Below are 72,089 nucleotides of genomic sequence, written 5' to 3'. Positions count from 1 at the left end.
TCAAGGTGTGAAGCTCATCTAAAAATGGCATATATATCCTTCCCAAATGTCTTAAAAGACCATCTAATTCTCGAACATAACCTACAAACTTTCCTTCCAAAGATCTTCTCGAATCTATCTCTCTGCACACTTCCTGATACCAGGAATCTGTAGGAAGTGTCTAAAGAATCCGACTCCTCAAACCCACACTAAGAGTCATCGATGATACCACATGTCTCCTGCGACTCAAAGCATCTGCCACCACATTCTCCTTACCCTGAATGTACTTAACCTCAAAATCATACTCGCATAGAAACTCCATCCACCGCCTCTAGCGAGCATTCAAATTAAGCTGAGTAAAAATGTACTGAAGACTACGATGATCACTGTGTAGCTCAAATCTGTGCCCCAACAAGAAATGTCTCCATGTAGTCAAAGCATGAACTACTGCTACTAACTCAAGTTCATGTGTAGGATAATTTAACTCATGATCCTTGAGCTTGCGTGATTCACACGCAATCACTCGTCCATTCTACATCAATACTACCCCAATCCCTTCAAGAGAAGCATCTGTACATACCATGAAATCATCTTCTAGATTAGGTACAGCTAGAATCGATGCACTGGTCAAAAGCTCCTTGAGCTTTTGAAAAGCTTCCTCACATTTCTCTGTCCATATGAACTTCTTTCATTTCCTTTGAAGAGAAGTGATAGGATGTGCTATCCTAGAGAAGTTCTGGACAAATCTACGATAATAACCGGCTAAACCCATGCAACTACAAATTTTTGACACATTAGTTGGTGTGGGCCATTCTATTATTTCCTGAATCTTTGCAAGATCCACTGAAATACCATCACCTAAAATAACATGCCCTAAATATTGAATCTTCAATTTGAAGAATTCACACTTAGCCGCATTGGCATAAAGCTGATTGACCCTCAAACACTGCAAAACCAACCGCAGGTGTTCCTCATGCTCCTTTTGAGTCCTAGAATATATCAATATATCATCAAGAAACATGAGTACAAACTTTTCTAGATAAGATCAAAAAAAACCATTCATCAAACTCATGAAAATCAATGGAGCATTAGTCAACCCAAAAGGTACCACTGTGAACTCATAATGCCCATAGCGAGTTTGAAAAGCGGTCTTGTGATAATCTACCTCCTTGATGTGAAGCTAGTGGTATCTTGACTTAAGGTCAATCTTGGAGAATACTGTAGCTCCCTTGATCTGATCGAATAAGTCATCGATCCTAGGTAAAGGATACATGTTCTTAATAGTTGCCTTATTCAACTGTCTATAGTCAATACAAAGGCGCAAAGAATCATCTTTCTTCTTTACAAAGAGCACTAGAGCTCCCCATGGTGATACACTAGGTCAAATGCTCCCTTTGGCCAGAAGTTCCTCTAGCTAAAGACGTAGCTCACCGAATTCTTGTGTCATCATGTGATAAGTGTTGGGCCCATTTTCTGTTGCACCAAAAGTCATGACTTTTAGTGAACATGGAACACCACATAATTAACCACTTGTGGGCAGGGGAGCACATTGCATCACCCAACAATCTCCCCCTCGACGCGCATACCAGGTGCTTACACAGGTCGGGAAGGCACTGGGGAGATTTGAACCCATGACCAGGCCAAAACCAAGCTTTGATACCAATTGTGGGGCCCATTTGCCATTGCACCAAGTTATAAATGCAACCTCTAAGTATAGACCGCTTACAACATTGCACAACTTGTAGACTCAATAAGTCATCATGCATATCCAAACCAAACATTGATAACCATATCATCATGAGACCAATCTGAATATGAACTGAGTATACAATGACATCAAAACTTAAATCTTCAATGCCATAAACTCACAATGTTACCATAGTCAAAATATAGCTATAAACTATTCAGATCAATATATCAACAAGTAAATCATGCCAAACCTACACCAAATCTGAACCAATGTGTAGAGCTCTCCAAGAGCTTTTCGTTGACTACTCGAAGTCCAAAATCCGACTCCGTATGCCCAAGTTATGCCCTAATCCGTGCTCAAAATAAATAACATTTGACTTTAGGGCGGTTAAAACCTAACAAAATCTCAAAATCATAGAACCAAACCTAAATCATCTTGTAGTGCTCTGAATTAGCTTTCCAACGCCTATAAAAACTCTAAAATCTGATATTTTGAGAGAAAGTTATGGTCGTTTTACTAAGACAGTCTTTTTACCATTTTCAGTACGATTTTTCATTTTTTATTTTTTTCAGTGACAAAAATTCCGGCGGGATTAAATTTGACGGCCATCATGGGCTGAAACCAAAAAACTCTTTTATTTCCTCTGAACATGGCCAAACTAGGGCATATTATATATCAAAATTTATGAAAATGTCGACCTGGATCCAATGGTGAGGTCTTTTTTTACCTAGGAGGTCATTTCTGCATGCTACCCCCCAAAACCCTCATTTTAAATGAAACATCCGAAAAATCTTTTTGTCCAACAATTTCACATGCCCAAATATTTTAACATCCCATCATAACAGCAAATCCAAAAACCCTTAGATCTGTAATAAATCATTCATATATCTTGCCCTTTTTTTTTATCCTCTCATGCATTCCCATGGATTCAATCTAGGGTTACAATAATAAAACCATAGCTTTGATACCAATTGTTGGGCCCATTTTTTGTTGCACCAAAAGCCATGACTTTTAGTGAACATGGAACACCACACAATTAACCACCTATGGGCAGGGGAGCACGTCGCATCACCCAACAATAAGGAGCTTTAGAGATAGACTCCACTCCAGGAATCAGATCAATACTAAAGCCAATGTCCCTCTTCGAAGGCATGCCTAGAATCTCACTTGGAAAAACATCTACATACTCCTGCAAAATTGGGTGATCTAAAGTCTCCCTCATGGGATCTTCCCCATCAAGATCATTTACCATAACAGCAAATATCTAACATCCCTTACGGAAATTTTTCTTCAATTGCATAGTGGAAATCATTCACAGAGATATAGGCCTCGGTATCCCAACTATCAACACATCATTCCCTTGGTCATCTTGGCACATAATGATCTTCTTCCTACAATCTATACTGGCTCTATGAGATCCAAGCCAGTCCATACCTAAAACCACATCATAGGAACCAAGGGGTATGACTCGAAGATCCACTGCCTTATCAAAGCTTCCTAAGCTAAGCCTGCACTTATGAACTACAGAATCTGTGGAGATCTTAATGCCTGAGGCTAGTTCCACTTGCCAACCACGATCTTGCTTCACCGCATCCAGCTTACACTTAGAAACTATAGATGGTGAAATAAATTAATCTGTAGCTCCTAAATCAAACAATACTGAAAGAGATATACCTCTAATAGCACCTGTGGTCTCAACCACTATTCCCTAATGATCTGTGTGACACTGATCAATTGCTGCAAATACTCTATGAGATCTACTTGCATCACCCACTATAGGCTCTGAAATTGTAGGTCTAGGTCCTAAAAACTGAGGTGCTCGCTAAGGACACTGAGCTGCATAATGTCCAATTTGACCACATGAAAAACATTCCCTATTTCTGCCAGAACCTCTTCCCATAGGTGGTACATTTGATTGCTGACAACTGTTCCTGCTCACAAAACACTGGCTACTCTGAGCTAACTAATTGGATTGATTCTATTTATTGCGTTGAGCATTGTGGTTGTTCCTAGTGTTAGAACCTTTGCCACCACCTTGAGCTTGAGAATTTGAGCCCTTCTGTTGCTGTGTCTGCTGAGACTGCTGCTGATACTGTTTCCCCTTAGAGAAAGAAAAGTTCTTGTTACCACTTGAATTGTAGTTGCTTTTAGATCCTGATGCTGCTGGCACTTCTAAAAAATCACTTTGACCAAGGTTGACAATTTGCTCAACAAGGATAGCTCGATGCACCGCATCCTTGAGGGTTTTTGGCTCAAATACCTTAACTCCCTCAATAATACGATTATTCAAACCCCTAATAAAATGTTGTGTCAACTGAGCTAAATTTTCACTGAACCCTGAAAAAGAAATGAGCTCATAAAACTTATGCTCATACTCGATCACTGACAAGGTGTACTATCTGAGATTATGAAATTCATTAGCCCTTTGCTGTTTCCATTCCTCTAGTAGGAATCATTCACGAAAACTCTCTAGGAATAACTCCCATGTAACACTGCTCATATCAATTCCCAGCTTCTTCTCCTCAATCGTCCACCAAGTGGCCCCAAAATTCTCTAAATTAGTGATCGTAAATCTTGCCTTAACATTGCTGTCAAACTCCTGCATGGACAAAATCCTGTCGAGAGAAATAAGCCACTGCTCGGCCACATAACTAGAACCTTGCCCATTGAAAGGCTTAACTTTGGATCTTGAAAGATCCTTCATCTGAGTGGACACAATGGACCTCTAACATTCCTTTCGAGGACTTCTAGATCTGGGTCTATGCTCTTGTTCTGTCTGATGTACTTTGGGTTGTTCTTAAACAGGAGGTAAACATTCTAGAATAGTCTGCATCATCTGTCTCAAACTGACCTCTTCAGACTCAGCTTGGTCCTCTCTACGGCTCTCTTCCTGCTGCCTACTAGAGTGTTCTTCCCTACTTTCTACATGAGCCGATCCCTCATAGGTAGACTCATGGACATTGATAGCTTTGCCACGACCATGGCCTCTACCATGGCCTCTAATAGAAGACCTAGTCCTAGATACCATCCTACAATAGTACAAGGTACTAAGTTTAGTTCTATGTTTAGGTTTAAGTAAAATTTTCAGTTTTGAAACTAAGTGTTGAAGTATGAAAAAAAATTCAAGTAACAGTTCAAGTTTTGCTTCAGCTCACCTAGTTAATAGTTCAGAGTTCTAGTTGTTCCAAAATACCCAGAGCTCCCAATGTACAAACTCGGGCTCTGATACCAAATGTAATGCCCCACCAAGGGATCCAAAGAATTAACCTAGAATTTCACTAAGTTTAGTAGCAATTTTTTTTTATTTTTTAAATGAAAGTAAAAACCACATATAACTAATGCACAATAATGAAAGCAATAGCAATGTCCAACTAAAAGTAAACATAACATACATAACAGATTACATTCTTTAATATCCCTTAACGTTGAATTACATACATGAATCCATCTAGTAAAACATCCACATGAAACAATAATGATAAGTCCAATATTTATATATTACTTTTCAAATGCTCATTCATCCTCTATACATGTCACAGGGTATGACAAGCTCAAAAGAATATACATACATAGAATAAGGTACATCATCCTATTCTAATCCATGATACATCAAAGTAGAGATAATCACATGGTACACATGATACATCATCATAGAAAACATATACATCCATCATAAAGATCAAACATAATAAACTAAGTGCATGGTCCCTCCCAACTATTAATAGCATCATTAGACCATCATGGATCCTAGCCATCCCTCCATGTGTAACATTCCAAATTACCGAAGAGATCATCAATATTACATAGTAGGAATGTCACTCATAATATATACAACATCATATGTAGAAAGTAATCTAACATAAGATAACAACATCTAACATATGCCAATCATCAATGAAAAAGGATACATATCCACCATCATGAACGATGCATCAGCCACGATGTCTCAATGAATCTCAAAATGATAAGAGTGGAAAATACACTACCACCTGACTGCGTGGTACCTAAGTGGTCCACTCCCACTGTGCTGAGGAGATAATCTCAAGTCCCAAAATAGGCTATCCAAAATTACATAGCATAAATCTTTATAAGTCCAGGAATCCTAAAAGTATACTAACTCAAAGGTTCCAAACACAAAATATGACATCTAATCCTAGAGGCACACAATGACATGTAAGAATGTACTATGCTAGCAGGAAAATGTCATCGCAATTATCATGTACAAGTTACCTTGGCAGTTAGCTAAACTCCATGAGTCCATACTGATTTCATGCGGCCACTAGTATCCTCTCATACTGACGAGGCATACTATGGAATGCAAGGTCACAACCATGCATCTCACTAGTCCCATCCTAGCCTGTACAAGCACTCAAGGCATGGGCAAGAACAAAACTCTTATCTTTTTAGGTTCATTCAGTTAGTATTAGGTGTGAATGTTATCACTTATTAATCCAACTTACAATGAGTTACCCTGGCAGCCTCTTAGGGCCCTGGCACCCATTGCAAGCCACTTCCCATCACTACATGCAGATATCCTACCCTAATGCTCATGGAATCATAAATCTCAAAATCACAAAAGATAATCCATAATAAAATCATCAAATATGCATAAAAGCATCAATTCCCCATGAGCAAACATCCATACAAAATCATGAACACAATAGCTCTATATTGGCAACTGAAGTATCACTGATAATTAAAATATCCAATGGATCTCAATAACCAAAATATATATCTCAATCATACTGATCGAAGACTCCGAAAGTGGTTGAGTCAAACATGTCACAAGATGACATCATCAAGAATAAATCCACATTTTAGTCCCATCATGATGACTAGAAAATAACCAAGGATAACTGATCGATGACCAAAATAATGGTTAAGTCAAGTATCTCATACATAAGAATCTCAACTAAATCAATCAATAATTACAAACAATACATAGAGTATTCCATCACATAACCATGGTTGGGTTTATAAAAAAATTGAGATTAAAACATCATCATGACATCACAATCACATAATCTCCAAGCCTCTAGTAGACGTCCTATACTGGTCAACACTAGTCAACCCAAAACCCAAAACAATAGCATAAAGAATACATAATTCAACCACATGTTTTGGTTTTGCTGAATTTACAAATTGAATTTAAATATAGAGATCTCAGTTTAAGTTTCCAAGTTTGAAGAATGAATGGAGGAACACATATATTGTTTTGGATAAATAAAAGTTTTCCTTAATAGAACTAAAAATCCATTTTCCAATTATAATATTTGTTTGATACATCCCCCACCAAACTATCAACTATTTATTTAATAATTTAAAACAATTAAATCTTAATAGTTGAAAACTATTAAAGAGTCACCATTGTGTAAATAAACCTTCAATATAAATCATTTATCAAATAATATTAACTTAAATTTATTAATAACATATTTACATATTACATATATACATATATATATATATATATATATATATATATATATATATATATATATATATACATACAAATATATGTAAATATATAAATACTTATTACGTTTCATAAAATTGATTTACCAATTTCGATTGACACCATATATCATATGAAAATAACAATGAGAATCGATTTCATGTATATCGTTCATTTTAAAAATTTTAACATAAACATTTTTGGTATAGCAATATTATTAAATAACCCCCCCTTTCTCTTGCTACGGTACATAGTACCTGCGGTTGCAGGCACTGCGTTGACAACGGGTATGTAGTACCCCTGTCGCCACAGACCTGCGACAGCAGGCCTCTGCCTTCTGCAGGCATGGGGTACAAATCGTGCCCACAACATTTTAATATATACATTTTTTTTAACATTGTTTCCATGCAATATGAATCGCGATGCGATTTATTAAATTTCCCCACTATGATTTATCAATCGCTCATTCGATGTATTATATATATATATATATATATATATATATATATACATATGTATATATATATATATATATATATATATATATATATATATATATATATATATATATATATATATATATATATATATATGTTGACAACGGGTATGTAGTACCCCTGTCGCCACAGACCTGCGACAGCAGGCCTCTGCCTTCTGCAGGCATGGGGTACAAATCGTGCCCACAACATTTTAATATATACATTTTTTTAAACATTGTTTCCATGCAATATGAATCGCGATGCGATTTATTAAATTTCCCCACTGTGATTTATCAATCGCTCATTCGATGTATTATATATATATATACATACATACATACATACATACATACATACATACATATATATATATATATATATATATATGAATTTTGTATTAAATTCATGATAAATGTATACATATACATATATATAAATATATATATGTGTATGCAGATCTGAATATATAAACATGTATGTTTTTTTTTTTTTTTCTCCCACATAGATTATATCTATAATTTAAGAATAAAATATTTGCATTATAGATTCACTCAATTAATTTTCTAATGGATTTGGCTATAAATTAAAACCCTAGCCCCATGATCTTTCAGATCTATGCATATAAAATTCTCCAATAAATTAATCTACCCATATTGAGAATGCATAAAAATATGAAACTTCTCAGAAGACATATGGAAGACACAAAGAAGACAGGGAATGCGTGATGTGGAAATAGCATAAATAAATTCACAAGAGTCTACCCGAATTCTGATGCTAAATTGTTCTTCCTCAAAAAATCCACAGAGCAAGCTCCTCCCTTTTTCAGAATTCTCGAGTCCTCCAATGCTCCAATTGCACTCCCAGTGCTATGTCTAAGCTTCTATGAATGCCTGAATATAAAGAGCTTTCAGGAAACATCTAGAATTCTTCTAGAAATAGCTGGAAGGTGTCACCAACTAAGCATGGGTCTTTTCCAACCTTCAAGATGAGCCATAGGGTTGTAGAAACCATGTGCTTAATTGATGCACTAACCCTCGTGTTGTTAACACTTGAGAAACAGAGAAGTGCACTAACTCCCATGCAAGCTTATAACTCCAATTCACTTTTTATATAATTTCTATTTAAATATTTATAACTTTCATTTTAACTTTTATAACTTTTATTATTATTATTTATTTATTACTTTATTATTATTTTATTATTATTATTAATTTTAATTTCTAATTTTCTTTTATTTAATCCCTTTTTCCTCAATTATTCACATTTAATTAATTACAATCAAAATATCAAATAACATGATATTTCATATTAATTTTCTCAAATAATTAATTTATTAATTAAATCTATTTATTAAGACTTAATTAATAGAAAATTCACTATAGACCTCCAAGATAAAATATGAAAACCCATCATAGAGCAAATCACTCAAAATCAGCCTAAAGGGTTAAAAATCACGAATTATGTCATCCGACACATTCGGTGGGTAAAATATTCAGAGACTTGTCCTACCTCACTAGGACAATTGGCTTAAAGGTTTGGAATTTGGACTTGAGAATTTATCTCCCTCCTCTTATCATTGAGATAGTATAATAGGGTATGCTCATCCTGGCAATTCAGGGAAGTCAATACCTGGTACCTGCAACTTGCAGAAAAACCATGCATGTACATACAATATATAATGCTAAGCTAAATAGACAATGGAAAGAAGTGGTGCATCATGTAGATCCCGACTAAATAGGTGACTAGGACTCCCTTCCTTGACCACATCAGAAATGCCATACAATAAGAAAACATGCACATCATACACATGCAAGTATGGGGTAAGTATCCATAATAAAACACATAAGATAATAAACCATACATCTAATCATCAACAATAGCTGAAAACAATATAATGATCATCATGTATGCATGAAATGTAAAGTCTAAATGATCTCATCATATAACCACTCAATCCATAACATAATGTCTAATAGTCTCAAAACAATACCACTAATCCATCAACATAATACTAGTCCATCATAATCTGATAATAATAGCAACTATATGTCCAAAAAAGATGTGAACAAGGGTAGGCACTACATGTGGCCACCTTATCTCAAGTTAAATTCCTTAATTAAGAAATTAGACATATTGCCTTGACTTGGTAAGGGGAAAGAAAGGTTACCACCTTAGGAAATTTGAAATTGGCCTTGACTTAGCATTATGAGGGCCAAAAATTAGCTCCAAGGTGTAATTGTGATGGAAATAAACCTTACCATAATAATACTTCAAGTTGGGGGGCTAAAATTGACTACTAGAGTTCCTAGAAGACCTAGGAGACCCCAAAAAGAATGCATTTTTATATTGAATCCAAAAATGGGAGTTTTATATAGAGGATTGGCCAAATTAGAAACCAATGGACCCACTCTCTAATTTTATAGACATTTACGGTTTGGAGGAAGAGGATAAGGAGCTCTACAACAACTGTCATTTGCCAGTGCTCAGAGTGAGGTTGGTATCCATGATCCAAGGCACTTCTTCATTGTATTGTAGATTTGAAATGGTTTTCTTCATTGTATTGTAGATTTGATTTGGTGTTCTTCATTTCATTGTAGATTTGATATGGTTTTCTTCATTTCATTTTAGATTTGATATGGTGTAGATGTGGTTTTCTGAAGAATCTTGTTGTATGTGCATTGAATGTGAGAAGTTTTATGTGATTTCTTCCTTGAATCTTGTTTTGATGATGTTGTTTGGTTGTGTAAAAAGGATGTGAAGAATCACTCACCCTTGGGAGGGAAGAGATGCTTGGGTGAAGGGGTTAGTTGGGCTCACTCATGTAGTTGAGAAACTCTCCCATGTGTGGAGATGATTTTGGTGTGTTTCAATGGAGTATGGACTTCATGGTTCTTGCATCCTTGGGAGGTATGAGGAGGTGTATGAAGAGGGAAGACATTGCTAAGCCTTGAATGGGCATGTTACTTATGAGAATATGTGAATATATGTGATCCATGGATTTTAAATTCTCCTCATGGAGAGAGCCCACCTTCACCCTATATCTTGATTCTATTGTTGAATCTATGTGCAAGCCTTGAATGGGTTGTGTTGTGTTGTGTTGTGTTGAGTTGTGTTGTCATGGTTATGCATAATATGTTAATGTGAAGGTGTGCAACCATTTCTACCTTGTTTCCCCAAACTTGGTGGATGGCCTCCTTGAGGCCTAGGAAGGGAGGTGAGCCTCCATGGTTCCCCATTTTTGACTCTCTTTTGCAGGTTTTACTTGATAATTTCAGAAACTTGGAGCTCATATAATCCTTTCCTTTGCATGGAAGAAGAAGACACTATCATATTTATATTGAATAGATGGCACTCCATCATGTTGTTTGATCGTTTTGTATTGTAAGAGTGTTATCTTTGTTCTATTTCATTTTCCAATAGAGAGGTTGAGAGAAATCTATACATTGGGACAAAGTGTTGCATTGTGCAAATCTTGATGTATTGATTTCACCACCCTATGTACTTGTTTGACAAATGTGTTGTATGTAAGCTTGTGAGGGACATGAAATAGGATTTCATTGTGATGATGTTGTTGTTTCATTTTCTTGAACATGAATGTATTGAATAAAAGAATAAAGTATAATTGTTGACATTAGTAAATTGAAAAAATCTTATCTCTTTGTTAACCTATTATTCTTCACCTTCATAGGACAACTAGATGCATTTTATGATCAATCTTGACTTTTGAATAGATTTAAAATATGCATTCAATAGACATTGTATTCATATTTAGAATTTAGACATAAATAGATATCCTCAATGAGATTAGAATACTTGATGTTCATAAAATTGCATGCAAACATTTCATTTGTGCTTCATATAAAAGTATCTTCAAACTAATTATGGTAACAATTTGATAGTGGTTATATGAAATACATTAGATTTCTATTTAGATAATGTATTGGAAGGCATTATACTATGTTAGAATATCATTATCTCCATTATATATAATCACAGAGAATATATGACGAAAACTAGGCAAGTAAGTTTAACTCTAACAATAATGCCTGTAGATACATATTAACTTGCTGGAAAATGTATGGAATTTCAAAAACAACCTCTCTCCAATAATGAAATCAATAAAATAATAACATTAGAATAAAATAACATTTTCCCCTACCAATACCATTTCAAAAACAATTTAAGGCACCATCATATTAATATTGCTTTATAAGAGGTTCTTCAAAAAAAAAACTAAGTACACTATTAGCCTACCTAATAATCAATGGACTAAATAAATATTATTAATATCCCAACCTAGGGGGTGGCCTGCACATTATTATTACAAGTGTGTTGGTTTAAAAAATAAATTTATTAATGCAAATTGAAAGGGGGGAATGGTCAATCCTTCCCACTTGTCCCGGTGGCCTTTACTTCAGTGGTAGACATTAAACTCTAGGGAGGTGCCTTGTTGGGCACGCCACACTTCCCTCTCTCTTCCACCTACCACCCATCCTTCCTAGGCACCAAAATTGGGGAGGGACGCATAAAGATGGGAATGTAACTATGCAAGTTTATAAGAAATCTCCTTGCAAAACATAACTCACCTAGGAATGGAGAACTGATGCAATTGGGAAGTGGGGAGGGTTAGGTAAGTATTGGGGAACGTACCATGATATGATTAAACCCCATAAATGTTCATTTTCAATCTCCTTTTTATGTAGAATGTAACCTAGTCAAACCACATTGGAAGAGGGATTAAGAAAGCATGTGATCCTAGGTCTCTAAATTTGAATTTAGGGGGGGGGGGGGGTGGAGCAAAATACTGAATTAATGTTAGATGTGTGGAGCCATGTGTATGTTAGGGGTTAGAGTTAGGTGTTAAGGGGTATATGTTAGGGTATAATCAATTGCTAGAAATGACTTAAGAAATTTAGATTATGTTTAGAGGATAACTAAAAAATTAATAATAATGATGTATGTTATATAAAATAAATAAATAAATGGGAATGTATTTTAATAAATTGGAGTACTAGGATTTATTTAATAGATTAATAAAGTAGCCATGTTATAGGGTAAGTTGGCTTGTAGTAAAAATACTTTGGATTATAGGATTCATATAGCAAATATAAGGTAACTAATACACACACACACACACACACACACACACACACACACACACACACACACACACACACATGTTAAGATATTAAATAGAGATTTATTTTCTTTCTCACCATTGGGTGAAGCTTGCTGTGAGGAATGTGTATCACATATTGTAGGTATAAGTAAAGCATGATGTAAAAATGATAACAATTTAAAAATAATACTAATAATAAATAATATGTTAAGATTGGACAAGTAGAGGAATGATCTAATATGTAAATCATTTGATGGTAATTAAAAAAATTTATATTAACATATTAGGGTTATTTGAGAGTAACACATTATGAAATTCTAGACATAAGTAATTATTAGTTGATTGAAATGCTTGATCAAAAGGAATCACAATGGTTAGATTAAATAAAGAAAAGTAAAATAAATAACAAATAAAATTAAATTTATTGGTTGGGTTTTGTCTCATAAAAATTATGGCATGACATTCTGGTATTAGAGCCAGGTTATGAAACACTAGGTATTAATGGGTCCATGAACGAATGTACAATTTATCTATTACCATCAGAAGAGCAAAACTTCAATGAACTCATTGTTGGAAATGATTGAAAAAGATCATGAGGGAGATTGTTGGAAATAACTGAAGAGATTATACATAAAGAGTAATGGAATTGATAAAGAATGTTCTCAATCATTGTTTTGTCATTGATCTCAAACTTGCTACTTGCAGGAATGATAATTGCTTTAGTGATCCAAATACTATTAATTGGTTGATTGACAAGGAGGCAATCAATAAGATGTAATTAGAGTACCTAGAGAAAGGTTGAAGTTATGATGTTGTAATGAAATACAAGGATCAACTAAGCCATTGATGAAAAAGTGTATTGATGACATACTCTAAGACACAAAGAATGGGCACACTGAAACATATCAAAGATGTAAGGTTTTAGCTAAGTCATTTGTAAATTCTAACTAAGTTCATTAGAGAGAGAGAGCTGAGCAAGCAAGTTAGTGCAGAACAAATTCTTAGTTGAAGCCGAGCAAGTTCACTTTTAGAGTGTGCTGAGTAAATATCAAGTGCCAAGCAAAAAACAAGTGCCGAGCATGAAACAGGTGTTGAGTAAAGATATAGATGCCGAGTAGAAAACAAGTGCTGAGTAAACATCAAGTGCCGAGCATGAAACAGGTATCGAGTAAAGATATAGATGTCGAGAAGGATACAAGTGCCAAGTAACAAAGAACAAGCCAAGTATCAGTAAACCAATAATGTTGAGTTGTTGTATTATTTTGAAATTGAAGATTTGCTAGATTTGAGCTGACAAGGTTGTTACCTAGAAGTTTGTAAACTAGATAGAAGATAAGAGTGATGAGCTGGTGGCACAGAACACCATGTAAAAAGGTTTTTAGCGAATACAACTGGATGCTAGACAAGGTTTCTAGATGAAGAAGAAAAAATGAGGTAGATACATTGTATCCTACCTAATCCATTGAAACCCTAAAATTAGAGAGGGATAATTGAGCAGGAAAGATATTTTAGATTTCTATTTAAGAAGTCATAAGGTCATGAAGCAGAAGTGTGGTGGTAAGAAAGTATGAAATCATGAGCTGCTGAAGAAAAGTGCTAAGGAGTAAGAGAATAAAGAATACTCTATTTCGCTGGATGACCACAGATATGATTGCATTGATCTGATGAGTAAAGAAGACTCAAGGAAATAAAGCTTGAGAGGAAGACAAGCTAACATAACTGAAATGATTAAAATCCAAGCAAAGGATTGAACTGAAGTGTGATCTGTAATCTGCAAGTTATGTTGTAAGTTGAATTAGATCAAAGCCATTGTTGTTACTTTCTAGCAATTGTAATAGTTAAGATAAAACCTATGGACCTAGGTTGGTTTAATAGCCATGTTGTAAATCCTTTAATAGGGTGACATTCCAAGTGAATGTTCCAAAGTCCTTTAACTAGGCCCATTCCTAACAGTTTGGTGAAATCCTCTAACAAGGTCACATTTAACAATGTGTTGTAGCCTTCAACAGGGTAGGCTTTGCACAGGATAGACCATCAGAAGTGGTTAAAATCAATTACGCAGTTATTTTGGGGGTATCATCCCCACCCCAGTTTTACTTTCTTATTCCTGGAGGGTTTTTGGGTTATCAAATTCTTAGTGTTATGGTGTGATGCATGTTTACTTTTCTTAGTTGTTTCAATATTTAAATTGCATGCATGATAAGTTCAGTTATGCACCATTAAGGATTTGTAGAGAAAACAAAAAAAGTTTTATTATCGCATTTGGACCTTGAATAACTGATTCACCCCCCCCCCCCCCCCCCTTCTCAATTATTGTAAAGAATTATAACACTCATCTTTCAAGTTAGTATATTCTATGAGGGAGTCAACTGAATGTATAACACCCTTAAAATTCTTCACTTATTGATAAAATAACCTTTGACCACAATTTTTTTAATAAATGACCTTTAATCATATTAAACCAATATAATTCCCCTAGTACTAGGTAAATTTGTTCATCATCATAATAATATGAATTTCATTTTGAAAATTAATACTAAAATAAAATAATTAACCTTAATAATACATTCATCAAACCCTTCTCTCACTACTTATAGATTTAGTACAAGCCATTGTCATTAAATTAATGTAAATAAGAACTTACACATTAATCTAAATAGTTATATAGATAGCATCATTGAGCTAGCATTTTTATTATCTCAAAGTTGGACAATGATCTTTCATTAGTGGCATTCTCAACTTCAAGATAAGACAGATATTATTTTTTACCTCTTAATTGTATCAACACTTTTAAAATATAATACATCTTAATTACAGAATAAATGTCATTCAATTCTTTTATAATTATTGATAAATATATAATATTTAGTAAGATATTAATACTAATTTTATTAATATTTTTTTACCTCTAACATTTCTAGATGAAGGTTTTTTTTGATGCACTACTAATATAATTATAGTAAGAAAAAAAAATCAATAATAAACAAAAATTGAATTTTCATTTAAAAGATGAAATTTATTTTATAGATTTTACTCTATTTAAAATAAATAAATAAAACCTTTTTATTTATTTAATTGATTTCTTAATTAATTTTCATGATTAATTAAAGAAAATAAGAATAACTTATACATTTTTACTTCTAACAAACATTAGCTAAACTTGTATTTCTTTATTCATTTCATTGATAAAGGAATACTAATTTAATAGTATGTGTCAAAAATGTCCCTATACACATTTCACATTGTCATTGCATGTAAGAGAGCTTAGTGACCATAGATTGAACTAGAATGAAGGATTTGTAAAGAAAATAAATGCAAGATTTATCTAAGATTTTCTATGCAAGTAAATGAATCTAAACTAGATGAATTACAAATTTAATCTAAGAGTTCAATAAGAAAACATTTAAGCTAGAACATGTATGCAATTTAACAACTAAAATGAAAGTATTGAATGGGAATGCAACAAAGCTCTTGAATGCACAAATGTGGAGTACTCAATTTGAAAGAGTTTCTTAACTCACAAATTTCATCCTCTCAAATGAGAGAAATAAGTTACCAATTTATAGAGAAATCCAAAATAAATAAATGGCGTATATCAATTAGGTGAATGGTGGAGATTGAATGAGTGCTCATTTTGAAATGAAAATTTCTATTTGAGAGAGAGTTAATTGATTTGTTTCCTTGTTCTTTTCAAATTCACTCAATGTTTCCATTTCTTTTAAACTCAAAAAGAGATTTTGGAGATTTTGTTAAAATTGTGTCTCATATTTTGAATGTTTAAATTCAAATAATAAATATGTGTAGACACTTAATTCAAATAATTAATAAATTCATTTGTCATATAATTTTACAAAATGTAAAATTAAATTAATCAAAGTATTAGGAAATTTTAATTAAATTAATTGATTTAGTGGGTTTAATAGCCAAGATGTTGATATTCATGAATTTATCTTTTATTGTAGATTAATGATTTTCTACAATTGATATTTAAATCAAGTAGAGTCAATTAGGACTAGAAATGCCTAATAAATTAGGATTTTGTTGATCATTTGAAACATTAGGAGCAAATTAGTTTCTCAAACCAATTTTGGGGTATTATAAATATACAAGTACAAGGTATAATATCCATTATATTTAATAGAATATATATTTTATGATCCAATTCAGCATTATTCCTATAACTAAACAACATTAACTATTTAAGATTAATTGTATATCTATGACGATTATAATTGATTATCATTAATAATAATAATGTTGAAGGGCCATGGTGTCGTAAAAGTATAGCATCTAAATGTTGAAGATTTAATTGAAAAGATCATTGTTGAAGAAGGGAGATTGTTTGCAAAGAGGGAGATTGTTGAATGTTTTCAATCATTGTTTTTTCACTGATGTCAAACTTGCTATTTGCTAGAATGACAATTGCTTATAAGATCCAAGAACTATCACTTAGTTGATTGATGAAGAGGATTTAATCAATGAGATGTAACAAAAACACCTAAGGGAAAGGTTGAGTTATGATTTTGTATGGATGTACAAGGATCAGTTAAGAAAATGGTAAAATGATGTATTGATAATACACTTGGAGATATAGAGGTTGGCTACACTTAGAAATTCTAGAAGAATAATTTGTAATAAAGTTGTCTACCAAGCTTGACTAAATTCATTAGTGGGTGCTGAGAAGGCTAGTTCATGCCGACTAGATTATCAGTAAGTATTGAGCAAATGCAAAATCTAGTATGTGCCGAGTGAAACAAAAGGTGTCGAGCAAGTTTAGGTGCCAAGTGAGTAATAAGTGTCGAGCATCAGTGAAACTTAGTTGATGCCAAATGAATCCACAGTAGGTGTTGAGCATCAATAAAATATAGTTGGTGCTGAGTAACATAGTATGTGTTGAGCATCAAAATTTCAATAGTACTGAGCTGCTACATTATTTGAAAAATTAAAAATTTATGATATCGGAGCCAAAAAGTTTGTTACCTTAAAGTTTGTGAACCAGATCGAAGATAAGATTAATCAGCTAGTGGCACCCAATTTTAGGTTAACCATTTTTAGGGGAATACAGGTGTATTCTTCATGATGTTTCTAGAAGAAACAAGATTAGAGGTAAATTCATTAAATCCTACCTAATCCATTCGAACCAAAATTAAGAGCAAAAATATTAGAGTGGAAAAAGTATTCCATACTTCTATTTAAGGAGTTAAAGGTCAAGAAGCAAGTGTGGTTGGTTGGAGAGAGTATGTGATGTCAAGGAGAAGGCATCGAGAGGGAGGAATAGAGTACAAAGACTCTACTTTGTTAGGTGACAACATAGGTGATTGCAATAGAACAATGAGCATGGAGACTCAAGGAGACAATACTTGAAAGGAGGACAAGTTGTCAGAGCAATAGAGACTGAAAGCCAAAATTTTTTTGAGAGCTGAATTGAAATCTAAAATCTACAAGTTATGTTGTGAGTTGTATCAAATCAAAATCCCTTATTGTTACTCTCTAGCAATTGTATCAGTTAGGGTAAAATCCTATGGGCTTAGGTTGGTTTAACAACTATTTGTAAATACTTTAATAGGGTGACATTCCAAGTGAATGTTCTAAAGTTCTTTAACTAGGCCCACTTCTAATAGGGTGGTTGAAATTTCTTTAACTAGGTCACATTTAATAGTGTGTTGTAGCCTTTAATAGGGAAGGCCTTTCACAAGGCATCACTTTAGAAGAGTGAGAATTGGGTAGCATGTTACTAGTGGTTTTTCCCAAATTAGGTTTCCATGTAAATCACTATGTTATGTGTTGATTTTTCATGTTGTATTCCTGCATGTTGATTTTTCAGTAACTTGCTAAGAAAAATGTTTAGCTTGGATGCATGATTAGTTTAATGGGTTGACTATACCTTAAAAAAAAGTTTTATTAGGACATTTGGACCTTGAATAATTGTTCACCCCCCCTCTCAGTTATTCCAAAGAATTTCTAACAATTAGTATTAGAGCCATCAGCTGATTTGGTTTAAAGGTACTAGAAGTAGAGATGGTCAAGATGTCCAAGAGAGAAGTTCTCAAGCTTAACAGAGATAACTTCACTGCATGAAAAAGTTTAATGAAGCTGCACCTTGGATCAATAGTGATCATGCACAAACCTCAATTGAAGTAGAACATGTTGATCCAGTTGGTGTCCCTACTATAGAAGATATGAAGAAAAAGAAGGAGCATAATTAGGCAATGTTGGAGATTGCCTCTGCCCTCAACTATGTTGAATTTGACGACATCAAGGGATGTGACTCTACATTCAAGATGTGGAAAGCCTTGATAGATATTTATGGAGGAGATCAGAATGTCCAAAGAGCAAAAAGAGAAAGCATTATAGGAAATTTTGATGACATGAGAATGGAGGAAGGAGAGAACATTGCTCAATATGCCTCTAGAATAAAGGAAGTAGTAAGTGCAAGAAGAAGTTTAGGTGGTAATTTAGATGATGAAACTTTTAATAGAAAATTCTTAAGAACCTTGCTTCCCATCTATGCTATTAGAGTATCATCCATCCAAGAGTTAAGATGCGTACCAAGAAATAAGCTAACTCTTGAAGGTATAGTGGGAAGACTCACTGCATTTGAGTTATCCAACTTTGATAACTATAGACCTAAGAATCTTGAATTTTCTTTCAAGGCCAAGCTATTGTTGAAAGACACTGAAGATGTGAAATGAAAGAAGAAGAAGAAGATAAAATATGCATCTAGTGATAGCAACACAAATGAAGAAGATGCGGAACAATTGGAAGCATTGCTAGCTAGAAGATTTCATAGAGGAAAAGGTAAATTCAAAGGTAAGCTACCTATCATTTGTTTTAATTGAAATGAAGTAGGGCATATTGTTGCAAGGTGCACATAGATAAAGAACAATAGAGAAGGCAAGAAGTACAAGAATAGAAGAGAAGATGATGGTAGAGATTACAAAGACAAAGGCAAAAAGTGTTATATTGTTGAAGAAGAGGATTCTGATGAACATGATGATGAGGTTGGCTATGTAGCCATGAAGGATGAGTCCAATAAAGATGAGGCAATAACACTAGTAACTTGTGTAAATAAGAATGATAGGTGGATCATAGATAGTGGGTGCTCACATCACATGTCAAGAGACAAAAGAAAGTTTTGTTACCTTTACTGAGTATGATGGAAATATTGTTAGATTTGGAAATGATGCTCCATGTCTAATCAAAGGAAAAGGTTCTATTAAGCTTACAGAGAAAATTTCATGTGATAATTCACATTATGTTGAAGGATTAAATTACCATCTACTGATTGTGTCATAATTAGGCAATGTAGGATACAAAGTAGAATTTGGAAACAAAACTACTAAAATCTATGACACTGATGGAAAATTGATAGGAAAAGGAGAACAAACTAGGAGTAATCTATTTTACCTAGATATGGAAGATGTAGTCTATCTCATTGTAAGATTTGTTGATGTGTGGCTATGGCATAAAAGGCTATGTCATGTCAAATTTGATAACCTAATTAGCATCAGCAAAATGAAGAAATTCAGAGGTTTACCTAGACTGAAGAAGCCTAACAATACAATGCACAAACAGTGTCAGCTAGGGAAGATGACCAAGTCAAGTTTCAAAAGTAAAACCTATACTTCCAAAGAAGTACTAGAGTTAGTCCATACAGATTTATGTGGCTCAATAGAAATGCAAAGTTACAAAGGAGATAGATATATAATTCTATTTGTTGATAACTACTCGAGGATGATGACTGTCATGTTCTTAAAAAAAAAATCTAATGCATTTCAAATGTTTAAGTGGTATTTGGCTATGGTTGAAAAGGAAATAGGGAAGAGTCTGAAGTGCCTAAGATCAGATAGAGGAGGAGAGTTCACATCAAAAGAATTTGAGACATTTTGTAATGATAAAGGAAATTAAAGACAAACATTAGCACCTAGAACTCCCCCACAGAATGGCCTTGTAGAAAGAAGGAATAGATCAATGATAGACTATGCTAGAACATTAATGATGGAGAATAATGTTGCTCTAAAGTATTGGAGAGAAGCTGTAAGTACAACTGTCTACACCCTGAATTGAGTACAAGTCAAGAAAGGTACAAATGTAACACCTTTTCAATTATAGTATGGTCACTCACCCAATGTAAAACATTTCAAATTGTTTGGCTATAAATGTTATATTCTTAAAGATTCTATAAATGAGAATTTTGATGCAAAGAATGATGAAGCCATATTCCTTGGATACTCCACTAGAAGTAAAGCATATAAGTGTTTGAATACTAACACTAACAAAATTATGGAGAGTGCAAATGTAAATTCTGATGAGCATGCAGAAGTTCAAGATGATGAATCCATCAAGAAACCAGAAGAGTATAGATCCTTTATATATTTCTATGAAGGAATGCATGCTGAAGAAGAAGTTGTCAATCAAGTTGGGAATTAGCAACAAGTCTCAGTATCAACCGAGTCACAACTATTGAATGCCAAGTTGCATTCAGAAGTTGAGTTGTAGAATGAAGAAAATGCACATTCTAATTTTGAAATCAGTACACATGAAAGAGATACTGAAATACCAAAAAGAGATATGCACAGTGACTCTAAAGCTAAAAGACCTAACATGGAAACAAGGATAGAACCAAGACTATCCAAGTATGTGAGAAGACGTCACCCTACAAAAAAAATCATTGGTGATAAGGAAGCTAGACTTATGACAAGGAACAAACTAAGAAATGAATCATGTCTATTGAGCAAGATTGAACCCAAAATAGTGAAAGATGCACTACAAGATGATGACTGGTGTAAAGCTATGGAAGAAGAAATTGATTAGATAGAGAAGAAAAAAACTTAGACTTTAGTGCCAAGACTAGCTGATAAGAATGTGATTGGTACCAAGTGGGTATTTAGAAACAAGCTAGGTGAGAATGGTGAGATCACAAGAGATAAGGCTAGATTAGTCTGCAAAGGTTATGCACAAAAAGAAGGGCTAGACTATGGGGAAACATTTGCCCCTGTTGCAAGGATGGAAGGAGTAAGAACTCTACTTGCATATGCTGCCTACAAAGGTTTTAAAGTCTATCAAATGGATGTAAAGTCTAATTTTTTGAATGGTATAATAGAAGGGGAAGTCTATATAGAACAAATAGAGGGATTTGTTGATGAAAAAAGCAAGGATATGGTTTGCAAAATACATAAAGCAATCTATGGTTTGAAACAAGTGCCTAGAGCATGGTATGAGAGACTTCACAAATATCTTGTGAAGATAGGATTTGAGAGAAAAAATGACAACAACAATCTATATATCAAGGCAAAAAAAGGTAAAGACATTTTGATATCTAAAATCTTTGTTGATGATATAATATTTGGAGGAAAAGATGCACTATGCAAAGATTTTGCTAATCAGATGAAACATGAGTTTGAGATGTTAATGTTTGGAGAAATCAAATTCTTTGTTGGATGACAAGTACAACAACTAAAACATGGCATATTTGTGACCCAATCAAAATATATCAAGGAGATACTCAAAACATTTGGCTTAGAGGATTCAAAACCAGTCAGTAAACCAATGGTAATAGGACATAAGTTATCCAAGAATGATGAATCAGCTAAAGTAAGTCAGAAAATGTACAGATCAATGATTGGAAAGTTGTAGTATGTTGTGCATAGTAGACTAGAAATTACATTATCTATTGGAATAGTGGCAAGATTTTTTACAAACCCAAGAGAAAATCATCTTATGGTAGTAAAAAGAATAATGATGTACCTAAAAGGAATAGATGACTTTGGCTTATACTACAAGAGGACTAAAAAGTTTGAGTTGAATGCCTATACTGATGTAGATTGAGGAGGTAATATAGATGATAGAAAAAGTACCAGTGGAGGAGCACTTTTCTTAGGTAAAAGATTAGTCACTTGGACTAGAAAAAAGCAAAGTTGTACCTCACAGTCCATAGCTGAAGCTGAGTATGTTGTCGTAGCCATTAACTACACAAATATTGTGTGGATCAAGCACTTGTTCAAAGGTATGAAGGAAGAGGTAACTGAACCTGTGATACTCTATTGTGATAATACAAGTTCTATCAACATATCAAAGAATCCTATGATGCATGCTAAAACAAAACACATTGCAATTAAGTATCACTATGTAAGAGAACTGGTGGAAGACAAACATGTGAAGATGGAATATGTCAAGTAAAAGGAACAAATCGCTGACATCTTCACAAAAGCATTACCTAAAGATGCATTTGAGTATCTTAGAGGTAAGTTAGGGGTGGTAACCCTATCTAAGGTTGTTTTAGTAATAGCAAGATTACCCTGCATCTAATGAGTTGATTGCTGAAATGATATAAATTGATGCAAAGGATACTTACTTTAGGTTTTGCCTAAAGTAATTAAAGTACTAAAATTCCAAACAAGTCACAAGAAAGGTGACAAAGAAAGAAATTGGAGTTACTACAATTGCTACATTTGCATTTACAAGATGATAAAATAATATGTCTTTGGCATTGTTGTCAAAGAGGGAGAAATAGCTAAACTGATCAAATCTCTGATCAAAGTGAAAAGTTATAGAAAAGAGGGAGAAATAGTAGAGGATCAAATGTGTAAAGGGAGAGTAGCAAAAGGGAGAGTAGAAAGAAACAAGAAGAAAAGGAAATAGCAGCTAAGAGGGAGAAAACAACACAAATAAGAAATTCAAAGTTGATGACAAGATCAAAGAGGGAGTACAAAAAGAAGAAGAAGACAATGTATCAAAAAAAGAGATATCCCTAATACTTTGAAAGAGGGAGTCATAGAATTCATAGTTGCTGATAGAATGAATCAGTTTCAATACAAAGTTTTTTCTTTTTTGGCATTTGACTTATTGTTTTAACCTAGTTAGCATTTTGATAACTTGGTTGATCAGTTTGGTTTTCCATCAATGCCAAAGAGGGAGATTGTTGAAGTTCTGATTGAAAAGATTATTATTAAAGAAGGGAGATTGTTTGCAAAGAGGGAGATTATTGAATTTTTTCAATCATTGTTTTGTTATTGCTGTCAAACCTACTATTTTCTAGAATGAAAATTTCTTATAAATCCAAGTACTATCACTTAGTTATTGATGAACAGGATTTAATCAATGAGATGTAACAAAAACACCTAAGGGAAAGGTTGAGTTATGATTTTATAATGAAGTACAAGGATCAATTAAGACAATGGCAAAATGATGTATTGAAGATATATAGGTTGGCTACACTTAGAAACTTTAGAAGAATAAGTTATAACAAAGTTGTCTGCAAAGCTTGAATAAATTCATTAGTAGGTGTCGAGCAAGCTAGATCATGCTAAGCAGATTATCAATAAGTGCTGAGCAAATGCAAAATCTAGTGTGTTCTAAGTGAAACAGAAGGTTCTGAGCAAGTTTAGGTACTGAGCAAGCAATAGGTGCTAAGCATCATTAAAACTTAGTTGATGCTGAGTGAATCCATAGTAGGTGTTGAGCATCATTAAAACATAGTTGGTACTGTGTAACATAGTATGTTTCGAGAATCATAAATTTTATAGTGCCAAGCTGCTGTATTATTTGAAAACTCAAGGATTCATCATATTTGAGCTAACAAGTTTGTTACCTTGAAGTTTGTGAACAAGATGGAAGATAAGATTAATGAGCTGGTGGCACAAAATTATAGGTTAACCATTTTTAGGTGAATATAGGTGGATTCTTCATGATGTTTCTAGAAGAAACAAGATTAGGGATAGATTCATTGAATCCTATCTAATCCATTCAAACCAAAATGAAGAACAGAAAGATTAGAGTGAGAAAAGTATTCTAGACTTCTATTTAAGGAGTTACAGGTCAAGAAGCAAGTGTGGTTGGTTGGAGAGAGTATGTGATGTCAAGGAAAAGGCATCGAGAGGGAGGAACATAGTATAGAGACTCTACTTCGTTAGGTGACCATAGAGGTGATTGCATTGACACAATGAACATGGAGACTCTAGGACACAAAGCTTGAAAGGAGGACAAGATGTTAGAGTAGTAGAGACTGAAAGCCAAAAAAATTGAGAGCTGAATTGAGATCTAAAATCTACAAGTTATGTTGTGAGTTGTATCAGATCAAAATCCCTTATTGTTACTCTCTAGAAATTGTATCAGTTAGGGTAAAATCCTATGGACTTAGGTTGGTTTAACATCCATTTTAAATTCTTTAACAAGGTGAAATTCCAAGTGAATGTTCTAAAGTCCTTTAACCAGGCCCACTTCTAACAAGGTGGTTGAAATCCTTTAACCAGGTCACATTTAACAACGTGTTGTAGCCTTTAACAAGGTAGGCCTTTCACAGGGCATCACTTCAAAAGAGCGAGAATTGAGTAGCATCTTACTAGTGATTTTTCCCAAATTGGGTTTCCATGTAAATTACTGTTTTATGAGTTGATTTTTCATGTTGTATTCCTACATGTTAATTTTTCAGTAACTTGCTAAGAAGAATGTTTAGCTTGGATGCATGATTAGTTTAATGGGCTCACGATACTTTAAAAAAAAAAATTATTAGGACATTTGGACCTTGAATAACTAATTCAGCCCCCCTCTTAGTTATTCTAAAGCATTTCTAATAGTAAATTAGTGTGGAAAATGATAATAGTTGAAGGGCATATAATAGTATCAAAACATGATGAAGTGATCTATATAGAACAATGCCCTAGATGTGAATACAAGTGTAATATTAAGATTTGTTACAATGTAGATAGAAGTGAAAATTGACCTCAAAATGATTGATATTAAGGTAGTCACAAAGTACTTGATATATATAGTAGAGGATTATCATCTTCTTATAGGGGCTACGATACTGAACAATAATCCATTCAAGACACCATTGTGTGGTATAGTCATATTTTTATGTGTTAAGGTGTGATATTCCCATATTAGATATAGGATATAATCGATATTTGGATTCCTTAGTATGATTGTTACTTATCACACCATCGTATAGAACTCTTAACTTTAACTAGATGTTATTCATCTAGGAGTTGTGATCTCAATGTACATGTTGAATAATATGGATATCTTACATCACACAAATGAAAATTGTATAATGTAAAATGGTAAATATGGATAATTACTTATTTAGGTACATCCATTTGGATACAATTCGAATAGGGAATCTAGGTTTTAGAAAGAACTTACATGATACTTTATAGATACAATGCTTACCCTCAAGGATAGGATGTTAAATTGAATAATTGATAAAGGATATTTCTATGGCAAGGTCACATAAGCATATGTTCCCTTCTAGGATCAACTATTAGTGGAGTCTAGTTTCAACACTAGGAGCCTAACCCATTACGTTTCAACATATGCAATAAATGAAAACCTTGTGTATTATGTATTAGTGCACCCGATTAAACCACGATCTATGGATGAAGCACTCAGAGACATAGGGGATATGAGACTTCTTACTAAGCCATTAGTTCTATAAAACAACAATTTCTCCTCTTCTCCATCAGGGAACCTTGGTACGACCACATAATTCTTCTGAAATTTTCATTCAATATGAAATTTTCTTAGTCCTTTGTTCAAATTTTGCATTTATACAATTTTTATTTTTCTTGCCAATAATTTGACACTTCTCATTTTGCTAGATTTCTTGATCTTGGTCCCATTGTGCCTCAGGGACATGTCTTGTTTTAATTGTATTTACCAATGTGGCCACATCTATGTTGCTTTCCTATAAAATTGATCCTTTTATTTTAAGTTATTTATGAGGTATTTTCTTGTGGATTAGGTTGGCAAGAATATTGTATTGAAATGGCCATACCAAGGAGGACGCTTGACAAATCATCTAGAAAATTAGTACACTATTAAACCTTCATGTTATATACATTGCAAAGCTACTAGGCAAGATCCCTAGGATGCCACCCCTTCCTATGTTGTAAATATGAAAAATGATTGAATTTCTTGAAAACTCTATTAGTACAGGCATAGATTGTATCTTATACTTGTTAAAACTATAGGAAAACATTATGTTAAGAACCTTAAGCAAGGGCATAAATAATTTATCAATTAGACCCTGGTAAGGTTAAGAGTGGTTTATTAGCACCCATAAGTAGAATACTTAGGTTAGGCCGAACTTGGTAAATACAAAATAGATAAGATCATAATACCTGCACCTTTTTGATGAACTCTAGGAGGAGTTTCATGCCTAGTGGGGGAGGATGTGAGGCCTCACACAATCCATCATAGTATAGATGACATAATTGCATTATGGTTCTTCTAATTTGATGTTTTGATATAATTTTGAAACTATAGGGTTATGTTATTTTAATATCTGCATTTTGATGATCCGCACTTATGTTTGCACATTAAGACCTAAATGATATAAGCAATGATTTTGTTCATGTACTAACCGTTTTGAATTGCCTTGATAGAAGCTGAATTGCAGAAATGCTTGTAATGAAATGTTAAGTGGGGATATGTTACTTGCTTTTGATATTCAAGATTTGGATACTTTGACATTGTTCAAGACTTAGAAGGACCATGACTTATTTTATCTAATGATTTTGACATTTATAGTAGTATAATGCATCTATGATATGTATTATGAACCTGATATTGTGAATGGAATGATCAAACACATACGAATGCAATTGTATGACATGATAAAATTATATTATAATGTGATGATTATGATGATTTGTGATTTAATGTAATATGTAGATTTTTGGAGGTTTCATAATTAAATGTTTTATAAGAAAATGATGGGGAATAGGAAGTTAATTATGAAGTGTGTTATATGTGAATTATAGAATAAAAAAATTATTATGTATCTTTATTTCATATGTATTTGATATGTGACTTTTGATTGGACTACTAATGCTCGAGTTTAATGTGGAGGAAAGGAACCATGGAAACATAATGGGGAAACAAGGTATAAACACATGTTCATATGACACTACCAAGGTGAATCTTTAGAAGATTCATAAACCTCATTGTGATGTGTTTATTTTGTAAAAATGAGATGTGTGTAGTATGTATTTCATGAATAGATTTAGAACATGTCATGTGTGATGTATAGTGAATTTAGTGTGTGTCACTTGACACTTGTACTTTTTGTGTGAAATGACATATTCTCTGAAGATGGATCATTTGGCCACCTTATTGCAAGTTAAATTCCTTAATTAAGAAATTATACTTATTGCCTTGAATGAGTAAGGGGAAACAAAGGTTACCACCATAGAAAATTTGAAATTGGCCTTGACCTAGCATTATGAGGGCCAAAAGTTAGCTCCAAGGTGTAATTGTGATGAAAATAAACCTTACCATGATAATACTTCAAGTTGGGGGGTTAAAATTGACCACTAGAATGCCTAGAAGACCTAGGAGACCCTAAAAAGAATGTATTTTTTTATTGAATCCGAAAATTATAGTCTTATATAGAGGATTGGCCAAATTAGAAACCAACATACCCACTCTCTAATTTTAGAGATATTTAGGGTTTGGAGGAAGAGGATAAGGAGTTCAACAACAACTTTCATTTGCCATTTCTTGGAGCGAGGTTGGTATCCATGATCCATGGTGCTTCTTCATTGTATTGTAGATTTGAAATGGTGTTCTTCATTGTATTGTAGATTGGATATGGTGTTCTTCATTTCATTATAGATTTGATATGGTGTTCGTCATTTCATTTTAGATTTGATATGGTGTACATGTGGTTTTGTGAAGAATCTTGTTGTATTTGTGTTGAATGTGAGAAGTTTTATGTGATTTCTTCCTTGAATCTTATTTCAATCATGTTGTTTGGTTGTTTAAAATGGGTGTGAAGCATCACTCACCCTTGGGAGGGAAGAGATTCTTGGGTGAAGGGGTTAGTTGGGCTCACTCATGTAGTTGAGAAACTCTCCCATGTGTGGAGATGATTTTGGTGTGTTTCAATGGAGTATGGACTTCATGGTTCTTGCATTCTTCAGAGGTATAAGGAGGTGTATGAAGAGGGAAGACATTGCTAAGCCTTGAAAGGTCATGCTACTTATGAGAATATGTGAATAAATGTGATTCATGGATTTGAAATTCTCCTCATGGAGAGAGTCCACCTTTACCCTATATCTTGATTCTATTGTTGAATCTATGTGCAAGCCTTGAATGGGTTGTGTTGTGTTGTGTTGAGTTGTGTTGTCATGGTTATGCATAATATGTGAATGTGAAGGTGTGAAACCATTTGTGCCTTGTTTACCCAAGCTCGGTGGGTGGCCTCCTTGAGGCCTAGGCTGGGAGGTGAGCCTCCATGGTTCCCCATTTTTGTCTCTCTCTTTTGTAGGTATTGCTTGATAATTTTGAAAACTCGGAGCTCATACAATCATTTCCTCTGCATGGAAGAATAAGACACTATTGTATTTGTACTAAATAGAGGGAACTCTATCTTGTTATGTGATTTTATTGTATTGTAAGAGTGTTATCTTTGTTCTATTTCATTTGCCAATAGAGAGGTTGAGAGACATTTATGTATTGTGACAAAGTGTTCCATTGTGCAAATCTTGATATATTGATTTCAGCACCCTATGTACATGTTTGACAAATGTGTTGTATGTAAGCTTGTGAGGGACATGAAAGAGGATTTCGTTGTGATTATATTGTTGTTTCATTTTCTTGAACATGAATGTATTGAATAAAATAACTAGTAAATTGAAAGAAACTTATTGCTTTGTTAACCTATTATTCTTCACCCTGATAGGACAACTAGATGTATTTTATGATCAATCTTGACTTTTGAATAGATGTAAAGTATGCATTCAATAGACATTGTATTCATATTTAGAATGTAAACATAAATAGATATCCTAAATGAGATCAGAATACTTGATGTTCATAAAATTGCATGCAAACATTTCATTTGTGCTTCATATAAAAGTATCTTGGAACTAGTTATGGTAACATTTTGATAGTGGTTATATACAATACATTAGATTGATATTTAGATCATGTATTGGAAGGCATTATACTATGTTAGAACATCGTCAGCTCAATTATATATAATCACAGAGAATATATGAAAAAAACTAGGCAAGTAAGTTTAACTCTAATAATAACACCTGTAGATGCATATTAACTTGAAAATGTATGGCATTTCAAAAACAATCTCTCTCCAATAATAAAATCAATAAAATAATAACATCAGAATAAAATAACATTTTTCCCTACCAATAACATTTCAAAAAAAAAAACATTAAGTCACCATCATATTAATATTGCTATATAAAAGGTTCTTAAAAAAAAAACTAAGTACACTGTCAGCCTACCTAATAATCAATGGACTAAATAATTTTAAAATAAAAATTAATATCCCAACCTAGGGGGCAGCTTGCACATTAATATGACAAGAGTTTTGGTTTAAAAAAATTATTATTAATGTAAATTTAACGGGGGGAGAATCGTCAATCCTTCCCACTTGTCCTAGCAGCCTTTACTTGAGTGGGAGGCATTAAATGATAGGGAAGCACCTTGTTGGGCATGCCACCCTTCCCTCTCTCTTCCACCTACCACCCATCCTCCCTAGGCACTAAAATTAGGGAGGGACCCATAGAGATGGGAAAATAACTATGCAAGTTTATAAACAATCTCCTTTCGAAACATAACTCACCTAGGAATGGAAAACCCATGAACCTGGGAAGTGGGGAGGGTTAGGTAAGTATTGCGGAATGTACCATGATATTATTAAACCCCATAAATGTTTGCTATTAGATTCTCCTTTTTATGTAGAATGTAACCTAGTCAAACCACATTGGAAGGGGGATTAAGAAAGCACGTGATCCTAGGTCTCTAAATTCGAATTGGGGGGGGGGGGGTGCGTGAGGAAAATACTGAATTAGTGTTAGATGGGTTGGGCCATGTGTATGTTAGGGGTTAGAGGTAGGTGTTAAGGGGTAGATGTTAGGGTATAAACAATTGTTAGTAATGATTTAAGAAATTTAGATTATGTTTAGAGGATAATTGAAAAATTTATAATAGTGATTTATGTTATATAAAACAAATAAATAATTGGAAATGTATTTTAATAAATTGGAGTATTAGGATTTATTTAATAGATTAATAAAGTAGCCATGTTATAGGGTAAATTGCCTTGTAGTAAAAGACTTTAGATTATAGGATTCATATATATATATGTTGGGATATTAAATAGAGATTCATTTCCTTTCTCACCATTGGGTGAAGCTTGTTGTAAGGAATGTGTATTGCATATTATAGGTATAAGTAAAGCATGACATAAAATTGATAACAATTTAAAAATAATACTACTAATAAATAATATGTTAAGATTGGCCATGTAGAGGAATGATCTAATATGTAAATAATTCAATGCTAATTAAACAAATGTATATTAACATATTAGGGTTATTTGAGAGTAACACATTATGAAATTCTGGGAATAAGTAATTATGAGTTGATTGAAATGCCTAATCAAAAGGCATTAGAATGGTTAGATTGAATAAAGAAAAGTAAAATAAATAAATTTTTTTTTTTATTGGTTGTGTTTTGTTTCATAAAAATTAGGGCATGACAAATTCTACGGTGAAAGGTACTTCATGATTATTGTTGATCACTCTACTAGGATGATGTGGGTAGCGTTCCTTAGAGAAAAGTCCGAAGCATTTGAGAAGTTTAAGTTGTTTAAGAATATATTTGAGAATGAGTCTAGATTGAAGATTAAATGTTTAAGATTTTATAGTGGTGGATAATTTACCTCGAATGAGTTTAACACCTTTTGTTAAGTGAATGACATTAAGAGGTAGGTACTAGTTGCCAAGACTCCTGAGTAGAATAGAATTGCTAAGAGGAGAAATAGGTTTGTAATCAAAGTAGCAAGAGCTATGATGTTTGAGAATTATGTATCAAAGACATTTGGAGATAATTAGTTAACACAACAGTATATATAATGAAAAAAGTTTAGATAAAAAAAGGTACAAACAAGAAACCTTATGAACTATAGTTTGGATGTGCACCATCTATGAAGTATTTCATTTTTTTTGGAAGTAAATGTTTTATCAAGTGAGATGATGACATTCATAAGTTTGATACAAGAAGTGATGAACGTATGTTCCTTGGTTATTCATTGAAAATAAAAGCTTATACATGTTTTAATCAGAGGACTAAGACTATTGTTGAGAGTGCAAATGTAAAAGTGGATAAAAAGTTTTGAGTTAAAGAAATAACACTTGATTATAATGAAGAAGATAATCCTAAGTCTATCCAATAAAATGTTGAGACTTTCTATGACAATAACAATGATTTTTAGAATGACATTCAAGTTGTGGAATAAAGAGAGGAACTAAGATATGAACCTAGAGAAGAAGTAAGAGTTGAGATAGTGACATAAACACCAAAAAATAATATGAAAAAGAATCAACATTCTTATTAGATTATTAGAAGAAAAGATAGTGGAGTTATGATAAGAAAAAAAGTTCATGAAGAATTATGTTTGATTTCTCAAGTTAAACCAAAGTGTGTAGATGAAGCATGCAAGGATGATCATTTGATTCAAGAAATAAAGGAAGAACTAAATCAGAATGTGAATTGATCCATAGAAAGGTAAAGATAAGAATGTTATAGGAACTAAGAGGGTTTTTAGAAACAAGATGAATGAATACAGCAAGGTTGTGAGAAACAAAGCTAGACAGTTATGCAAAGGATATTCCTAGGAACAATATGTAGACTATGAAGAGACATTTACATCTATTGCCGAAATTGAAGCAATAAGGATGTTTTTGGCTTATGCAGCAAATAAATAGTTCATGTTCTATTAGATGGATGTGAAATCAACATTTCAAAATGGAGAACTTGAAGAAGTCTACATTGAGAAACCTGAAGGATTTACTTTGACAAAAGAAGGAGACATGGTATGCAAGTTGAAGAAAGCATTGTATGGACTTAAGAAAGAACCCTGAACCTAGTATATGAGGTTAGACAAGTCTTTGGCATAGTTAGGATTTACTAAAGGTACTACAAATAGTAACTTGTACTTCAAATAAATTGAGAATGACTTGTTGACTATTGTGATATTTGTGGATGACATAATATTTGGAGTTAATGGTGAAGAAAGTGACAAATTTTATAATTAAATGAAGATGAGATGAGCATGATTGGTGACATGAAATATTTCTTAGGTTTGCACATTGTGTAGAATAGTGATGTTATTTTTCTATCATAGACTAGGTATTTGAAAGAATTGTTGAAGAGATTTGGCTTGGGAAGTTGCAAGGCTATTGGTGTACCTATAATAATTGGTCATAAGTTATCTAGAAAAGATGAGATACCAATAGTTGAGCAGAAGAAGTATAGATCTATCATTGGGGGTTTGTAATATTTGACTCACACAAGACCAGATATAGAAAACGTAGTTGGTATAGTAGAAAGATTTCAAGTAGACCCTAAGGAATCACACTATGCAATAGTAAAAAGAATATTTAGATATTTGAAGGGTACACCTAATTTTGGGTTATGGTATGATAAATCAAATGAATTTACTCTATGTGCATATACTAATGTAGATTGGCAAGAAGTATGGATGATAGAAAGAGTACAAGTGGTGGAGAATTTTTCCTTATAAGAAGTTTGGTTTCTTGGCTAAGCAAGAAACAAGATTATATTTCATAGAGTACAATAGAAGTAGAGTATGTAGTAGCAACACACAATTGTAATAAGATCATGTGGATGAAACAAATGTTGAAGGATATCAAGATAGAGATTTTAGAACATGTTATCATACATTCTGATAACATAAGTACAATAAGTATGTCTAGAAATCCTGTGTTATATTCTAAGAATAAGCATATATCAATTAAGTATCATGTTCTGAGAGAGAAAGTTGTAGAGAAATAAATCATGTTAGAGTATGTCAATAAAAATGAGCAAATCATAGATATTCTTATTAAACCTTTTCCTAAAGACACATTTGAGTATTTGTGTGGTACGTGTGGGATTATGCCCCTACCTACCTTAAAGTAGATGAGGTATATAGTACATTAGTTTAGTGGTTTATAGTACTATTATCTATTTGGACTAAATTTTGATACTTCTTGTATGAGGGAGTATATGTAGTTGAGCACAATCATGAAGGACACTTGGTAACTACTATTAAATAGTGTCTTTGGACACTACAGCTGGTTGAAGACATTGAGCTACAAATTTCCATAATGATACCTTTGTAATTGATTTCAATAGTGTTAGATAAGCACATGAAAAACATCTTCTAATATTATGAGGGAGATGTGTAATAATGAAAGATGTACTAAAGGAAGGAGAAAATTGAGTTATATAAATGGGGGAGAAGTGTGAACAATAGATGTCCATCCATATAAGCATGAGGAAGCACTAATGAAGAGTTGTTCCTTGGATTTTTAGATTTGATTGATAAGAGGACATAAAAAGATGAGAACAACAACAAACATAGATTTGGATTTGGTATTCTTTGAACTTAGATTTTTTTCATCTATGTTGTCATCAATGCCAAAGGGGGAGATGGTTAGCATGAATACTGATGATATTACTTTGGGGAGTATCATAAGAATTAGTGGAACATTTGATATCACATTCATAACTATGTTTGTCATTGATGTTAACATAGTATTGTTTTTGTAAAGATTGGCAGAGTAGAAGATAAAGAATGACATCATATAGATTGAGTATTGATGATGAGGTCAAGAATAGTTGAAGATATGTTCTACAATGTGCCCTAATGATGTGGCCAAGTATGCATGCAAGTAGTCAAAGACATGTGAGAGTTATTTATGATTTATAGAAGACAATGTCTAGATAGAGTACCTTAGAAGTGGTTTTAGGCATTTGGATTGTATCTTCTAACAACCCTTGGATAGAATTGTAATGAGAAAAGTTAGACAGTGCCAATCGACAACTTGACGATGACATCAACTAGTGGATGAAGTCAAAAGTTGCAAATGTAAAACTTTGTAATTACTGTGAGCCAAGAGTATTTTATAATTATTAAAATATGTAATAAATTGCATTATGTTAATGAAGTCCTATTATAATTAATTGCATGAAAGCCTTAAGGACAACTCAATGAATTATTTTGAGGACATGGTATAAAAGAAAGTTATTATCCTTGTGATGAAGTGTGTAATGTATGAGTTGTGAGAGAATTGTATTGGATATGTGAATTTGGTAAATGCGAGTAGGTGATCAAAGAGATCATTGTGATGCAAAGTTGAAGATCTAGTATTGAGATCTAAGAAATATTTGGTGTGGTATTAATACAACAAGAAGATAGAGAATTAGTTCAAGTTGTTGAGATCAGTTGCATCTCTATTATTTTGAAAGGACTAAAACATAGACTAGTTGGATAGTGAGTTCATTAGTCTTTCCCTTGAATTTTTTTGGATAGTGGGTTCGTCTTCCTTCCACAACTCCTAACAAGGTTGGTGCAACTCCTAATAGGGTTTGAATCTCTTAATAAGGATTCAAAGTCTCCTAATAGGGATTGATGTGTACTGAATATATTTCATTGACTCCTAATAGGGCCCATCCTCTTCAAAAGAACTTATATATTAGTACATCATTTTTTGGATACCATCCCCATTGGGGTTTTCCCTCTTATCAAGGGTTTTCCTAGTTAACATATCTAGTGTTGTGTATGTGTATCTTCTTATGGTTTCTAATTATATTGATCACATGTTTAAGGTTTAATAAGGTTGATAAAAGTTATATTGATATGATAACTAAATCACCCCCACCCCCCAGTTATCTTGGTGGACTTTACTTTCTAACAAAACATATAGTCAATAATATCATCAAATTGAATCACACAAAATAAAAGAAAAAAAAAAAAAATTGCAAATCAAGGTTTAACATTGAATCCATTTGTGCCACTTAATATAGGAAGCCAATAATACCGAATGAGAAAGAAAGTAGAATAGGAATCGTGAACTGAATGAAGAATCCGTACAAGCATAGTAATGATTAAATGGCGCAAACTCCAAATGATGGTCAAAGTAATACATGTGATATGGATGGTCTAGGAATTAATGTAGCTATATACATGTGACAAATCCCGAAATTGTAGGAGGTATGGATAATTTCATCTTAGCAAGGTGTGGGATATACAAGAGATTAGGAAATGATTAACACCATTAAAGGTATGAATCTTCATATATTTTTAGCACACTTATTATATGATTGATTTTCAAGGGTTAATAGATAAACTTTCTTATGACATATTATTTGAAAGATCTGTGATAATAAAAATTCATTTATAATTATAATTCTATATTTATATATATACATATATATATACACACACACACACACACACATATATATATATACATATGTATATATACATATATACATATGTATATATATGTATATATATATGTATATATATATATATATGTATATGTATATGTGTATATATATATACATATATATAGATATATATGTATGTATATATATATATACATATATACACATATGTATATACATATGTATATATATATATATATGTATATACGTATATACATATGTATATATATATATATGTATATGTATATATGTATATAATATATATATGTATATGTATATATACATATATATATTATACATATATATGTATACTTATATATACATATATAATATGTATATATGTATATACATATATATGTATATGTACTATATACATGTATATATGTATATATGTATATATATATGTGTATATATATAATATAATTATATGTTATGTTTATAGCGAGGAGCTCAATATGTACTACTAAAGACTATGATTATATACATTGATATTAAGAGATAAATATTAATTTGATCAGGTATAATTACATTTGAAATATATGAGCATTAGCATTATAGTTTAGTCACTAATATCTTTTTGTAGGCTCGAAATTGTTAGTTGGTTACATATGCCATATATATGATTGAATACTATATATAAACATATGTATGAATATTATTTGAATGGATCGAATGTGTTGATTTAGAATTCCAAAGGAATTAATAAAAATATATTTTAATAGTAAAGATGTGTATAACATATCGATATCAATGTTGTGCATATATTTAAAAGATAAAAGGAATATATTAATTTGGTTTGTAAGGACTTGAAGAAAGAAATATATTTATTGTCTCACCAATGAACATCACAAGTTGTCATTAGAAATTCAAAAAAGTATGAGATCTCAAGAGCTATCCTTGAAATTTTTAGGCTAAATTATAGGGTATACAAAAACTAGGACAAGGTTGCAGAGGAATATGTGAAGACATTAAAAGTATATAAATATAAACATTTCAATGAGTAGATACATATTTGAAGAGATGTCTATGAAGAATTACATGAACAAATTTCATAAGAGGTTTTAGAAAATAATTATAGATATAAGAATGCTTAGTTTGAGTAGACATGGTGAAAGAGAAACATTAAGTATAATTATGATTTATTCTAGAAGAAAGTATCCATAGTGTATGAAAGTGATATGATTTGTGAGGAAAATTATTGATACACATGGTAATACAATTGAAGAAAGCTATTGACAAGGATTGGATTATATTAATGAACTTGGTGTATAGTGGACAAGACATTTTATACCTCCTTATTCTAGTTCAAACTGAAATTTTAGGTTAGATATTCCTTTTGGTCACTATTTTAAGTCACTAGAGGTTATTCTTTAGATGCTAAAAGTTGTCAATTTCACTTATTGCACCTTCTATTTTATATTGATTAGTTGTAACCCCTCAAATAAAAAATTTGTCAATTCGTTATCTCCATAGATGATTAACTCAACTTGTGCTTAGATCCTACTTGAGCTTACTGAGTCATATTCCTTCTATTTGTGTAATTATAAAATGAGGAAAACTATCTAATTCCCATCCATAATATTTTTTCTTACAACATAGAGACCAATTAAATTTTTTAGTGTTATTTGTCCTCATGCATAAATATCATAATGCACAAATGTTTTATTTTTATATATTTATCACTAGTTTGTACACACATTTTATTATTCATTAGTTTACTCAAAAATCAAAGTGTACAACCAAATATATTTGAGTGCTCATAGAGGTTAAAAAATAGAATGAAGTCCAACCGTTTTTGTAAGTTCCTATATAGCCATCTCCTTGTCCCTTTGTCTTAGTTGTAAGGTACAACATTTTTGACATCCAAAGTACAATGATTGATCTTGATGACATGTGGTCTGATTATTTAAATTGATTTAAATTCCTTCAAAATGATTCATTTTTAATTAATTTATCTTGACTTGTATCATTCACTTTATGGATTGATTATTTGTCATTATTAGTTTTCTTCAAATCACTTATTTTCTATTCAATTTATCTTGACATATATCATTCCTTTTTCTTATGTTTATACACTCTATTTTATTGAAATTCATTTAGCTAAGATTGTTATAGTTTTTATATGTGGAACTCATGTATGTGGTAACACTTTGACTCAAATTAGATTGTGTATTAGAAAAGTAATCTTTGTACTATGTTAAACTTTTAACAATTTATTTAAGTTTCTTTTATGATACTTTTCATACATATAGTCGTAGCAATATTCACTTTTAAAAAGAAAAAGCCATAATATCTATCTCAGCCTATTTTTATTTTTTACAAAACCTAAAATTATGAATGTACTCATAAGATTAATAATATAATATTAAAATTTTATACTTCTTTTTTAAGGATTCTAATACATTTGTTAATATAATTAATACTTGTAACATCTTAAAATGGAAACACTTCCATGATAAGAATGTTTAGACCTCTGAGTAAGTGTTATGTGGTCATGTCAAACACCTTGAATAGGTCTTCACATGGATCTGGCTGTTTCCACCCTATTCTAATTTTCTCCCCCTATTTCCAGCCTCTTTATGACAACTTTCTCTAAGGAACTAGAGACTTTGACTTTCTAGGTCAATGACAACCTGAAGGGTCAAGGTCAACCTCAAACCTAACTTATGTCAGGTTGATGTTGATTCTAACCTAGGGAAAATTTGACCTTGACCCTGACCCTAGGTCCAAATTTTAATTTCTAGAGGTTTCGAGATATCGGGCTTCGAAAAGTTTCATTTTCCCACTTTTGGGTCAATTGTTTTAGATTTCAAAATGGTAAAATCCTAAATTGTATTTAATCTAGGTCCATTTCTAGGGGTTAAGGTTAATTGGGATTTAATTCTCCAATGTCAACCTCTCTAGAAGTTTGTGCCCTACATCACTACATAAGGAAGCCTCCTCTCATTGTCTCTAACATGCATTATGATATTGGATAATCCATCATCTTCACGATCAAGCAAGCATTCCATCAAACATTTCCAAGGAAGTATCCAAGCTATTCTCTCCATTCAATTTATCTATTGAAGATCAATGTTCCAAGCATTCAAGCCTTTGAAGGGATTTGGTTCAAGCATTCAAGAATCATCATTCAAAACCCTAGATCTAACCATCATGGTGGTGTCATCTTCCTTCAAGATCCTTTGTTCATCTTCAAGATCTATTCATTCTTCTCTTAAGGTAGATCTTCCAAGCATACGATCATGGAGGGTCTGATTTATATTTGCTAATGTTATGTTCAAGCTTTCATATCAACATACTTGTTTACATTTGAAATATAATTGCATATCTATCGAATATCATAGCTTCATTGTTATATTTACTTCTACTACTTGCTAGCATTCTCTATTTCAATTCCATTATTAAGGTTGATTCCAAATTGGGGTTTTACCAAGGCAAACACCTCACCCAAAAAACACAACCATTTTTTCTTGCAAGTACATGTACATGATAGGAAATTGAAGTTCATATCAGGATACCCTTTTTAGTAAACTTCTGAGAGCCACGAACATAATTTTTGTTGGACTAGTATAGGTCAAGGTTAGAAATAAATGAGTAAGATTGTGCCCCTCTATCTAGGTGAAGGTCAACCTACCCTCAAAAAGACAAAAGTTTTATGGGTTTTCTTTATCTCGGTATTTGCAGTTCGAAGTAGGTTGCAGAAATTCTCAAAACTTTGCAAAGACATCAGAAATCAAATTTTTTTGAATTTTCCCTATTTTGAGGCTAGTATTTACCTTCTATTCATTCAAGATTTCAAGTACATACTTTTTATAGCAGATTATAGGATTTCCTCATTTCTTCATATTCTCCATTGTTTGGTTCATTTGTGTATTGATCACTTCTTTGTGATTAATCAATTTGGATATTTCCTTTTGGAAATTTCAGATAAGGATAGGTCCTATATTCCCCCTCATATATCATACCCACACATATATTTACCCCATTCATTTTCATCCTATAGATTTTGGTGAACACAACAAGCTTACCCATTTTTCTTTTGTGGATTTAGATGCCCTATTGTTTTTAGTGTTAGGCCTTTTCTTGCATTAAGATTGGCTTTAGTTTATGCTCTTCTATTTTAAATTCAAAAATACAAAAAAATTTATATATTAAATAAAATACAAAAAAATTTATATATTAAATAAAATACAAAAAACATTTCTTGCATTTCATTTACTATGAAGATTATTAAGATGATTTGGTGTGTGGTCATGTTCCTTATTACCCTTCTTTTATCATCTCTTTACCATAACTATGATTTTTACGAGAGTATCATTCACTTTATTATGTTGATGATCCTTCATCTTATTCTTGCTTATACTTTTGTGCATGTGACCGATACTAGTCTTCCTACATTCAAAACTTTCATTAAAGATTCATGTTGTAGACTTATTAATCTCTTGGATTATGTGAAGAATTTGGTAGATGACATACCATCTCGTAATCTTCTTGATCCTAATCTTATCATTCCTAATTTTATTTCTAAACTCCTTGTTCCTAATCCTAGTTCTTCCCATGCTTATGATGGAATTCAAGATATAGTTCAAGATACAAATTTGTGAAAGAATTCTTTGATTTACCTTCTCTGATTCATTGTGATATTAAAGGATAGGGTACAGAAACTTCTTCAAAACCTATTATTCCACCTTATACAACCTTTACTCATGAACATGATGAACAATCACACCATGTAGAAGCTTTACATGATATATACACTACAAGAAACTATATGATAACTAAACAAAGTTATAGAGGTTTAGGGCTTGGAGTTAATGAGCATGGTATCAAGTATCCAATTCATATACCCTCTAAACATGATATGCATGGTGTTGGTTGTCTACAATCTCAAGTCAAGGTAGGTGATGTTGATCATCTTCCTCCTCTTCATATTCTTCTACCTACAGCTAAACTAGATAATCTTGCTACTCGTCAAGATATAGCTAATAAGGTGTATGTTCAATTAATGAATTCCAAAAAGGAAATATTTAAACCTATACTGAAGGATTTCTTATCCAAGTATGAATTTCCTTTTTATTGTAGTAATACACACTTGCTAATTGTAAACATTTCAAATTATATGTTCAAGAAAAAGCTACTTTAGGAATTATATCCCACTCTCCTGTAGTTTTACAATTCCTTCATAATTTTGATATAGGGTATTCCCCTCATTCTGATATAATGTAGATCACTTCTCCTCTTTTCTCTGGACTGGAACACAAGAGGTGTATTTCCATCTAGTCTCCTAGGATCCATTAGGCCTTTTGTTAGGTTTAATTGGTAATATTTCTTCCTATTTTTTCTATGATTTTGTATTATGTTTATAATCATTCATAGAATCTATTCAAGATATCTTTTCTAAGACATTTGTTTTGCAAATGTATCACTTGTCTTCATCCCTGGGGGAAAAGGTTTGTCCTTCCTTCTCTTTGTCTAGAGAACTGCTTTCCTTAGCTTAGTGGTACTTATTTATATTGCAATATTATTTCATTATACTGACATATGTTTTTAATATGGATAACCCTTTTATATGAGATGTTGTTGTCCTAGCTCATCACCTCTTTTCTACTTTTAAATTATGTTCTTTATAAACTCTTACCCTTTCTTTGGTGTTTGAGTTGTTTTCCTCATTTCAAAGATTCCTCTTCTTATTCTTTTTAGGGGGCTTGATGATTGAATCTTTCTTTACCTTTGGTTTATCTTTGAAAGATGATATTTTATCTAAACACACTCCTCTATGGCGGGGTTCTTGTTGATAAGATCTCTTTCTTTGAGGATCCTTTTTCCATGAGTGACATATTCTTTTCACAATTATCTATACTCTTGGATGTAGGGTCAATATCCCTCGCTAAGAATATGGTATACATTATTGTTAAACATGATATCTCTTTGCATTGAGAAGTAAGTATCCTCTTCCTCTTCCTTATCTTGTCTAGTTAATAGCCATGAGAAGGAGGGGGGCATACATAGCCCGGTCTTCCTTGTACTATACTTTTTCAAATTACATGCTAAATCTCATAAGGTAATGCACATAAGTTGCTAAATCCTGAAGAGACACATTTTTAAAATTTTCAATATGCTAAATCCTCTGAAGGTAACACACATAGATTTCTAAATCAAGAAGAGACACACCTTTTTCAATTTTCAACATGCTAAATCTCAGAAGGTAATGCATAAAAGTTGCTAAATCCTGAAGAGACATACATCTTTTAAATTTTCAATATGCTGAATTCTCTGAAGGTAACACACATAAGTTGTTAAATCCTCTAAAGGTAAGACACATAAGTTGCTAAATCCTAAAGATAAATGCATTTTCAATATGCTAAATCTTCTGAATGTAATGCACATAAGTTGCTAAATCTTGAGGAAACACATATTTCATATTCATAGTGATACAAGAAGGTGGATTTATGGGCATTCCAAAAGCCATTAGAAGAAAAATTATAATTGCAAGCACAATTTATGGGTGAATTATTAGGTTTGACCACTTGTTTGGCTCTCCCTCTCTTGGTGCTTCACGGTAAGGTGGGCATCTTACTAGGCAAGGTAATCACTTCCTCCTTTCTCTCTTTTTGCATTCATTCTAGTAGGACTGGATCATGATACTATGTTATTTATAGTTTTTCTCTTGTCTTTCTTACATAATCATTTATGCTTTTATGATAGCTTTCCAAATATGATTTTAGTATGAGAAATATTTTTTAGCAAGTTTTCTTGTGCTAGTTGATTTGAGTTTGTTTAGTACTAACCCTTCTTTTGTGTTGTTTCAGTTTTCTTTTTGGTTTTGTACCCTTGTGTGTGTATGTTGAGTTAGAATCCTTAGCCCAAGGACTTGTATAAGTGCTATTTTATCTCACTGTGAATCCACTTGGATCTCTTCTTTCTTTTCATTTACCAAGAGTTTGCATTGAATCTATACTCTTGCTAAAGTGGGGTCTTAATGTAGTGTCTTAAAATGGAAGCACTTCCATGATAAGAATGTTTAGTCCTTCAAGTAAGTGTTCTAGGGTCATGTTAAGTTCCTTGGATAGGTCTTTGCATGGATATGGCTATTTTCCCCTTCTTTTTCTTTTTTCCTCATTTTTCTAGCCTCTTTCTAACAACTTTCTCTGAGAAAATGAAGACTTTGACTTTCTAGGTCAATGATGACTTGAAGGATCAAGGTCAACCTCAACTCTTACCTAGGCTAGAGTCAACCTCGACCCTAACTCCAAGTTCAAATTTCAAGTCCCAAAGGTTTTAGAATATTGAGCTTTGGAAAGTTTCATTTTCCTGCTTCCAAGTTAGCTATTTTAAATTTTGAAATGGTAACCTCTTAAATTGCATTTAATATAGGTCCATTTCTAGGAGTTAAGGTTAATTTGGATTTAATTCTCCAATGTCAACCTCTCTAGAAGTTTGTGCCCTACATCCCTACATAAGGAAGCCTTCTCCTCTCATTTTCTCTAATGTACATTATGATATTGGACAGTCCATTATCACCATGATCAAGAAAGCATTCCATCAATTTTTTTTAAGGAAGCATCCAAGCTGTTATCTCCATTTAAGGTCTCTATTGAAGATCAAGGATTCAAGCATTCAAGCCTTTGAAGGGATTTGGTTCAAGCATTCAAGATTCATCGTTCAAAATCCTAGATCTAATCATCATGGTGGTGTGATCTTCCTTCAAGGTCCTTTGTTCATCTTCAAGATCTATTCATTCTTCTCTTAAGGTGGATTCCAAGCATACATTCATGGATGTTTTGATTTACATTTTCTAATGTTATGTTCAAGCTTTCATATCAATATACTTGTTTACATTTGAAATATAATTGCATATATATTGAATATCAAAGCCTCATTGTTAGATTTACTTCTATTACTTCAAGCATTCTCTATTTCAATTCCATTATTAAGGTTGATTCCAAACTAGGGTTTGACCAAGGCAAACACCTCATCCAAAAAAAAAATCATTTTTTCTTGTAGGTATAGGTACATGTATATGATAGCGAATTGAAGTTCAGATTTGGATACCCTTTTCGGTGAGCTTCCTAGATCCACGAACAAAATTTCCATCGGAGCAATGGAGGTCAAGGTCAGAAATAAAGGGTTAAGATTGTGCCTCTCTATTTGGGTCAAGGTCGGCCTACCTTCAAAAAGACAAAAGTTTTTTGAATTTTTTGTCTCGACATTTCTAGTCTAGAGCAGGTTGCAAATTTTTTTGAAACTATGCACAGACATCAAAAATCAACATTTTCTAGATTTTCCCTACTTTGAAGTTAGTATTTGCCTTCTATTCATTCAAGATTTCAAGTACATACTTTCTATAGTAGATTATAGGATTTCCTCCATTCTTCATAATCTCCATTATTTGATTCATTCATGTATTGATCACTTCTTTGTGATTAATCAATTTGGATATTTCCTTTTGGGAATTTGGGTTAAGGATAGGTCCTATATTCCCCTCATATATCATACCCACACAACTATTTACCTTATTCATTTTCATCCTTTTCAATACCTATTACAACTATTAAATTCACACTCTTTTTATCATTTCAAGAAGAAACACAAATCTTTGGATCATCCTTGTGAAACAAAAGAGAAAAATATAAATCTATTTCAAGTATTTTGGGTCAACATGAAAGAAGCCTAAATATTACAATATTTTGCATCATTCTCATAAGCTTCTCAAGACAATACTTATTACAAGTAGGAACAATGTAAGATACAAATAGAAGAGTAAAATAATATAATATTTCTGTTGTATCCATATACTTACAAGACTATCATAGATTCTTTATAAGGAATTAGAACCGTAAAAACATCCACTTACCTAATAGTACATATACATGCTTGATTCATGATAAGTTTTGACATACATGTTTAAAATAAAATATATTGTTATATATTTATAATAGTATTTAAAATAATACATTTAAAATAATACACTTTGCCAAACATTGATCTATATAATTCATACACAATAGGGGCTAATAATATCTAAGCTCCTTGAGTGCCAACATTTTTGTAGGCTTATTGATAACTAGGTATATGAATAAACCTCCAATAAGATGTATCATTGCTTAAACATTGAGGTGGTGAGAGCGTGGAAGCAGTCGAAGAGGCATTCCTTGCTCCGGGATAGGAAGTGGATTAGCAGAGATATTTTCATTTACATCCACCAATTCCCAAGTAAAATGTTTGACAATATTGTGAAGAAAAACAAGAACAATCATTCGTGCAAATTCATTGCCCGGGCACATTCGACGGCCCCCTCCAAAGGGCACAAATGTAAATGGCGCTGGTCCACTCCCTTCAAACCTCGCTGGATCAAACTTCTCTGGATCAGCGAAATACTCTGCTTTCTTATGTGTCGAATATGCTGCCCAAGCTAACTGCACTCCATTACACACAATTATCAAGCCATCAAGTTTTTTTTTTTGTCTATAAGACGAAGACTGTTTGAGATTTTGGTTTAAATTTATATATCATCTGCTCAATGGTATTAATCATATTCAGTGGTCTATTTGTCATGATGAACCGTTGAATAAGAATTGAATACAAATTAAATGTTAAACTCATACGGAAAGACACTATTGAACAGCTTATGATAAGATCATATGGAAAAAAGAAAATGAATCTGTTGATCTTTGATTGGCTTACTTTCCATCCTTTGGGAATGAGAAATCCATTGTAAGAGATGTCTTTGGAGGACATTCGTAATGAGCCTGCAGCTGGAGGTTGCAATCTTAGTGTCTCTTGAGCGGCTCTCCATGAATACTTCATCTTTTGTATGTCATTCCATTCCATCTCCTGCCTCCCGTCCATCTCTCTCATGATCTGCAAATGTTCTGTGCTTCCCTCATGTCAATAGTTTTAAATGAAGCGATTAAAATAAGATAGAATAGTATTAAGATTGGTGTTAAATCATACACTTTAAGTTTGGATTTGTTTGGCAGTACATCATGAATCATATTAGTTTTCTTGATCTATTGTTTAGGCAATACATCATAGATTATATTAGTTTCTTTAATGATCTACCAGATGAATCACTTAATAAACAAGTCAAATGGGTTGTTGAACAATACATCATAGATCATATTAGTTTATGAAATGAATCACTTAATAAACAAGTCAAATCTTAATGTATTCTATTTAATGGTACCATAGTTTAAGTTTTGGTTTATTTGAGCAACTTATTTGAAATTGAAGTAATAAGAGGGTCTAAAAACTTATCATATTTTACATATTGAATTAGGTTTAGAGAGTACATACTGAGGTTTCACTCACTTAAATAAACATGTGTTGTTTAAGTTGAATTCAATATATAAAATTGTCTAATTTCTTTAATCGGATTTATCTATTAATAGAATTTCAATGAATAACTTAAATACATCAAAAACTTGAAGTGTGTAGTCTAAACAAAATCTAATATGTAAAATTATTTTAGCTTCTCCATTAAGACACATCTATTAGTATAGTTTTAGACAAATCACTCAAATGAATCAAACTATCAAGTATATAGTTAAACTTATTAGTCTTCTACTTTCTTTTGACCATCTATAAACATGATACACTAAGAAAAAAAATAAGCCTAGAAAAAGTAAGTCAATGTTGTCTATTTAACAGTTTTTAAGTCTAGAATTCAACCTTTAACATGTGATATTTATACTATGGATTTCTTTCTTTAATAAGACCTATCTACTAGTACAATTTGAAATAAATCAATAAAACAAGTCAAAATCTAAAATGTACTTTTAAAACCAAAATCAATATATATGAAATCATACCAACTTTTTAAAATCAACTTTTTAAGTAAATCATTTAAACAAATGAAAGTTGAATGTATGGTAATAGAAAAAAAGTAGATGGATGTGTTATACCTTGGAACACTAGGGTATGACAATATTTATATTTCAATTTCAATGAATCACTTTAATAGATAAAAGAAATTAAATGTGTTGTTTAAACCAAATGTAATATGCAAAATTATTTTAACTTCTCTAATAAGATCCATTTGTTAGTACAATTTTAAACAAATCATTTAAATGGATCAAAACATTAAGTATAATGGTTAAACTAATCTAATATGTCAAATTGTCCTAGCTTCTTGAAACCACCTTTAAATATCACACATAAAGGAAAATGTTAAACTTAGAAAAAAAAAGACATTTTAAACTATTTAATATTCTTATTTTAGAAGTCAACCCTTAGTGTGTGATGTTTACAGTTAAGATTTCTTTTATAACAACTATCACACCATAAAGCTTGATTCTAAAATAAAAGTGTTAAATAATCAAAGTTGACTTATTTTTCCAAACTTAACTTCTTCCTTAATGTATGATGTTTAAGACTGACTGAAATAAACCACTCAAACAAGTCAAAATCTAAAATATACTTATAAAACCAAAATCAGTATACATGAAATCATACCAACTTTTTATAATCAACTTTTTAAATAAATCATTTAAACAAATGAAAACTGAATGTACCGTAGCAGTAAGAAAGAAGTAGATAGTACTTTGTACCTTGGAGCACTTGGGTATAACAATGAGGATGTAGAGCAAGATTTCTGAGGAGAAAAGTTAGGGTAATAACGTTGGTATCATGCCCCCCCACCAAAAGCACCATCACGTTATCAATAATCTCTTCATCCACCATAAACTGCCCCCTCTCATCAGCATTACACAAAAGGAATGACAAGAGATCCTGCTCTACTGAAGCAGACCCATTCAAAAGATCTTCCCTCCTCCTATCAATGATCTTCTTCATTATCCTATGAATTCTCTTTCTAGCATTCAATCCTTTGTTGTATGGCGTTCCCGGGAAATCCAAAGGGATCTGCACAATACCTTCAACTACACGTTTAAAAAGAATATACAACTCTCTTTGTTCTACTTCATCCACCATACTCAAAAAGAGACTGCAAGCCACTGCAAACATACCGTGCTTGATGAGATGAAATGCCGCCACCTCCTTCTTTCCAATCCAATAATTCTTCAGCTCTTCACTCACAATGAAATCTGCTTTCCCCACGAATTTTTGCATGGCTTGTGGTTTTAAGAACGTCATGAGCATCTTTCTCACTTGTTTTGCATCTTCACCCGTCTTGCTAAGTATTGAACTTCCAAACACCTTCACAACTGAGTGAGGATAATAGTTTTGGACATCTGCATTGAATAGAAATCGATTGCCTTCAGCACTGTACAACATGGCCACAGATCTTCCAAAGATAGATATCTTGAAAGTGTTTCCAAAACGCTTGTTTCTATCTTCTAGAAAGTTCTCGAAGCCCCTAGACCATATTGAGACTAGAAGCTCTGGCATTTCTCCTACCACTGGCCACCCAAAGCTTCCCTGAGGAACTGCTGGCTTTCGCATTGAAAAAGTGGGAGTTATTATATAAACAAGCAGCAAAAATGCCATGATTGAACCTGCTATGACAAGGATATCCATGGCGATTTCTCTCTGATGTTTGCTAGTGATGAGAGATAATTAGATTGGCGGTATTTATAGCAGATTTCATCCAACTGAAACCTTGAGCAAAACAGTATTTAGTTTTATAACAAACCTACTAATGCTGCATTGGACATATGGGTCTTTAATGTTGTCTAATCCTTCAATAATTCAGTTGCCTTCCCGCTGAAACATTTGCAAAATAAGATTGAGGTTTACCACACACCTACCAATGTATTAATGGACGCATGGGTTTTTAATGTTGTTTATGCACACAATAATTCAGTTCGAGAACCGATTCATATCGTCAGGCTATATTAATTTGGGCGTTAGGTTCAGTGATGGCATTATTGACCACATCAATTGAAGCCTTTTTTTAAAAATTAGACTGGTGAACTCCTTATTATATTCTTGTATATCTTTTTGAGTTAGAGTGATGTACTCCTTATTAAATTCTCGTCAATCTTTTTGAATTAGATTGATAAAATATGCCTTTCCTTAGGATCTGACGGTGGTGGTGCATATCACTGCTATTTTAAGGGAAATGAATGCTAGAGGACCTCAATGATAGGATAGCAATAAATTTTAGGATGTAGGGTAGAGAGTGATAATTGATAGTATAAATTATAAAATAATAAAAATGAGTTCAAGTTGGGTTACTGATGGTTGGTTCTCCACTTATTTATAATGGGTGATCCTACAATAATGGATTCCATTTTTTGATCAATTTTGATATTGAAATTAATATTTTGGAAACAAACTTCACATTCGAATGACTGTATCTCTAAAACTATGAATAATTTCAAGATAATGTAAATTAGTGATTTCTAGTACTTTGTTCCTACTTTATAACCATATTTTAATTTTAATTTTTTTAAATTATTTAAGTCAATTTTTTTCTCCTCCGAAAAGTGGTACATATGAAAAATCAATATTTTTAAAGAGAGACAATCTGTTTGACACATTTTTTTTTCTAGAAATGATAATGAAGTAATTTTTTCATTATTAGATTTGTAACATCAATATCCAAAGGATGTATTTGGTTTGATTCAATTTAGTTGAATATTGTATGGTTTATGAAGCTTTGAAGTGACATCAATCGTAATTTAGACATACACTCTATTTGACAGATAACTTGAACTCAATTTATCATAAATCTAAATATTTTTTTTAATAGAAAGCTATCTCAACAACCCATTTCCTAGATATTTTTCAAAAAAAATTTGACCGAATTTACAAATTTTACCGAAGTGTCAAATTCAGTTGATGTTCAACCGTTAATGAACCTATAATGAGTTAAAGTCATATTTGAAAGTTTTAATGAATATAATATGTATTACAATTATAGTCATTGAAAAGCTTGCTCTAAGTAGCACAAATTGATATTTTTTATTTTATAGGAGATTATTGATTCTCAATTTTGGGGGTCAAAAGAGTCAATTTCATTTTTTTATAAAACCACACCAAAAATTTGTAAATTGACATGTTTGTGTGAACACAGTGTTCATGCAAACATACAAGTGAAAATAAAACAGTGACTAAAATTTTGATTTGACATATTCATGCGAACATGTAAAATAATTTGTGTTCGAGTGAACATAAAAAAAGAAAAGAAAAAGCATGATGTCACTTGTAATGATGACAAAAAAAGGAAAAAACATGATGTCACCTATTTTAAAATTGATAGTGAAGCTAAATGTTTTAAAGTCACTCCAAATTTTTTATAAAGTTACTGTGAATTTATTATAGCAAGGGAAGAAAATTACTTTTATAATTTTTTGATGGGAAAAAAGAAAGGAAGGCAAAACAAATATGCAAGGAAGAGATCTAATGAAGCAAAAAAAGAAATCTTCAGAAGACTACAACATGTCATCATTGAATTAAACAAGGTTTGTAATTATAAATATATTAAATTTATTTATTTTTATGGTCTTGAATTTAATTATGTATCAATGTTATTTTTTATCTAATTTAATTTATTTATATATTTGTTGTAGACAATCAACAAGGTGAAGGAAATGTTGAAGGAGACTCAACAAAAGTAGAAGTGTAGATGGGAGAAAGGTTAGGAACACTACCTATGGAATCTCAAACAATGAATGCTGAAAAAGGTTCAAGATCACTCCCAATAGAGGTTCAAATAATAGAAGTAAGAGAAGGGTCAGAATTGCCCCCTATAGAAATTCCAATAATAGAAGTTAGAGAAGGGTCGAGATCAAGTACAGGAACTGGCATGGACAAACTCATATATATTGCCCAATCTATAAATAATCAAATTTCTCAAAAAAAACTAGATCATTTACTTAGAATGGATGTGGATAAATTGAGAACACCTGCAACTACTATTGAACCCTTAAGTTTCTCTAAGAAAAGGTCAATGAATAAGAAGATTAGAGAAATAATGACTAAATTTGATAATATTGAAACACTTGAACAAGCTTAGTTGCTTTCACTTTTGCTTACACAAAAGAAGTTGCAAGAGACATTGAAATTGTTAGGTGTAGACACAACATCAAAGAAGAGAAGATTTTCTAACATGCAAACTGATGTGATTGAAAATGTTAAACAAGGTTTGAGAAGCATAGGAAAATAATCTTGAACTAAAGATAAGTCCATAGCAAGAAAAGTGATTTTGATGTCTATTGTAAATAAGAATATGACCCAAAATAGACAAATATCTTCAATTTTGTCTGAAATGGGTTTTAGTAGGAAAACAATGAAACAATATGTTAGGAGAAGATTAATTCTGGATGACGGTATTATGGAAGGTGATTGGGCAATCATGTGTAGAGCACATCTTTCTGATAGGATTGATGAGAGATTAAGAAATTTAATTATATCATTTTGGATTGATAACACTCATCTTTCATCAAACAATAGAGATGTTATTAGGCATAGGATTGCATCTAGTCAATATGAACATCATACAAGGTATTGGTTGGACACAACATAGTATGAATTATATGTCTCATTTTGTAGTGAGCATCCTAATGTAAAAATTGGGCAAATATTGTTTGAAAAATTGAAGCCATACTTTGTGAGGTCAAACAAAGTGTTCAAAACATGTTGTTGTCATCATCATATTGAGTTTGATCTCCACTCTTAGGTATTTTGGAAGTTTGTAGAAGACACATACGGTTTTCATGCTGCTCCTCCTAGTAAGAGAAGTGAGTTTATATCATCCATTCTATATGACAAAATAGATGATCTAGCTTATCAAATAAATTTCCTCAAAAGATTATGTGAAACATGTGGTGAATTGGCTCTATTTCCTTTAGAAATTGAAAATATTGATGTAACAAAAAAATTGAATTGTAAAAGTTACAAGTATGTGAAGAATGCAACAAAGTTGGGGAAAGAGACAAAAATGTTGGAATATGTTGAAGAGGAGTTACCTATTGTAACATTTATGGACAGATTTAAGAATTTGATTCAACCTTATATTCATCATGCATTTTTTGCAAAGTGGCAAGCACAACAATTTCAAACTTTGAGAGATAATTTCCTACTTGGAACAATTATATTAGTCATTGATTTTATAGAGAACTATTCCTTTGTTCATCATAAAACAATCCAATCAGATTATTTCTTTTCTAAGAAGGTGACCATTATGGTATATGTTTGTTAGAGACATGCATACCTAGATTTGGATGGTGTTCAGAGTATAGTTGAAGCACATGTCATTAAAAAGGAATATCACTTTTATATAAGTGATGATAAAGAACATGACATTCACTGTGTAGAACATTGCTTCAATATGTTCTTTTATTATTTGAAAGAAAGAGACATAAATATTGATAAACATTATGTTTGGTCTAATGGATGTGCCACATAGTTCAAATCATCTAGACCATTTTATGCATTATGTAGATATCATCGCAATGAGAATATAAAATACCATATAGGTACATGATCTACAAAAGTATCAAATGAATTATTAGGAAATTCAAATAAGTGATGTACATGATGTTCTTGAATGGTGTAAGATGCATTTTTCATCAGACAAGGTTGGGACATCATCAACAATGAGTTGATAGGTACCATATACAGTCTTTTGGGAGATAACAGGTATGGATATGTACATTTGTTTAAATTTTATGCAATTAAGTTTTAAAATTTCACTTTTAAGTTTTATCTTTTAATTCATTGAAGTGTAAATTTAGTTTGCAATCCATATTTTCAATGTAATGAACTTTCGGATGCTAATAGAAAAAACATGCATGGTTGCAAGAGGATAGAAAAAACACATTCCTTACATTTAGTCATAAGTATAGATAATCGCAGTTAGACATTGAAGACAAGAGAATACTCATGTTTTTGTGATAGTTGCATTGATGAAGACTATCAAGAATGCATCAATCAAACACATGGATATACAAGTGCATGGATTTCAGTACCACTTGATGTTACCGATATATTTGATAAAGATGATGATATTTCATTCATTTTTGATGATTATAATCATATCTCTAGATTAATAAAAGTGGGTAAGCATCATAAAAATTAATCTTAACTTGTCTATTAATCTCAACTTTTTATTTAATTATCGATGAATTATCTTATATATACTATACACATGTATGTATACTTGTTCTATAGGAGATGTCTTTGCAATGATTACTGAGCCTAGAAATCATGAAGGTGTTAGTTATTATTTATTACAATGTACTATAGAAAGGACAAAGTTATATGATCCTAAAGAAAGTAATGAAATTTTGTTCCCCATAGGTATTATACATACACATGCGCACACATATATATGTATTTATATATATCTAGGTAACTTTACATCTATCAAATTTTAAAATATTTAAATTTGTGGTGCAGGTTCTGTTGTGATACAGGGAACATATTTGAAGCAACAAAAAATAGTCCAAGATGGAATACACTTTGTTGATTATCAACCTGACAACAATGTTTTACAATACAACCACCTGATCATTGCTACTGGGCTTTGTCTACATCTAGTTAAATTTAAGTGCACATGTTGCAAGTGGAGACTAGACAATGAAGATAATGAGAAGATATTACGTGTTATAAGTATACATCATGGTTGAACTGACCTTTGAGATTTATTTTATAATAATTTAAATAAAGTTTAAAGAACTATTTGCCTTGATATATCAAATTTTAGGACCTTTAAATGTAGACAATTAGAAGGGATGAATGTTATATTAATTTAATAATATAATCTTAACTAGATAAATTACTTTTTCTTAAGATTTATTTTATAATATTTTGACTAGATTTAAAGTTGTTTGCCTTGATATATCAAATTTCAAGACCTTTACATGTATGCATTTTAATAATAGTAATTGCCATGGATGAAGGTTATTAAGAATATTATATTTTGTAAAAGTTTTTAAAAATAGTGTATTGGCTTACCTACTAGCATATTTTTATCCACATAAAAAAAATATGTACCTTTAGTCCTACTAATGAATAATTGGAATTTATAAATGTGTTAATTTAATAATATTAATTACCATCGTAGACTAAAGATTATGTTATCAAATTAGTTTATTAAAAAACTATATATTAATATTAGTTTATTATAGGGTCATACTCTTAGTTTATTAATGTGCTTTTAAATGTATACATTTTAATAATATTAATTACTATGGGTGAATAATAATAACATACAAATTAGTTGGAGCTTACACAATCATTAGATAGATGTGTATCAAAGATAATTTAATATGTTAGAATTCTTTTATCAACTTCTTTTCAAACTATTGAATTTCATCTCATTATGTGTTTTTAATTGTAGGATGATATTGCTATTTATCATTAGTTTATTAAAAAACTATATATTAATGTTAATTTATTGCAGGATCATACTCTTAGTTTATTAGTTTATTAATGTGTTTTTAAATGTACATACATTTTAATAATATTAATTACCATGGATGAATAATAATAACAACTTGATCTAAATAGGCAATAGAAATTAGTTGGAACTTACACAATCATTAGATAGATGTGTATCAAAGATAATTTAATATGTTAGAATTCTTTTATCAACTTCTTTTCAAACTATTGAATTTCATCTTATTATGTGTTTTTAATTATAGGATCATACTCTTATTTATCATTAGTTTATTAGAAAACTATATATTAATGTTAGTTTACTGTAAGATCATACTCTTATTTACCATTAGTTTATTAAAAACTATATATTAATGTTAGTTTATTGTAGGATCATACTCTTAGTTAATTAGTCTATTAATGTGTTTTTAAATGTACATACATTTTAATAATATTAATTATCATGGGTGAATAATAATAACAACTTGATCTAAATAGGCAATACAAATTGGTTGGAACTTACACAATCATTAGATAGATGTGTATCAAAGATAATTTAATATGTTAGAATTCTTTTATCAACTTCTTTTCAAACTATTGAATTTCATCTCATTATGTATTTTTAACTATAGGATCATACTCTTATTTATCATTAGTTTATTAAAAAACTATATATTAATGTTAGTTTATCATAGGATCATACTCTTAGTTTATTAGTCTATTAATGTGTTTTTAAATATACATACATTTTAATAATATTAATTACCATGGGTAAATAATAATAACAACTTGATCTAAATAGGCAATACAAATTAGTTAGAACCTACACAATCATTAGATAGATGTGTATCAAAGATAATTTAATATGTTAGAATTCTTTTATCAACTTCTTTTCAAACTATTGAATTTCATCTCATTATGTGTTTTTAATTGTAGGATCATACTCTTATTTATCATTAGTTTATTAAAAAACTATATATTAATGTTAGTTTATTGTAGGATCATACTCTTAGTTTATTAGTCTATTAATGTGTTTTTAAATGTACATACATTTTAATAATATTAATTACCATGGATAAATAATAATAACAACTTGATCTAAATAGGCGATACAAATTGGTTGGAACTTACACAATCATTAGATAGATGTGTATCAAAGATAATTTAATATGTTAGAATTCTTTTATCAACTTCCTTTCAAGCTATTGAATTTCATCTCATTATTTGTTTTTGATTGTAGGATCATACTCTTATTTATCATTAGTTTATTAAAAATAATATATTAATGTTAGTTTATTGTAGGATCGTACGTTTAGTTTATTAGTTTATTAATGTGTTTTTAAATTTATATACATTTTAATAATATTAATTACCATGGATGAAGGTTGTACATACAAATATTTATCTTTAGCCCTTCTAATTGATTTAACAAATTTGTATCTTTAATCCTACTAATTGATTTACCAAATATATGTACATCTTTAGTCCTACTAATTGATTATTTTATAATGATTACAAATAAATATAATGTTTTAAATTTGTAATCTAAATCATTCAAAGGTTAATTTATTTTAAAATCTAAAGTTTAAAATCTATAATCTAATTCATGAAGAATGTTCTACTAAAATACAAAAATATACACATACTTGTATGTCTCAAGAATAAACATCTAATCTAATATCTCTACTGAAATGCATACATATGTAAACTATAAGTCTCGAATAAACATGTATGTAGTAAAATATAAAAAGTCATATACATGTCTTCCAACTACTAAAGTACTAAATAGTCAAATAAATAGTGAAATTTACATGTCATCAAGGTACTAAAATACACATACATGTATGTAAGAATCCAGAATATACAAAGTCTACAATATATAAATACATCAAAATATATATAAATCTACTACTACTGGAGGGACCCCTCAAGACACATAGGAACATAATGACCCTCTAATCAACTCTCCTGTACATCTTGTGGCTGAGGTGCAACAACCAAGCACTACAAATATATATGTACATTAGAACTATCTAAATATATATATATATATATATATATATATATATATATATATATATATATATATATATATATATATACATGTGTACATGAATACGAGTGCATATAGTTTGAAACATAAATAATTTTACAAACTATCTAAAAATTGTACTTGAGCACTACTGGTGTCTTAGTAGAATCCTCTCTTTGACATACATGCCCTGACACAACACTACATGTAATCGATGTGTGCTCGGCAACCTATGCCTGCATGATTTATTAGAACTTTTAAATATACTTTTGAACTAAATTTTTTTATTTCAAATTTTAAAATATTTTAAAATGTTATATATATGTACCTGGGTCTCAAGAGGTGGAGGATGATCATCAAAATCCATCATATCATCTATCGATGCACCTCTACTATCAACATCCTATCCTAATACACCAACATCATCTCCTAAAACTCCAACACCTACTGAACCACCCTGAGAGCCACAATCTCTAATTTCTTGTAATGATGAGTGAAGTGGTGTGTGTAACTAGTTGGGTAATGGTGTAGAATCAATGCTAGTTTAGAATAACATGTCCATGTATGATGAAAATCCCATGCTCAGACTAGTATCAGTCTCAAATAGCCCTTGTAACTTCTCACCAAAATCATCAAGGCCCCCAGCTGTGATCCTGACATCTCCAACTTGTATGCTTGAGTCATCTATAAAGGGTCATGAGCCTGGTGTAGAATGCTATGAGCTATGTTGTGTGGTGACTATCACTAGTGTGATTTGTACTTGTGAAACTATGGGGCTCTAATGGTGGCCAATGGCATCCATCATCGAGTGAATTCGTATCCCTTATGTATTAGAAATATAACTGATACTCTGAAATAGATCCTCCAAAAAATATAGCACTAAATCCATATGTGTGTGCTATCTTGAAAGAGCATGAATATCACTGAGTACTGGTAGACTAGAAACTCTATATGCCTCATCAGCCGAGGTGCTTAAAGTACTACTAAATGCCTTAAAATATGGTTGACATAAACAACTCTATCGAGTGTGAATATAGCGACCAAGAGAATTAGATGTGATACTAGCATCCGTAGGTGCAATGTGTCCAATACTATCAATTGCTCCCCTCTGGAAAGCTATGACAACTCTATCTACAATAGGTGCTAGTGCTAGGGTCATAGGTGGAACTCTTTATCCAACAAATTGTCTCACATTTGTAGGTGGCTGGTGTTTACACTATGATATTGGTCACGATCTATGATTTGACCATGCCTCTATCTACAATAATCTAAAATGTCTAAGTAGTTGACATTGAGCCCCATGCAAAATTTAGTGTATAACTGTTGTGAAAAATAAAAAGGTATTTGATTATTATTAGGATAATGATCATGTGTGGCTAAAAAATACAGATAGATCATATTGGCAATAACAAGATCTCTGTACCATGTCACTCAATAACCTCTCACCCTACCCTATGTACCCTCATAGGATGGAAACAAATCTGTTCTGATGAAATCTTTGGGGCCTACCCTCTTGATGTCATCAAAAGATGCATCTCTTGAAATCTTAGCTCTAAGCTCCCTAAACATGGTGGCTAATACATCAGGGCTAAATGAATGATGAGATCTAAATCTAGTAGTGAGATCCTATAAACTCCTACATATAGTCACACATATATCTCTATATAATGCATCATTGGAGGACAATATAGACTGCTCTAATCTCTGCACCTCTTACTCTAAAAATGCAAATAATGCATCGACATCAATGCATGGAGGTGGCATAGCAGTACCTCCAGCAAGAGCTGCACTAGGAGCCACACCAGGAGCTATAGTAGGAGTTGCACCAAGAGCTGCAACACAAGCGACCCCACCATGAGCCCTACGACGAGCCACAACATGAGCCCCACCACAAGTTGTAGCATGAGCCCCACCATGAGTGTCACTACGAGAAGCACCATAAATTGCATTAGGAGCTATAGTAGGAACCATAGAAGGAGCTGCAGTAGTAACCGTAGCAGGAGATGCAACAGAAGTTGCAAGACGAGGAGTCACAATAGGAGCCTCATCACCCTCAAGATGACGAGTAGGTTGATTGTGTGAAGTCATATCTACAATGATGGAGCTAATATATAGTGTAACTACACATATATGCATAGACATGTAGTCTAGTACACAAATTTTTATTTAAAAGATATGTAATTTCGTACACCATCTAATTTGTAACACATCAATATATCATACACGAGAGTTATATTTTGAGTTAAAGATTAAGGTATGAGTTAGATTTTGGGGTTTGATTAGGGTTTGGTTAGGGTTACAATTAGATTAGGGTTTGATTTAGATTATGGTTTGAATTATATTACAGTTTGAGTTTTCAATTAGGATTAGATTAGGGTTTTAGTTTTCAATTACGATTAAATTCTAGGGTTTGAGTTCTAGGGTTTGGTTAAGGTTTGGTTAGGGTTTGATTAAGGTTTGAGTTGATTAGGGTTTGATTATGGTATGATTTAGATTAGGGTTTGAGTTAAAGATTAGGGTATGATTAGGGTATGATTTGGATTAAGGTTTGGTTAGGGTTTTATTTATAAGGTTATAGTCAGATTAGGGTTTGAGTTAGTCTCAGAGTTTGATTAGGATTTGATTTAGATTAGGGTTTTCAAGTTAGATTATGGTTTTTTAGGGTTTGATTTCAAGGGTTTTGATTAGATTAGGGTTTTCAAGTTAGATTAGGGCTTGGTTAGGGTTATGATCAGATTAGGGTTTGAATTAGATTAGTTTTTGGTTAAGATCTGAATTCAAGGGTTATGGTTAGATTAGGGTTTTAGTTAGGGTTAGATTCTACCTAGAACTAGAGTTTTCAAGTTAGGGTTAGATTACAATTATGGTTTTAGGGTTAGATTAGGGTTTCAATTATGGTTAGGGTTAGGTAGGGGTTATCTAGTTAGATTAAGGTTTTAGTTATGGAACTCTAGGGTTAGATTAGGTTTAAAGAGTTTTCAAGTTAGGGTTAGATTAAGGTTAGAGTTTCATTTGGGGTTATAAATTAGGGTTCAATTTTGAGTTAGGGTTAACGGGTTGGAGATAGAGTTCTAATATTTTCTAACTTTCTACGCAATTATTTTTTTGGTTTTTTCTAATATTTTGTTTAATGTTTTTTCTAATATTTTTTAATGTTATATACTAATTTATTTTCTTTAATGTTAAATAGTAATATTTCCTAATGTTAGCCTAATTTATTTTCCTAATATTCTAATGTTTTTCTAATATTTTCTAATTTTTTTGATCGGTAAATGGCCGAAGCCTAGATTAATTATTATTATTTTTTGGAATTAATTATTATTATATGTTAAGCAAAGGTAGATTCAAACCCAAGACCTTGCACATGAGAGTCTCACAAGTTATTGTTGTGTTATAGGCTTTTGCCTAATATTTTATAATATTTATCTAATTTAACACTAATGTTTTTTCTAATAGTTTTATAATAAAACTAATATTTTTAAAAATTTGTTTCCTAATGTTATATTAATTATTTAACATTTTCTAATGTTTTTCTAATATTTTCTAATGTTTTTCCTAATATTTTTTAATGTTTTTTTCTAATATTTTCTCATATTTTTCTAATATTTTCTAGACTAATATTTTTAAATGTATTTTCTAATGTTTTTCTAATACTTAAATGTAATATTTTTTCCAATGTTTTTTTAATAAAACTAATATTTTTCTAAATTTATTTTCTAATATTCTACACTATTTTTTTTTAATATTTTGTAATGTTTTTATAATATATTGTAATATTTTTTTAATATTTTCTATACTAATGTTTTTAAAAATTATTTTCTAATGTTTTGTAATATTTTTTCTAATGTTTTTCTAATAAAGCTAATAATTTTCTAAGTTTGTTTCCTAATGTTATACTAATATTTTTCTTATATTCTAGATTAACCATTTTAAAATATTTTCTAATGTTTTTCTAATATTTTCTAATATTTATCTAATTTAACACTTATTTTTTTCTTAATTTGTTTTTTAATGCTAAATTAATATTTTTCTTATATTCTACACTAATGTTTTTTTAATAATTTCTAATATATTTTCTAATAAAACTCATATATAACTAATAAAAAGAAATCACAAACAATAAATTAATAGAATTAACTAACATAAATAAATGATAAAAATATTAAATAAACATGAAAATATGCTTTGAAAACATAAAAAAAATTCAAATAGTAACATATAAACATACTCGAAATAGTGCAATGACTAAAATTAGGAGGAGAATGATGCAAAGTGACGTTGCCACCTACTAGTCTGATATGTTCACCCCAACGTTCAAACCAATTCCACCTTGTCATTAAAATGAAAAGGAAAAATGTAAAAATGATATTTTAATCTCAAAATCACCGTTAAAATATGTTTGCATGAACATATTAACAAGATATGTTTACGCAAACATGCCTTGTTTAATCTTAATATGTTCACATGAATATTCAATTATTCTATGGTCACACAAACATGGTTAGTTAGTTCGTGTGAACATAAAAAAAATTCATTATGTGAATTTTGCACCATTTCACAATTTCCTTCGTCCCCCAAAAGTGGTACCCAGTATTGTGGGTTCACCCCTGTGGTTGAGGTCATCAACCAACATTAGCATTTGCAATACTCTCACAAGACTTGGAGTCTTAGATTTTCCATGGTGTGGAAAGCTATCACGGAGTTGAAGATAGCTCACTTTGCTTAGTGCATTCTCTTCCAGGGGCTACCTTTGGGCCCTCGACCCTAGCATTTGGGTGTCCTATACCCCACATGTCCTTTTTGTGGGTAGCCACAAAGCTTCCTACATATTTTTTGGTTTTGCATGCATGCCAAAAGTTACTTGCGCTAGATCCATGATTTTTTAAACCTTTTTTTATAGAAGCCTTTTCCTAGCATATGGATGTTCTGGAAGATTTCACTAGGCTCCCCTTTAAATATTTCCAAATCTAGCATATTTTTAGAACAAAGATTTTGTTTACCATCTAGAAAGATCGAAATGTTATTTTATTCTCTCACAAATTTCTTGATATAAATGTTGCTATATACGCTAAAGCTTGTATTAGTAATAATGTCATGATGCAGATACGAGTACAAATAGAAAAAGTGTCATTGGAGGTGGCCCACCTATAGGTGCTTATGGCTCACTGGGGTAATTCCCCTTTTATGGTTGCTAGGGTGTTTTTGGACACTTTATCTAGTGATTGCATGCCTCCTTGCAATTGCTAGAGAGCCTGTAATAGCTCTACTCATAGGTCTCTACCTTCGCACCACTCTCCTACTGGCAGTTTTGGTGGTTGTTTCCTCTTAGCCTCACCTCTATGGAGGTTAGGTATGGGTTGGTCCCTAGTGGCTCATCCTATTGCTCCTGATGTAGGCTAGCTCATTGTTCATAGGGACCTTAAATGATCATTCCCCTAGCTAGATCTGGCTATCTTTCCTCCCAGGCTAGAGGGAGAAAAAGAAAAGGATGATGCTGCTAATGGGTGGGATCCTCCTAAGCCATCCACCAATCTCACTGATGTATGAGGTTTTTTTGATAGAGATCCTCCCTCAGCTAACACTACTCTTGCATCCTAAAGTTTTTCTTCTTGGTTTTTTTTCTATTGCCCAATCTTCAACCTTCAAATTTTTTTTTTTTTTGGTGAATAGTTGATGTTTTTGACCACATGTCATTTGAACTTGCAGGGTGATCTCATATCTCGGGCCCTTTTTTTGTGAATATGTAACTTTAATATTTAATTAATAGAGAAGGGACTATTCATTAAAAAAATGAGTTTTTATATAAATGAAAGGATAAATAACTTAGATCTTGAGTTATCAATGGAGTTAAGAATTGATTAGGTTACAAATAGGAGACATCATCTTGATTTAAACATTCAATAATGACACTTCAATGTGATTTGAACCTTGAAAACAAGATCAATACCACTACAAATTAGTCATTATATCACATAAATATTTTATATGTTTGGAGTTATATTTAGTTTACATTTGAATTAAATTATCTACTAGTTGATAGGCTATATTATGTGAACATTTTTTCACAAGTAATATGTCTCCATATTACAAAAAATTTCATTTTCTCCTCTTCTCTATTGGCCTTTCCATCCCCCAAGAGATTTACATAGAAATATAATTTATTTTCCATCTATCCATCCATCAATTTATCTTTGCGAGGGTAGGGGGGGGAAGGGTTGACTTGCCCTAGCACTACCCAGATCTCATTTCATTCAACTAAAGATCACTACCCCCATAGAAACATCCAAAGACATATAATTGGAGAGGATGTCTTCAAACTAATATATCTTGGTAATCACATATAGGGAATAATGATACACATTTTCAAAGCAAAAGATAAAGAAAACTAATAAAGCTCTTTGGGAACTACCATTTAGGGTTTTGCTTCAAGAGGCTACAAGCATGTTCATTAGTAGTCTTTATTTTTGTATTGAGGAATGTTCCCTTGTAAGGAACCTCGATTAATAAGGCACATATAATGTCACTTGCTTGCAGTGCTATTGAGACATTCATTCTAATTTTCAAATCTCCCTTCTAGATTTTTGTTTCTTTTTTATGAAAATAATACTATATGATTCATGCTTTACATTCTATGGATTTCACAACACCTTTTTCATACAATAATGTATTTAATAAAGGTGGAATAACAATATGGTTCTATATACTCATTTACTCACTTGTCCCTACATTTCAAAATTACAAGGTAGCCACTCTTTTTGTAGCCATTAGAATAGTGTAATTTCATTCTTCATATAATCATTATCACTCTTTTCAAGTTTATTGGTAAGTATTTCAATTTCATCAAAATAAGTAAATGATATTTTATAGAGAAATAGTATTAACTTGAGAGATTAACTTCATACCCCTATCAAAACCTACACATCAACTATATGCATACAAAAAATTGATCTTGTCCTAACTTAATCTTTGTTGAGTTAGAAAACCAAAAAGCATACTAGATTGAAATTGAACAAAATTAGAAGAAAACTTTAATGGCCTATCATGATCAAAATCCCACTATTAGAGACAACCCATAAAGGGTTTCATTTGTAATACTAACCATAATTAGGCACCTAATTATAAACAAGATTAAAATAAAATTAAAAAAGTCAAATTATTAAGATGTTGGCTTCTAGTTTGTGCATGTGGTCATGTCCTTGGTTTCCACACATGACCATTGTATTCATAATACTTTAGACATAAACCACCTACATACATGTTTTCTTCTTAGTTCTTGTTGCTTGTGTCACCTTCTCCTTCTCTTTGGAATGCATACATTATTTCAAAGACTCTCAACCAAGTAGAGCCTCCTCCTAGAGCTCCTCCCTATTCATTGAGACATTATATAATAAGATGGGATGCACTAGTTAATTTAAATCCCCTAATTGTTTTCAATTTCCACCACATATTGTTAGACCCATGCTCGATTCCTCTATTGCCAAAATGAACTACATTTAATGGAAGCATTTTTTGTAGGTGCACATTCCTTCATAACCCATATTGCTTCTTCTATTGACCTCGATTCAAATCCCAAACTAAAAATGCCAAAGCAATATCAATATTTGATTGATACCTTTGTTCAATCTACATTCAAACTTGTCACATACAAAAAGAACATTTTTTTTTATAAGGTAGCTTGTCAAGGTTAAAAATCCCTCTTTTAAAACAATTTGTGTCCTCTAAAGCTGAAATAATATTTTTTCAAAATCAAAGAAAAATTCACTTTCATCTCTCCCATGATCTTTAGCTTTCTTCATCGAAGTGTAATCATCAAATATAAATCGATAAATAATTTGCAACCTCCTCTTTTTATAATTCATTTTCACACATTCAAAACTATACAACCTCATTATAGAAATTTATTTCTTGTCCTTCAATGATGTGTGGTGCAACTATTTCTTCAATTTCTAAATCTTTAAAATACTCCATCTAATTTAATGTATGTGATTAATTTTTTTTCAAAGACTTGTTTACAAGACTTTATATTGTGTATGTGTGTGGGTGTATGTATGCACACATGCATGTGTGTGCAGGATCATGGTCAACCAAACTACGGCCTTAAGTGGCAGTGAAAACCTAGAAAATCAAGGTTATGTAAACATGACACATAATTTTAAAGTAGTTATTGACTTTATATCAAAAATTTGTAAGAAAAAATCTATAGGAAATTGAATGTAGTTTGCTAACTACTAGGCATTATATGGAGAAAAAATTATTTGATTGGTCAAAATTTTGGATTTTAATGTAGTACTACAAAAATTTTAGGGTGAAAATAAAAATTAGGTGTATCTCTAACCAACTTAATTAAAATCAAATGATAATAATTTTTAATATATTTATTGATATAAAAAGTAGACTCATGCGCAAATGTGAACCATATTTTTGAGTTATTTTATTGAGAAATAAATAATTAAATATAAATTTTCTACTATAAATTTTTTAGAATAAAAAAATCATGTGTTTGACCACCTTAACTAGTTGAAAAATTTACAAAATTAATTTATTTTCTTATACTAGGTGAAGCATAGAATGTGATGCAACTTTTGGATTTCAAAAATGTTATATCATTTGAAAGTTATAGCTATTTTTCAGTCAGTATGTCAATCAACACTTTACACACATCTTCATTAGGTAAAAGCACAAACCTGTGTCACCCTTTGTGATATCCTTAGGTGTTTCAGCCAAAAAGTTTTTGGCCGAAACTATTCTAGCCGAACATACGTGGTAGTTTCGCTCGCCTACGTGGCTCGTACCATTCCGACCGAAACCCGTTTGGCCAAAACTGTTACAGCTGAAACCCCAAGCCACAATAAAACTTTCGTAAATCTCTTGTGGCTATCATTGTCATTGTTGCGGTTCCTAGATTTCTGGAGAGCAGGTCAAGTGTTTGGGCCGTAACTGGTTAGTGATTTTTTCCTCCCCATTTTTTAATAGTTTTTAAACATATTTTTTGATTAATAGATGTTAATTGTACTTAAAGTAGTTGTTTTTAACCTATTTTGTGAGTGAAATACTTAAAATTATTTATTTTTTAATATGTTTAAATTATTTTAATTATTTTAGATTGTTTTAGAATAGTATTTAAATTAATTTGTTAGCAAAAATGTAGTTAAACATGAGATAAAAATGTAGAAAAACATTAGTTAAAAGTGTAGAAAAACATTAGGTTAAAATATAGAAAAATATTAGGAAAAACATTAGGTTAAAATATAGAAAAACATTAGGTTAAAATGTCAAAAAAATTAGTTAAAAAATATAGAAAAACATGAGGTAAACATGTAGAAAAACATTAGTAAAAAATGTAGCAAACCTTTAGGGGACATTGTTCAGTTTCTAACATAACCTGATGGATCTAGAGATGAAACAATAATATCTTATGGTGAAATTAATTTTGGCATTAAATACACCTTCTAACATAACCCTATATTAACTACAATCATAACCCATACCACATTCTAACCATAACATAGGCCCTCTACTAACTGAATGAACCACATTTAGATATTGATGATGTTCATTTTAACAACTAGTTATTGTTAGGTAATAATGAGTCTTACATTACCAAAAAACACATTAAGATCAGTTAAATGATATGTTTTTAGGTACGTTATCCATGCATCTATGTCTTAAGGGGACAGAGGAGTCGTAATAGGTCATACTATTTTTTATTGGTTCTAATAAGTCTTAATATGTATTATTAGGATATAATAGGTCTTATTAGGTAATGATGATTCTTACATTACCAAATGACACATAACGACCTCATGATACATTTCTAGGTATTTTTATCCATATATATGTTAAGGGGACCTAGGGACTCCTACTAGGTCATTACATCTGTTATAGGTTCTAATAGGTATTCATATGTTTACTAGCACATAATAGGTATTGTCAGGTAATAATGAGTCTTACATTACCAAACAACACATTAAGATCACTTATGTTGCATTTTTCAGTACATTATCCATACATGTGTGTCTTAAGGGGACATAGGAGTCGTAATAGGTCATACTATTTTTTATAGGTTCTAATAAGTCTTAATATGTATTATTAGGATATAATAGGTCTTATTAGGTAATGATGATTCTTACATTACCAAATGACACATAATGACCTTTTATTATACATTTCTAGGTATTTTTATCCATATATATGTTAAGGGGACCTAGGGACTCCTACTAGGTCATTACGTCTGTTATAGGTTGTAAGAGGTATTCATATGTTTACTAGCACATAATAGGTATTTTTAGGTAATAATGAGTCTTAAATTACCAAACAACACATTAAGATCACTTATGTCAACTGTGTTTTTTAGTACATTATCTACACGTGTGTGTTAAGGGGACATAGGAGTCGTAATAGGTCATACTATTTTTTATAGGTTCTAATAAGTCTTAATATGTATTATTAAGATATAATAGGTCTTATTTGGTAATGATGATTCTTAGATATCTCATCCATGAAACTGGTGTGGATTCATTAATATTCTCAACTTGCATAATTTCAAAAAATTTGTGTAAATCTGCACAATCTTCACACTGATTTTTGATGCATTGCACTTTGAATTCATCTGAATCTTCTAATTGATCACATAATATGGACCTCACAAATTGTGTTGTACTGCTAGGGATGACCAAATTAGGATCAAGTACTGCCATAACTTTTTTAAATGATTGCAAGTGTAGACCAAATTCAACATGATTTCTACAACAACAAGTTTAACACATCTTATTTATGCATACAAAGGAAGGACGTAAACTCTCAAACATTCTTTGACATATTTTGACATTTGAAAATTCTTGTTTGAATGCTTCAAAAATTTCACTTTGAGTTATATCTATGAAATGTTTTGGATGTTCAATTTTGGCCCCTGTTTCTTGATCTTTAATTGGTACAGTATCACACCTGTTGGAAGAAACACGAGAATGTGTGGTCCAAAATTCAATAACTTGTCTTTTTACTTCTTTAGAAATCCTATCTTTTCAAGGAACTCTACAAATATTCACCCAGTTATTCTTAATGTTATCATCTAGCATATTTCTCCTCTTGATGTATCTCTGGACAGTTCTTCTAGATATATGTAGTACATCAAAAATTGCACATACCTATTTTCTATGTGTCAATTTCCTATTAGATATAGTAGTCATCAATGCTCTGCGTGCTTTACTCAAACCACCTCCTCAAGTTGTGTTGTGAATTTTGTTATAAACATTTTACAAGTTTTCAACTATTGTTTTATTAATATTATGAGCATGGCTTTTCCTATTATCAACACCCAACAACTCTAAAATAGGTCTCATATCTTTTCTCCTAAATAACTTGACAAATAATTGTGCCTATCCAAATATACTTTTATCCTTGAAATATTCATCCCACATGTTCTGACAATGCTTTCTGATAGTGTTATCATTTATCATATCTTTAGATGGAATTTGGTTAAAAAGTAGTTCTTCATCCAAATCCATCAAAATTTTTATGCTTTCTAATTTGTCTCTATCAATAGAACTGCCAATTTCTTCCTCTTCATTACTTTCATTTTCTTCATGAATCTCATCATGTTTAGGAATTTTAGTAGGTTGGTTTTGATCATGTTTTGTATGGCCTTTCATTTTGTCATCTCTTTTTCTATCATATTTCCTTGATCTTTTCCTTTTACTACCCATTGAATATTTCAATCTATAGAAAAAAAAATAAAAAAAATTAGATTTCACTAAATATCAGCTAATGGTTCAATATATAATACATAAAAATAAAAATAATTAGACGAGAAAAAAAACACCTTCAAAATATTCGATCCTTTGCAATATTGATTAAATCCGCAGAACAGTTGTTGAAAATTGCTTCAAAATTAATTGTCTTTTGAAAACCCTCTTCTAATTTTAACTGTCCTTGTATATTTAATTTTTTTAAAAAGAAAAAAACATTTTTTTTAATATCAAATAGTGACATTAACTGCTGGCGGTTTATTCTGCCGACAAGTGTTCCGGCTAGAACTGTTTCGGCCAAAATAGTTCTGGCCAAATGGTTCCGACCGAAACAGTCTATGTGGTAGCCTATGTGGCAGCCAAACAAGCAAAAATTAGAACTTTTGTAAACATATCACTCTGAAGGTCAATTTGACCTATTAAATTGAAGTTTTTTTTAAAATTAAAAATATACTTTTGTAGTTCTCGGAGTCACGATTATGATCATATAATTTTTTTAAATTTTGATTATGAATAAAATGTTATAATTTGACAATATTACAAGTAGGTATCTTAAGATTCAGGAAGATGTCTATTCAAAAATAAGAAAAAAATAGTAAATCAGGTTAAAAAAATTAATTTTTTTTTATGCTGTACTAGAGGAGAGAGTCTTCTTCAAGAATATGTAATTTTTTTTAAAAAATATGTAGATTTGATGGAAAAAGTTTGACGGGAGAAAAAAATTTGTCAATTTCTGATAACTTTGACTTTGACCAGTTATAACTTTAAAAATATTAGCTGAATTTCAATTTTTCTTTTTTGGTGCACTATGTATACATGTTAACTCTAACATATTCCAAAATCAAACCAAAATATGAATATTTGCATATATTTGTTTGACAGGAAAAAAACTCTATATTTTTAGTATTTAAAACAAATTAAAAAATACACTTTAAAATTTTAAAAATAAATAAAATTTTCACTCAATTTTTTGAAAAAAAATTTATAGACATAAACTTCATCCAATTTTACACATTTCATTAGTTTACATCATCTTCAAATTCTAAGCACAAATGCCACTTTTATTTCGTTAAAGTTGAAGACTTTAAATTCTGATATCACTTCTCCTTTATAAAAGGTGACATAGGTTTGTGCTTTTACCCCATTAGAAATTAACCAAAATATACTTATCAAAATCATAATTTGACTGCAATTATATCAATGGAATCTTGAGTGTGTTCTAAAAAAACTATATTCATTTCACTAAATTTTGATGAAAAAATATTGTCAGGTGGCCAGTCAAAGTCTAGATATCAGTAAAATATGGCTCAAGTGCATTTCTTGAGTTGACCAAATAGGTTTCGTAAATAGCAAGCCTAATTGGGCACCCGATATGAAATATGATGCTCGATTTGAAATTGGGTACCTGATATGATATCAGGAACCCCAAATTTGGCATAAAAATGTAAAATTTCAAATTTGAGATAGTGGGAACTAATTGTACATTTTAAACCAAAATGCTTACAAACATATTTAAATATGTTTTACATTTAAGATGTAATGATATTTGAATATTATTATTATTTATTCTATTATTATTATATATTATATAATAAATTTTATTGTTATAATATTATATATGATATGAAATATGATTAGATAATATATTAGGATTATAAATTACTATTGTTAATCATAGATTGGTTTTGACTAGTGAGTGTCTATACACTTAAGTCATTTACTTAGTTCATGCCAAACAAGTAACATATGTCAAGCACAACATGTAAGTTAGAGCATGTCAAGTAAATAGTGACTGCCAAGTCATTTAGATGTTGAGTGATAGCACTGAAGCCATAGTATGTGTTGAGCATCAGGGACTTTAGATGTCAAGTAATACAATTTTGTCATAGTTGTTTGTATTGGAACAAACTACTATGTAAACCATTTTTGAGCTGACTTAAAGATTGAATTATGATATTTTGGTGACAAGAATGAATCTCAATTGGAATCCTTATGTGTTACATGTACCCAATCAGCTAAAGGGAAGGTTTAAGTAGAAATATGGATGAATCACTATCATTTATTCAACCTAACCCTAAATCACCTATGTCTTTTTAAGGAGGATGAACCCTAAACTTCATATGTGTGAGTAAGGGAATGAATGAATGATCAAGGAGAGTTTTTCATGTACAAACCATGAAATTCATGGTGGCCAAGGTATTATGATCTGAATTGTATTGCATAATTAGTTAAAAGAGAATAGAGGAAGGAAATAGTGAGCAACAAAGAGTCATTTGATCAAGAAAGATCAAGTACACAATAGGATAGAGGTGATCTATCATCAAGCATTAGAGTGCTAACCATAGGATCAATGTTGAGACATTCTAACAGGTGAATTAGTTAAATCTCTTAACATAGTAGTCCTAATAGGCTATATTTAAATCCTCTAACAAGGTGCTTACTTAATTGTGAGTTGAAGTCCTTTAACCAAGAACACTTCTAATAGGGGGTTAAAATCCTTTAACTAGGTAATACCTAACAACCTTTGTAAGCCTTTCATAGGGTAGATCATGGTTCATGATCAAACATTGTATCCTTCATTGGATACACTTTATTACTATAATAGTGAAAATTTGTGGGTATCATCCTCACCCCAATCTTACCTTCTCATTGGAGGGTTTCTGGGTAATCTTATATTGTGTCATGAATGCGTGAATTCTTACACACTTTAGATGTATATGTTTTACATGGTATTTTAGTTTACTTATTGAATATGTGATATGGATGTGTGGTGAAATATTTTAATGGGTCAAAGTTTAAAGCACTAATTCACCCCCCCCCCCCCCTTAGAAGTTTACCTTTCTGATTGTAATTCCAACAATTGGTATTAGATCATAGTTCTCTAAAAGTGAAGCTTTGAAACTTTGAGAAAAGACCTTGGAAATGTAAGTCTACAAGTTGGGAAACATTATTGAGAATCAGGGAATTGAAATACAACTCATTCTACATCAGTTAAATGAAGCAAGAGATGATCTTAAGAAATCATTGAAGAGAAGGAAAGAAATTTCCATTGAGGAGAATGACATAAAATACCAAGAGATGGACACTACTAAGCTATTTGCAAGTGGAAACTCAAATGAATTTGATGCAACAATTGCAGATCTAATGGAAATGAATAGAACTCTAGCTGAAGAGATCATAAATCTTAAGATAGAGCAATAATCACATGCCATATCACTATGTGAGGTGATCGAATAGAAAAAGAAAGTTATATAAGAAAAATCCATGGTTGAAGATGACAAAAGACAATTGATTAGAAAACTAGAGGAAAAATCATCAGAAGCAAACAAGCTTGTGAATATGCAATTGGAAATAATAAATCAATTCATGATTGCTAATCATGCAATAAATATAAAGACATTGGGATAACAACATTGAAGTTGTAGAATGAACAATTGAGTAATGATATAAAAAGGGAAAAGGATTTTGTTGAAAGATTCAATAAACCAAATGAAGCTATCAAATACTTTGAATAGTTGATGAGGTCTCTAGATCTAACAATGATACATTTGGACTGGGATACATAAGTACTGAAGAAGGTGAATCATCCAAAAGAGTTGAAGAAGAAGTAACAAAGGTAAGAACTCAAAACCTTCCTGTCATAATTTTAGTAAGAAAGGGCATACTGCTAATGTGTGTAGGAGCAAGACTAGGTATTGAAGAAGGAGAATCATCCAAAAGAGTTGAAGAAGAAGTAACAAAGATAAGAACTCAAAACCTTTTGGTCATAATTTTAGTAAGAAAGGGCATACTACTAATGTGTGCATCAGAATGTTAAGCAGAAGAGCATGGGTCACTACCATAAGTGCAACAAACAAGTTCATCAAGCACATGAATATAGAACCAAGACCATGCACATTCAAATATTTGAAGGATACTATTATAACTATCAGAAGTATGGACATGGAGATTTTGAGTGCAGATCCAAACCCACGTGGTCATTAAAAAAGCAAACAAAGGTAAAGAACAATGGTGACTTTTATAATTGGAATTATAATACAA

At 31.5% G+C, this 72,089-nt stretch overlaps 1 protein-coding gene across 1 annotated transcript; it reads right to left on the bottom strand.

The window, feature by feature from the left end:
- Positions 1-45,091: 45,091 nt before the first annotated feature.
- Positions 45,092-48,464, bottom strand: LOC149531567 (cytochrome P450 716B1-like). Its single transcript, XM_089807919.1, has 3 exons — positions 47,537-48,464; positions 45,672-45,859; positions 45,092-45,403 (listed from the first exon to the last, which is right to left on the bottom strand). Exons 1-3 carry the CDS (start codon positions 48,462-48,464, stop codon positions 45,092-45,094), a joined length of 1,428 nt encoding a protein of 475 aa, XP_089664045.1.
- Positions 48,465-72,089: the final 23,625 nt, after the last annotated feature.

This window comes from Cupressus sempervirens, chromosome 11 (genome assembly GCF_028749045.1).
Source record: "Cupressus sempervirens isolate cs-2001-9-10 chromosome 11, ASM2874904v1, whole genome shotgun sequence".
Lineage (NCBI taxonomy): Eukaryota > Viridiplantae > Streptophyta > Pinopsida > Cupressales > Cupressaceae > Cupressus > Cupressus sempervirens.
Note: the sequence above shows the minus strand (reverse complement) of the source record. Positions and strands in the feature narration are given on the sequence as shown.

Bases quoted from the DNA above. Each gene is read 5' to 3' on its own strand.
- LOC149531567 (XM_089807919.1), bottom strand. From the start codon at position 48,464: ATGGATATCCTTGTCATAGCAGGTTCAATCATGGCATTTTTGCTGCTT. The intron at 45,860-47,536 runs GTACAAAGTACT...AGGGAAGCACAG, and splicing joins TTATACCCAAGTGCTCCAAG to AACATTTGCAGATCATGAGA. The intron at 45,404-45,671 runs GTAAGCCAATCA...AATGGAGTGCAG, and splicing joins TCATTCCCAAAGGATGGAAA to TTAGCTTGGGCAGCATATTC.